General features: G+C 37.3%; 3 protein-coding genes across 4 annotated transcripts; 1 reads left to right on the top strand and 2 right to left on the bottom strand.

Moving 5' to 3' along the window:
* Positions 1 to 1,127: 1,127 nt before the first annotated feature.
* LOC128530216 (glycerol-3-phosphate acyltransferase 4-like) lies at positions 1,128 to 31,364 on the bottom strand. Of its 2 annotated transcripts, none has more exons than XM_053503999.1 (13): positions 31,272 to 31,364; positions 24,504 to 25,020; positions 21,841 to 21,910; positions 20,721 to 21,054; positions 17,149 to 17,223; positions 16,901 to 16,990; positions 13,709 to 13,802; positions 13,498 to 13,613; positions 12,221 to 12,276; positions 12,019 to 12,104; positions 11,713 to 11,841; positions 7,563 to 7,642; positions 1,128 to 6,406 (listed from the first exon to the last, which is right to left on the bottom strand). In XM_053503999.1, exons 2-13 carry the CDS (start codon positions 24,669 to 24,671, stop codon positions 6,298 to 6,300), a joined length of 1,407 nt encoding a protein of 468 aa, XP_053359974.1. In that variant the 5' UTR covers positions 24,672 to 25,020; positions 31,272 to 31,364; the 3' UTR covers positions 1,128 to 6,297. The 2 variants fall into 2 exon arrangements, with proteins under 2 accessions (XP_053359974.1, XP_053359973.1); XM_053503998.1 differs by lacking the exon at positions 31,272 to 31,364 and adding an exon at positions 30,205 to 30,299.
* Positions 31,365 to 37,016: 5,652 nt separating this feature from the next.
* On the top strand, positions 37,017 to 38,165 carry LOC128529716 (C2 calcium-dependent domain-containing protein 4C). Its single transcript, XM_053503195.1, has one exon. It carries the CDS (start codon positions 37,017 to 37,019, stop codon positions 38,163 to 38,165), a length of 1,149 nt encoding a protein of 382 aa, XP_053359170.1.
* Positions 38,166 to 46,944: 8,779 nt separating this feature from the next.
* Positions 46,945 to 48,992, bottom strand: foxb2 (forkhead box B2). Its single transcript, XM_053504570.1, has one exon. It carries the CDS (start codon positions 48,834 to 48,836, stop codon positions 47,904 to 47,906), a length of 933 nt encoding a protein of 310 aa, XP_053360545.1. The 5' UTR covers positions 48,837 to 48,992; the 3' UTR covers positions 46,945 to 47,903.
* Between the last annotated feature and the right edge of the window lie 4,554 nt (positions 48,993 to 53,546).

Raw genomic sequence — 53,546 nt, 5'->3', positions numbered from 1 at the left:
TGATGCTAGTGTTATGATCTGGGGTTGCTTCTGTTGGTCACGTCTAGTTTTAGCAACTTTAGATGTCCTAAAAATTAGGTCAACTGACAACCTAAATATTCTGAATGACCAGGTTTTTGGTCTTGTTTTTCTATGATGGCACGAGAATATTTCAAGATTACGATGCTAGGATTCAATGGGCTTAAACTGTGAAAGAAACGTTCGGAGAACATAAGACAAATTTTTTTTTGGCCATTGCACAGTTATCTGACTCTCCCACCATCAATGCAAGATCTTAGAGAGAACCTAATGAGTCTCTGGATGGAACTAAATGTTGTGAAATTGCATATGCTTATTAAAGCGTGGCCAAACTGAATGTGTGCCATAATCAAAGTAAAAGCTGCTCCAACAAAATATTATTTTATTATACTTATTTTTTGGCAAGGGCGATAGATAGATAGATAGATAGATAGATAGATAGATAGATAGATAGATAGATAGATAGATAGAATTTCTATGGGATGAGTCATCATCAGACATAGGTATGGTCCTCTCCGTAACTCTTTTAAATGATTTTTGTCATTCCTTAACCGTTCCGTTCGCACAGTTGGCTATTCGGCAAAACCTGGTGCGAGCATATGACCAGATTTGCTTCTTTATCGTCAGGCTGCGACAAAAGAGAAAATCAAATGCACATATTCATAAGATAATTTGTTTTGGCAGTTTGCCAGGAATAGCTTGAGCGTGGCACAATGGGGGGTAAAATGCTGAATCATGGAAATGAACTGAGGCTAATGTTCTCATCCCTGAACAACCCAGAGTTCACTGCAGCCAAGCTTACGGTAGTTTTATATTTTATATTCACCGAGGTCCCTGAGTTTGAGTCCCTTTGTGATGGAAAATGAAAATCCATGTCATTGTTTATTCAAACATTTATTTAAAAAAAAATTACACTTTTATTACTGTCATTACATCTTTAAGACAGGAGAACCTTGTTTTATTCTAATATTTGCAAATTGTATTACCCATGACAATCCAAAAACCCTTGAGCTCCATCTGATATGTCCACCTCAAGGTTTTGGATTGGAAAGGTTAGGCAAACGGCGAGTATTAATGCCAAAGAAACACCTCAAGACTTGAGATAACTTTGTATTTCTTTTATTGAATAATTTCATTCATAGACATGACAGAAGTACTGTTTTTTTTTTTAGAGAAGGAGGAATGAGTGGTAGAGATTTAACAGTTGACCTGATGATAGAGAAGGATTTAGCCTGGCAGCAGTCAAGTCACTGGCAGCACTAATGCAAATGATGCAGTCAAGCCAAGAATACACCCTCACCCACAATGTACACAAGGACAAAGTCAACATACAATGGCATGATTGCAGTAGGAAGTTGACTTGGGCATCCTACACAAGCCATCTACCTAAAAGCATGTCCACTACATTGGATGCTACTCTTCTACTCTTAGAATTAAGAAGCACAGTTTCAATGTACACAAGTATTCTTAAAATTAGCCCGACTCAGAGGATCACCAGATCTCTCCACATGGTGCTTCCCTGAGATCTTCATCCTATCCTCTTCATAAAGCTATAATCTCTATACTGGTTCCTGTAATTAAGACTTCACTCACAGGTGTACTTTAAATCAAGGGTCCATATCATAGGAAAAATTTGGCACGGTTTAGCTCGAAGCTACAGTAGATATGTAAGTAGATGTCAAACAATGTCTGGACCCATTAAAGTGCCAACTTGTGTGAGTTCATGCCATCTCAGAGGCTCGGGAGTTATTTTAACAAGCCTGCACACACCACACTCGTATGCAGTACATGATACTCAGAACCAAATGACCATTTTAAAGTCTTGTAGGACTTTTGAAGATCTGAAAAAAAGGATGTGTGCCTCGTTGAACTTGCTGCCAAGCCCTTTATTGATAGGGTACCATAAAACCAGGGTTGTATACAGTCTTACTTGGTGTAATTTGTGTAATCTTAGGTTTACCCAGTGCATCAGTATTGTATTTCTAATTACAATAAAAAAAGTTTGGCATCTGAAAAACAATGCAATTACAGCTGAAACAGAATGAGGCAAATATGACAAAGTCATGCTTTTAAACACTTGAGCACTACAGTAATAAGTAACTCCAGTTTCTTCTGCTGTGTTTGAGGCGAAGTGTAATTCCCCTCCTACCATACAACTAGTCAGCGGCACTGAAAACACCCCCCTCAACTCAACCGCCACTACCAGTTCCTTCCCTGTTTGCAAAGTGATCTAAAATGAATAATACTGTTAACCATCCAAAGCGTCTCTTCTCTAATTTGAAATTAGTTTATACCATTATAACAAATTGCTGTTACGAAAAGTTAATCATCAACGTTAGAGCTATCACTAATGTTAGCCGGCCAGCTTGTTACTACTACTGTAGCTGCTACTCAGTAATGCTTCTTATTATTGTCTGCTATTGGTGCTGTGCTGCGAGCTAAAGTACAGGGCAAACAAAAAACACCCTTTCATAAAGAGTGTCCATTGTTTTAACTCAAGGTGGGAAAAGGCATTATTACAGTTTGCAAACGAGCATTTAGACAGCACTACAACGGACGTTCGATCAAAACTTTTGATTGTGCAGAATAACACTGTCATTTAAGATCTACCCTTTATTTCTCTATATAATCCCCTGCAACACTAATGCACTCGTGCCAACATTTCACTAGTGTCATGATCGGACTGCCTGCTTCACATCCAAAACGCTGGCCTCCCAAGAACTCCTTTAATAGCCCAAACATGTGGAAATGCCCTGGAGCGATAACTCCTAGCCGAGTTCCTGTGCAAGTGGTGCTGTGGGCAGTATGAGGTCATGCATTGTCCTGCAAAAATTCAAACCAGGATCATGGCTTCGGCATACTGAGAAAACTTCCTATTGTACCCTGATGGTGTCCAAGCACTAGTGAAACCCTGGGATAAGTGCATTAGTGTAGCAGGGAATTATATAGAGAAATAATAGTGTTCACTTATTCTGTATACTCAAAAGTCCCGGTTTGACCTGAATGCCCCTCATGCTTTATTAAAGGTTTTCTATTATTTATCTTACCAACGGGGTGCTTTTGTGCTCCAGCTGAGGTTCTCTATAAAGCTAGTGTGAGCTACAAACTCATCTTTTTGAAAAAAAATACAAAGATTTGTGTCCTATTTAGATGAGTTACATAAATAACAGATTTATGCACACAGGTATTTAAACCTTAGACGCAACTACAGAATTAAGTGCTACTCAGACAGTTGGGGTATCAGCGCACAATATTAAAATATATTTTTTTAAGGTGCAAAAGATAGTATGCGCTGGATCAAGTGCTGGATCAAGTGCTGGATCAAGTGCTTTTATAAACCAAACATTATTGTTTAATTGAACGAGTGATTATCAATATGATAATTACTATCAGAAGACAATTCAGTTATCCCAAAGACAAATGCTGATGTTTCAAAGAATCTGGCAAACTCAGAGGTGTGAATGACTAACAGGTTATTTATATAATCTGTGTGGGGTTTACAGAAAATCCACTTAAGCATGTGTGTAATCTATTCAAATACGAGTAACCTTCCCTGAGTAAATATGTAGGGTGTAGGATTTGGACTTAGTTGCCAAGTCTGCGATTTTAATTCCTGTACAGGAAAGTGTGCAGCCGATACGTGGGAAGCCGTTGTCCCTTGGACTGTACTTACTCATTTGCTGCAGATGCAATAGATAGAGATTACTGTAGGTTGAGAAATGATTGAGTTTTGTTAACAAAATGATGGATCTCAAACATGTACAGTATGATGCAACTATTAGCCTTGAGCTAGGCTACTATTATTATTATCACTAAACTATAATATTTCGGACTGTGATATAAAAAGCATAAAAATAGTTTTTAGCTCAAAATTGAACTGAACTGAACTGGACTGGTCATAATCCAGTCATACATGTTTATATTCCTGCAATACACTGACAACATCCCGCAATAAGGTAATTAATTAAGTTAGTTAAAGAGCCACAAATAACATTACAAGGTACAGAGTAACTGGGGTTAATGAACAGAGGTGGGGGAAAAAATCGATTTAGTCCTGAATAGTGATTTCCTTTTTGTGGCGATTTACATATCGCCACACTGACTCTAAAATAGATTAAAATATATATATAATAAAACTAACTTATTACACACGCTTAAACAAGTCTTAAAACACTGTGGGGCTAATTTGTCAAAAATCGTGTGCGTTCGAAGCGTGCCCCAAGCCACTCAACCTGTTGGAGGCATTTGAGGAGGTAAAACATCGCTGTTTCTTTATAATCCTATAGGAGGTACACTCTGTACTATTTACACATTTACATCCCGGGCAAGAGGAGTGAATTACTATATGTTTCATTTCATAATAATTCATGCAGAGAACATAGATACTCGCTGCTCAGTTAAATGTTAAACTCTTGTATTTGAAGTATTGTTTATATGCTGCATTTGTTTGTTTTTCTAAGTGAGAAACCGAATGCTATAAGGAACCGGCTACAGGGGTTTTTTCCTATGACAGCACATCCTGACGTGTTCAATAAGAATTACACGAGAACCTTGCGTGCAGTTGCGTTTAAATGTTGCGCAACGTCTTGCGAAACAAGTTATAGCAGCTATACAGCACTATATGGTATGTGGATCATACAAGTCACTGGGTACGCGTTCTAACTTACTGATACTACTGATACTAATACTGATACCAAGACCCAAGAGCGCGCTTTGCTACTTGCACTTGCAAAATTGTTCCAATACTACAACAAAAATTGTCCCTCCTCACCAGCATGTCAAAGCAATGTTAACCTACTCCATGAGAGAGGGAAATGGAACAATCTTTCTGGTCGTGAACCTAGGAATAATACAAAACCCATAAAAAGAGAACTGCCGGACCAGCAATCACATCCGCTTATGTTCCTTTCTCTCTAAGTTTAAAGTGAATGAGTAAAAGTAAAGGTACGCTGGTATGCTAGCTTGCAGTGCATTTCTCCAGTTGATCTGTCATGCTAATCTGAGCTTAGCAGTGCAACTCTCAGTCTTTGAGTACCTCATTTGCTTGCCAGCCATGGCATGAACCAGTAAGAAACAGATGCAGATTATGAGAGATGACCAGGCTGGTGACTGGTTGGAACAGATGAGAGGGGAAATGAGGTTGTTACTGTACATAAACAACCCATTTGTTTATGTATCTTTAGGCACTTTGCATCCTGTCACAGTAAAAAAAAATTCTTTCATTTCATCTACATTATTTAATTTCATTTAATATAAAGAATTGAGCGAGGGCTCAAGAATTATGCACAGTAAGTTTTATCTTATTATATCATATTGAGCTGCTGCTGTTGTTGTTGTTTATGAGCGGTTGCCATGGTACTAAAAGACCACAAAGAATGAAAAGGAGGCCGTTTCCTGGCAATCTACTTACTGCTAATTCTAATGATCAGATATGTAAAAGTATATTGCTTTTTCCAGTAAGCACATAATAAAACTAGTATTTTTCTCACACTAAAAACAAAGATGAAGATTAGGTGGATCAAGCGTGCGAAAAAGCATATCAGAAAGAACGATGAGGAGTTTACTTCACAAATCGATCAGTTTCAATGTTCACGGACTAACAAAAAGAAAATTAGACACATCTGATGGTGTGATTCTGACGTGGGACATTTTCCGATGGGACAGAGCCAAATGAATGTACAATTGACTTAAACAAACACATTAATATACAGTAAACCTGTTATTCGACTTGGAGCTGAAACTAATATCAGCGCTGCTGTTGGAGAAAATAAAATCACTCGTTTCTTTTTTCGACCAATCTGATTCGAGAATCCGGCAGCGCTGTGGTATCGTTATAAACGTAACCGCAAACTCGCATTAGCTATACACTAGAACTTCTTCATGTTTTTTTTTTTTCCCTGTAAATATTTACAGGACCCAATGCATTAACAAAGCCGAGATAAGGTAAAAAGGAAAAAAAAACTGATTGTAACATAAGTAAAAATATAATATAAATAGGTGATAAATAATGATAATGTGATAAAAACAAATTCACAAAATCCCACAATGTGTTTCTGTTACACTGATGTTTTTCGAGAGTGTTAACAGCAAAGTGTCCGTTTAGAGACCTCACAAAGTGGTCATGTTAGTAAATGATGCCGTAGCGTCATGTTTGAACTGACTTCTGGAAATCAACCCTCTTCTACCACCAACAGACACAAGACATGGCTTACGGTGCACTCCTGATGTTTAGTTTTTTTCTTTTGAAAGATTGAACAATCCAATTTCATCTTCCGTTCCTCAGGAGCGACTACGGTCTTCGTGCGTCCCCACCAAGATCTTGCTGTACATTTTTTGTTGCTCTTCTTTAAAGGTGTCTTTGACTTTACTGCGCTTTAAGCCACCGTCCCTAAACACAAACACACAGTCATGCAATATAATTAATATGAATATGAAAAGATAAATCCTGTCAGAATGTTTCACACCTTTATCATAATATAGCACCTGAATGCATTCAGAGAAAAAACAGTCAGAAGGTCCCAGGTTCAAACCCCAACAGCACCATGAAATTGGTGTACCAGAGTGAGTTTACTAAGCACAAGCATATAATAAGCACTTATGCTATGTTCATTACCAGCCTAAAGTAAATCAATTCTGATCATTTACTCTAATGTGACACAGATCAGATTTAGTTTCTTTGGATCTGAGTCACTTTCACACGTGGTGTTAGATTGAGTATATATCTGAGACACTACTGTACGATTGAGTAGAACAGGCAGATTAAATTCATGCAGTGTTTTGCCTCTGCACATGCATAGGGCAATGTCAGTCTGGGGATTTCATAAGAGAGCTTGCAACAGCTGCTAAAACAGCTAATGTAAGCCTTTTTGGTTTTCTTTTTTTCTTCTGGACTTCAACTACTGTAATACTGCTTGCCGTCCTCCAGAACAGCTGTTTTTCCAAACTTTGCAAACACACCATCTAATTCCATGGTCCTTCCTGATTTTCATTTCTTTCTACATTATGCTGAAGGCGCCCAAAATATGCATTAATCTCCTTTTAACAGTTGATATTGAGATGTTTCTGCTACTTACGCTCTGTAAATCCGTCATAACGGCTCTAATCTGAGATGCTGTTTGTTAATAGGTTATTTCTGAGGCTGGTAACTCTAAATGAACTTCTCCTCTGCAGCAGGGGTTAAGTTGAGGTCTCGCTTTCCTGAAAAGGTCTTCATGAGAGACATGATGCTTGATGGGTATTGCAAATACACTTAACAATACTGTTTATACAACTGTTCCATAACAACTGACAAAATAATTGTTGATGTTGTGGCTTTACGTGCATTTAGATGACATCTATTCAGATGATAAGAGACATTATATTTAGATTGTTCATAACTTTTTTATTTTTATTGCTTCACAAAAATGCCATTTATATCTTTAGAACAAAGAGTAATTTTTTTGCCCTTGTTAACAAACGACAGCATAACCACTGTCATTTCCTACACGGCAGCTGGGTGTGTTTTGGTCAGAAGCAAAACTTTCTAAGGCTTTACGCTTACTCACCACAGCAGGTCCACCAGGCCACCCTGTCTTGCGATAGCTGCTTTGACCCGGTTAGCGAACTGCACGGCGTCCTCGTCTTTCTGTTAACATGAACCCAGAAGACGAGTGTAAAACTTTCAAGACATTTACAAGGTATCAAGTGATCGGGCTTGTTTGTGTGACAGTTTGAAAGAGAAAATGAGGACTCCCATCTGCGAGCTGTGTTGGAACACAAGAGGCATAATCAAAACTTTTTCTGTTACTGAGTTTATATACAGTGCATCGGGAAAGTATTCACAGCGCTTCACTTTTTCCACATTTTGCTATGTTAAAGGCTTATTTCCAAATGTATTAAAATTATATTTTTTCTGAAAATTATACAAACAATACCCCATAATGACAAAGTGAATGAAGTGCGTTTAAAATCTTTGCAAATTTATTAAAAATAAAAAGTTAAAAAAAAAAAAGAGACAGAGAAACGCTGGAGCTCTTTCAGACTGACCATCGGGATCTTGGTCACTTCCCTGACTATGGCCCTTCTCCCCTAATTACTCACTTTGGCCAGGCGGACCTCTCTAGAAAGGTTTTAAACTTCTTGCATATATGGATGACCACTGTGCTCATTGGGACCTTCAGTGCTGCAGAAATTTTTCTGTACCCTTATCCAGACCTGTGCCTGTTTATAATCCTCTCTCTGAGGTCTACGGACAACTCCTTGGACTTCATGGCTTGGTTTGTTCTCTGCCATGCAATGTAGGACGTTATATAGACAGGTGTGTGCCTTTTCAAATCCAATCCAATTCAATCAACTGAATTGACCACAGGTGGACTCCAATCCAAGGATGTTCAGTGGAGAGAGGATGCGCTTGAGGTCAATTTTGAGTGTCAAGGCTGTGAATTAAAAAAAAATAAAATTTGCAAAGATTTAAAACAAACTTCTTTGACGTTGTTATTATGGGGTATTACATAGCAAAATGTGGAAAAAGTGAAGCTCTGTGAATACTTTCTGAATGCACTGTACACACACACACACACACACACACACGCACACTGCAGTATGACTATATTTCCTATTGAAAAGTACTACTTCTGCATTAAAATGCCACTACATGACTAGTCCTATCCTCTAAACTCCAAACCCAACATTAATAGATAATAGAATAAAATACTGTATATACTGTAGAGGGGAAGCATTCACATTTCCACATTCAGTTCCCTGGCAGCAGTATGTCTTTACAGGGTCAATATTGACATGGTTTCAGTCATTTGTGCCCATAAACACAGATGCACACACTAAAATCTCATCTTTTTTTTCCATTAACAGCTCAAAATCATTTGTTCATTCCTCTCATTAAAGAACGACCCATTTTTAAATAAAACGTGTATGCACGTCAGCGCCAATCCGAAGGTCAAGAGGTCAGAAGCTGATTTATTTCCTTTATCTGACAGTTTTACACAGGTTTATATTAATGTGCTTGCTTCCTGGTTGCACCTGATAAAAGAAACCATAGTATCTTTTCTATCTATCTACAAAGAGAGGCTTATTTAGCATGAAGTATGAAGTGTCTGCACCAAGATTCGCACCAGGCAGATATAAAGTACGTATACGATTGACGAAACGATAACGTTACTAGGACGCTGGGTGGCTTCTCAGTAGCACGACAACCACTGACACACTTATTAACATTGAGAGGGAGTAAAAAAAAAAAAAAAGGGAAGTGGTCGATGGAACAACTTTTCAAGGCTGTGATAATGTAAGTGAAAAGAGGAACTGCAAGGTTTGTTGTTCCACGACATAAAAAATACCTCGAAATGGACAAAAAAATGTGGCAGGTTGTTCATTATTGCAGCTGGAAGATGCTGTGATGTATACAATGAAAACCATGAAAAAGATGAATGAAAGACTTTAGGCATGCTGTCATGGGAAAATAATCAACTTCAACAAGGTGGGGGTTTTACTATGCGTTGATTATTTTCCTGTTTATTATTTACACTCCAGGATCTAAAGGCATTTAAATATTAATGTCCCAATCTGTTTATATTGCGTTCAAACTGAGATTCTTAAGGGAAACAAAAGTAGGAAAAATACATTAAAAACAATAAACAATCATTTGTTTTTTTTTTTCAAAGAAATTTATAAGAATGTGAAAGAATTAAATCTGTTAACCAGCTTATGTGAGGTTAAGAAATCCAAGCTTTTGCATTATAATCGGTTAAAATAATTCTGTGTCGTCTATGATTGGTTAGAAATCTAGAACACCAAGGCGGGGCCTACAATATTCGTTGATTATTAAATCTCAGTGTCAGCGTAAATCATGTACAATCATTTTATTTTTAAATACGACTTTCGTTAACAATTATGAATATTTTGCCAAGGAATATTTTGCAATATTTTGTAAGGAAAGTTCAACAGATGTCTCATCTTTTCCAGCGAATCCTGCCTTCTGGGTTATGATTGGGTAAAAGTATTCTGTTTAATCAATGATTGGTTCAATCCCTAATGCGCATAACATGCGACAAAGGTATGAATTCATTTGTGATGTATTTAGCACAGATTAGTCGAGTGTAGCCAAAGCTAAACAATGAATATTTATCAAGTATTAAATCTCAGCGTTGTTCAAGTCAAACCATGACTTTTATTTTGCAGAATAATGAAACATGGTTATAAAAGTAAAAACTTTATTTATCTTTTATTTTTCTATATAATCCCCTGCTACACTAATGCACTTATCCCAGCGTTACACTAGTGCTTAGATATGATCAAGGCAGAAAGTTTTTTCAGTATGCCAGAGCCATGATCGAACACTTCTGAAACGCTGGCCTCCCAGGAACTCCTTTAATGGCCCAAACATGTGGAAATAGCTTACAGCGAGGTCAGGACTGTACAGGGGATGTGCCAATAACTCCCAGGTGCGGGTCAGGCCTTAAACAAGCACGCTTGGATTTCTAAGGTGACCTCATATAAAAACATCACTTCCCCAAACCTGTTATGCAGCTCTGCTGTTTTCTGGAAGGACGTAATTCAGCATTTCTATATAATCTGAAACGGCGAACGTAAAATGAAAGACATTTGCGGTATGAAAAAATGGTGATAAAAATGCATGATAATGCTGCCTTCAAGAGCACCTTTACATTCTTGTGTGAAGTTCGGAGGTGGTGTTACAACATAGTGTGTGAAGTGGTTCTGATTGAAAAAAAAAAAGAACACAAATGTCATAAAAATACTAATTTACTTTGTATTATCAATGACAAAAAAATTATTTTGACTGGGATATGTGAGGAAAAAAAAGTCCACGAGGTACATATGGCAAATAATCTTGATTTTGACTTATGGAACATTGGTGACTCATTAGAAGATTTCTCTGTCTGTCATGGGGAAGGCTTGGGTGCGATTCCCACCCGATGCCCAAACCCCAGCCACTGGATGCAGTGCCAGTCTCAAACCCGGATGAAATGGGAGGGTTGCATGAGAAAGGGCGTCCAGCGTAAAACCTGTGGCAATCGGATAGTCCGTTGTGGCAACCCCTTGACATGAGCAGCCAAAGGACTAACACCAGCAATCTTAATTTTGACTTGTGGCTGGCGTTTCTTATAAATGTCAAATTTTTTACATTGGGTAACTTGTAAAAACTCCATTACTGTATTGGCGTTTACCTCAGAATTTTACCTCAGAATTGGGATTTTTCTGCCAGCACTTGAAGGCAGCACAAGTCCTACGGATAAGTCATTTTAAAACATTCGACTAGAATACGTATTAAAATATGTAAAGTATACGACAAGAACTTCATTTCTTCTTTTCTATTTTTACATCTAGCAACACAGGTGCTATTTCATCTTAACGTTTAGGAAAGCACCAGCAGAAGCAGAAAGCTAGCTCCCTTACCGATTTTTTCCATCATGAATTTGATTATGATATTTAAAGCGAAGCCTCCTAACCCAGTCAAATTTCCTGCTGTGGTTTCATGTGTATTTGCTTGAGTTTTCTGTGTGCATTTGAACGTGTATTAGCACCAGCAGACCCATTTGCATGGGCGCATGCAAAGCCGGACCTCAAGCTTCCAAAATGTGGAGGACGAGGCCTGAGCTCAAAGCTCTGATTTGAGTACTGATGCAAAAAGTGGGTTTGCTATGCAAGTTTAAACCTCCTGAATCCGTGAGTGTTGTTGCTCACCTGTCGGCTCATGGGCGGGAGGTACCAGACGCTGCACACTATGGCCCAGCTGCTCATCATGTGGAGGAGATACGTCACCATGCCGAATTTGCTGCTGTTCCAGAAGGCGTCTCCGAAGCGAGGATCATACTGCACAAAGCAATCGTAAACAAAACGATACGTGGTATCGTAAACAAAAATGTTAAAAATTCCTACAGGCTAGATGAGATGCCTCGCTAATAACCTTGCTAAGAACTTATTATTGCTATTATGTAAATAAAGTGCAAATCTGGTTTTTCTGCATTTTTAAGCTGCACAGATACTAACCTTGATGGCCACTGGGTAGATAGTTGAAGCGATTTCGAAGCTTCCCTTCTTAAACATCATCACAGATGTGTTGTTGATGCAGGTACCTATTTACAAAGTTTAGAGTCACACCTAACAACAAAGTCTCATAAAGTTCGCATGATAAAGCGTCCTGACAAAGAAAACCAAGCCAGGATAGAAAACTGCAAATTTATGACTTCACCTTCGGGAAAAATGAGGATTGGAAGTTTGCTTTTGTCCTCGACGTGATCGCTCAACCTGCAACGAAATTGTATTGATTTGTATAAAAGATAAAGATAAGAAATAATAGAAGGCCAAAACTGTTAATTATTGAATTCAGGTTAATTGTTGAATTCCAATCTTAATACATCTTGAACAATGCTAAGCATCCAACTTTGTATCCAACTCAACATGACTGTGCCCCAGTGCACAAAGCAAGGTCTATAAAAACTTGACTGGCCCTAACACAGAGCCCTGACCTCAACCCCATCGAGCATCTTTAGGATGGACTGTGGACAACTTTCCAAGAAAAATGGAAGCTGTTATAGCTGCAAAAGGGGGACCAACTGCATATTGAAGTATATATGTTTGGATACATATTATGTTTGGATTTGTTTAGTGTACATAGATGCTTAAAGATTTTTAGCACATTTTATGCTGCATCTATTTAGCACTATCCTTAGAAAGTGGAAAAACCTCAATGGTCATATTTGCATGCTTCAGGAATCTGAAAACACCTTTTGAGAACACTTTAGCTTTACGTACTGCATACGTTCCGTCAGCGTGGCAATGTGGCACTGACTTTATGGCACACATGTATAATAACACTGAGGTACAGTGCCACTGTGCCACTGAGGTACTGTGGCTCTCTGGCACTAAAGCAGTCTAGACAGGCTAGAGGTCTTTGTTTCTATGGCACTTAGGATCTGTGGTGCTCAAACACCAGGGCACTGGGGCACTAAGGCACTGAGCCTCTTACACAGTTAGAGTTTTTGTGGCTCTTTGGCTCCTGAAGCACTAAGACACTGTGGCACTGATGTATCGTGGCACAGTCTGGCACTGAGACATTGTGTAAGTGTGGCTTCCAGCCATTCTTGCACTTTGCCACAGATGTAATGTATGACTTTGGCAGTGGCAAACGTGGCAGTGAGGTACTGAAGCACTCTTGCACTTTTGTCGCTTTGGCATGGAGGCAGTCTGGCACACAGGTCCTTGGCACTCTGAGGTACATTTGCACTGTGACATTGAGGTACAGTATGGTGTCACTCTTGGACTGTAGCAGTGAGGTACTGTGGCAATTCTATCTTGACGCGCTACTCTTGTGTAAAAAAAACTTTTAGAATCTTTTTCGTACTGATATACATCTTATTCTAGCCCAGTAATACTCTTCCACGTCTTGGTTGTATAATTCTTGACATTAGAATTTCCCTGTGAGAATAATAAAGCACGCTAGCGCTGTCATTTGTGCTACAATGTTACCTTTTGGCCACAAGATGGCGGTCCTTGACTTCAGATCTTTCAAACCAGATGTGTGGACAAGCCTTCACCATGGACTTCTGAATGAGTCCCATCAGACCTCCATGAATCTGTCCCACCTGAGACACGCAGAGTTCTGTATTACTACATCTGGGAATTGCGCCATGGAAAAACTTTGCGTATTACACACACACAAACACGCACACATTCATACCATTGCATAACAGCCGTCACTGGCTAGTATGAGGACATCGATGGGTGACGTGTGATTGGCGACACAGATTCCTCCATTTTTAGGCTTATTCTCACTGAAAGATGCAAACACACACACACACACAAAAAAAAAATTCAAGTCAAAGTCTGCATTAATATTCACAGCAAAGCAACAAAAGTCATTTTCCGACAATAGCATATGGAATTACTGCTGTTTCCAAAATATGAGGGACGTTCAAGTCAAACCGGGACTTGAGCAGGAAAAGTTGAGCTAAAGTGTCAGTCATGCAGCAGGCAGACCGTACTGAGAAATATTTCTACCTTGATGGAATCCAACAGTAATGAAACACTGGGATAAGTGCATTAGTGTAGCAGAGGAAATAAATATAGAGAGAAATAAAAATACTTTTTACTTTCATAACTGTGTGTGTTATTCTGTGCAATCAAAAGTCTCGGTTTGACTTGAACACCCTTCAACAACAGAAAGCCAAAAAATGCAATAACTCTAGATATAATATAATATCTAATAAAATAGACTTAATATAAAATCATTGCGATAAATGTGTTGTCTGGCAAAGACAGCTCAGGAGAATTCCTGTGATGGCTCACATGCTAGCACAAGCTGCTGAACATGAACAGTCTATTCATCTTTTACTCATTACTTAATTCTCAGTTCTACATGCAGGATCTCTGCTACTACACGCACTAACAACAAAGCTTTGAATGTCCTTAAAAACACACAAGTTCACACTATACTCACAAAGCTGTACCTTGAACTGAACATGCTGCTTTAAGACACATTTCTAACACAGCTTAGTGTAAGATGATCCAGATCCAAGTCTGGGATAGGCAGATGTGTCTGAAAGGCCACATGTAAATAACCCAGCATGCATGTGGCTAGTCACAAATATTCAGGAGTTCTCATGTCGTGATGTGTTAACTGCTGTTCAGGTCGCTCTCTAGGGAACGATCTGACAATTATTGCCACACGAGAAACAGAATGAATAAAAATCAATACATCCGAGTGCAGGAATCAAATAGAGACGTCCATGGCTGTGCGAAACCTGATTTAATCTCAGCTGCACTGAATCGATTTAATAAAAAAAATTTAAAAAAAAGGAATCAGGAATCATTACAGTCAAATGACTGTATACTGTAGAAGTGTGATGGCTCAAGCTGAACAAGTTAAAAAAAGAGACCAAGCAACACATATTAAAGAATTTTTGAATAAAATAAATAATATTAATTAAAGTGCATAGACAAAAATGTCACACACCCCAAGATTTCATTTAGTCACCTTTAGCTTTGATTACAGCACACAGTGTGGTGGCCAGCTCATGTGTGAATTTGATTCCTCATGCTCCCAGAAACACTCTTTCACAATTTGTGTTCTGAAATACGCCTGTGCCATCAGAGGAAAAAAAAAACTCCACAGATTTGATAATCTGGTTATTCCGTACATTCAGGTCAATAGCTGACTTCAATTAGTTGTTACATAACGTTGCTGAGTCTAGACCGGAGCAACTGAAGTAACCCCAGATCATAACACTGCCTCCAGAGGTTTGTACAGTGGGCACAATGCATTCTGGGTGTATCGGTTCACACGCCTATTGTTCTGAAATAGGGTCAATCTGGACTCATCAGACCACATAATGTTTTTCATTGCTCCATTGCAAACTGAAGCCTTTTTTCGCTAACAAGTGGTTTTCTTTTGGCCACACAGCTGTTAAACACTAATCCTGTGAGTTCTCATCACACATTGTGTGTGTACTCTCACTTTCACTATTGAACATGATTGAACATGATTTTGCACTACATACCTTCAGCAAGTGTTTAAGCGATCTCCAATTATGATTTATTATGAATAATTTTTTCTCCCACAAAGTTGACATTTCGGCTCTATCTTTACAAGGTTTGATAATGTGCTCCATTATCACCAGTTCCAGTGATTTCCAAATCTCCTTAGTTGTTTTCTTTTTTTTTATTCTAATTTATAAAAATTATTATTCTTTGACATACAAGGTTGTGTCTAACAAAAACGTTTAATTTGAATAACCGCTATATATATATCCTTATTTTAGAAGTTCCAAACCTCCACATTTTAAATTACCCATGACATCATGCTCATATCTTTTACACTGGGCACTTTGATCTTTTGATCACTTTGATCTTAAATCACAGCAATTCTGTCATGTGATCAGGAAAAACAAAACAGAGGCTGCCATGACTGAATTAACTGTGTTCAGTGCCAAAAAAGAAAACCTTTTCACTCTCTCTTTGTTAATGCTGATTCGATTACTGCATCATTACTGAGGTTGTTCCATGTTATGTGGGATACTGAATTGTAAGCACAGTAATGAAGTTAGTATTTAGTGCAACTAAAGTGATATGCCCCCTTTTTTTCCCCTTTTTCTCCTGATGTTACTTTCACTGTGGGTCATTTATAGTTATATTTTTTAAAATATAACTGTGATGTAATATAAACTTTAGGCACATGCAGATGGTTGATGCACTTATTTACATTTAGGCATTTGGCAGACGCTCTTATCCAGAGCGACTTACATTTTTATCTCATTACACATCTGAGCAGTTAAGGGTTAAGGGCCGCGCTCAAGGGCCCAACAGTGGCAACTTGGTGGTTGTGGGGTTTGAACCTGGGATCTTCCGACCCGTAGTCCAATGCCTTAACCACTGAGCTACCCCTGGCCTACCCCACTAATGGATGTCATTTGGTTAATCCTATTATCTGAACTGTTAGAGGTGGAGGCTGATGATATTGTAAACTTAAGATTTTGTATTACGTATAATGTGTCTCTTTAATTAAAAAAGGTTGCATGCAACAAAACTAAACATTTTTTCCCTGCCACTGGTTTACAGTATGTTTAACTCACTACAAAATCATGAATTTGCTATATTTTAATTAAATCTCAATTACTATATAACTGATAAAACATTGCATACTTAAATGACTTTAAATACATTATAGCGTTTTGAAAAAAAACAACAACAACACAAAAACACACAGAATTCCGACTTGTATAACCCAAGCTACTGTATATTGTCTTGTTTAACACCCTTGTGACTCATAGAACACATGCACAGAATATTCTATCAGTTCACAATACTTCATTTGAAAAACTGGAAAAATGGATTTGTCTTATTTTGCTGTCAAACGATACCTTAAATACCTTACCTGTGATGATATGTGATGATTGCGGTAAGTGCTCTCACACAAACTCGGTAACACATCAAATGCACTTTTTCACTGAGAAAATTCTTCATCCTACAAACACACACATAACTGTTTAACCTGTTGTTTATGAACAATCTTAAAGATATGAAACATGAAGCACAAAAAACCACCTCATAATCTCTCACTGTTTCATTATAAACTGATTATCTGCAACATCATTTATTGTTGTTGTTATATTTTATTCTTACCTTCCATTGGGTAGAAATCCGATTATGGTGGTGAGAACCACCAACAGAGTCACGCCTGTGATGGCGAGTGTCAACCTGATGGAGATGTTTAAAAATATCAAACATGTCAGATTTAACAAGCTTCTTAGAATTGCTTTTTTAGAAAAAAAAAACATTTTTACCACCTGTAATTGAGCAAATTATTGCTGGTGAATAGTTGTTTAAGTAGGGAATAGCTAGTTAATAGAATATTAGTTACTAGTTACTGATTAGAAGATCTAGTGTACCAGATCACACTTCATAGATCATACACAGAACCTCTGTTCGTTATCGGTTTCCATGTCTTTCTATATAAATTTGCATATTAAAGGCGATCCAAATTGCCATTTTGTGACCTCACAAACTAAAGACATAAGTAACGATCCCCAAATTATTTATTCTCCCTAGAAATGCAACTAATGTAGCATTGTAGCTATAGAAAACACTACCCATTGCTACTCAAAGTAACCTGCATTAAACTTCTGGGAGGAGTTTAAACAAAGTGCAAGAGAGTGGTAAGAGTTGTCTGAAACTAAATTAAGCACATACTGTAATACCCAAGTGAAATCAAGAATCTTATTATAAGGTGAAACAAAAGACACTTCGGCTATTAGAGAGCCTATTAGGGAATGTGGGTTAAGGTCACGACCCAGGCAGAGTCTAATCCCAGAGAAGCCTGACACGGCCCTGAGGAGCGGCAGAATTAGCCTGGAGTTAAATTTGTTAAACTACAGTAGCGCTATAGGGGCGAGTGAGGTTCCATGTTTCAACTGCTAGACATACAGTTACGGTAGCAAAATAATCCTTATTATTAATGATAACCTTATATAAGACAAACATAAAATGATACGCCAAAGTGTTTAAGACTTGTGCTCGGACAGAATTAATAACAAGTGATTATTCATAACATGAGTTTAGCTAAACTGCTCTAAAGAAACGCTACATTTAAGTCCCGCCTTCATAACTTGGCATGGATTGGCTCAAATCTCACGTTCAGCAAAGATCGGACCAATCACAGATGAAGCCAAATTCTAGTAGCCAATCATAAGGTAGAAAAAAAGACGAGAAGTAGAACTAAGCTAATTCAAGAACTAAGCTGTTCTTTTTAATTCAATTTAAAAAGAAATAAGTAAAAACAAAGATTACTCAGAAAGTCAAACAATTCAATGATATAAATTTTTTAAATTGTAAAGCAATGCTGCTTCTTTGTCTCAGCCATCTGGTCAAGAATGATTTTTTTCCATCATTTTTCATATTTTTAAGGAGATATAGGTCACGAGTGGGGGTAGGACCTGGACAGGGTGCCAATCCATCGCAGGGCACACACACATACACACACTCATTCACACACTACAGGCAATTAGCCTAAGCTGCATGTCTTTGGACTCGGGGAGGAAACCGGAGCACCCCGAGGAAACCCACCAAGCATGAGGAGAGCATGCAAACTACACAAACACACAGGGGGGAAATTATTCCTATTTTTTTTTATCCTTTTAAAGGTTTGCAAGTACAGGATAATAAAACGGACATAAATATTTACTTTTGAGACAGAAAGGCAATGAACTGAATCCACGGAAACAAAAAATGTACATCTGTTCTTGATCATCTGGTCAAGTAAATGTTCGCAGAGTGTTTTATTGGACATAAATATCTTATATTTCCACTCTGTAGGAGCAGCATGTCTGTGCATGATTTGTATTTGTATATGAAAATGATAGAATGCAGTTGAGTTTCTGGTTGTATCATTTGAATCCTCCAACATGATAGCCAAAGCAATTTAAAGAGCGAGGTGTGATGGCTGTGTTTACTGAGAGTGGAAATGATAACAACAGAAGAATGAAACAGAACTAACACCACTTTCTGAAGTCAGCAGTCTAACCGGATCAGCCCAAAGTCGCAATTTATCCCAGATAAGCAAATTTAATATCATTAGTTATAAAAGCCCTGACCTGTTTCTCCTTTAAGGGAAATGATGGCGTGCATGACCCAGACAAATAGACCACGTGGAAGACATTTTGAAAGATGTCACATGGCATTTCCCTTTACATTTTTTAAGGGTTAAAAGCCAAATGTGACATACTGTATGTCACAGCGACATTTGCTTTATAGCATTTTGTTCAGGAAATGCAGTCAGAACCAGTTAAATATTAAATATGAGATGAATCATTAAAATTGTTTAATATTACAAAACAAGCTTTTTAACATTATCTCGTCGTGTCTCATGTGCTACCCAGGCACACCGCCGTTTTGGAAATGATGCCGCGGTTACACAAGTTCACAGATTGTCACATGACTACACCAGGATGTTCGTCAGATGTCACTTAGGGACTTCATGAGTTACAGACAACAATAAAGCTGAATAAGGAACTTTCCAGAACACTTAAAGGGATTGTCCTGTATTTCCATGGGTTTTTATGAGCCACAGCTAGCTCACTTATTATAAACTACAGTATCTGGGAGATTTTGTGTGGCTGTTAGAAAGGCCCTAAATGTATATTTTGTTTACAATCAATATTATTTTTAAGCATAATATTTCTGTGTTGTGAACCTAATCAAATCTTTAGTTTAGTACACCATTACAAGCCTGATGCTCACACTCGCTTAAGCATTGTTGTTTTTGACTTTGTTCTTGCGGTTTGTGTTGTTTATTATAATTTTTGGCAAATGTTAATAATAATAATAATAATAATAATATAACTCTTACTACAGTAGTTTTAACTGTTTTGTTGTTTTCCATTTTTTGTTTATTGTTGATTATGTTGTCATAACCATTTTTTTTTTTTTTGCTGTTTAGTGTTTTCTTAAGTGAAATTGTGAGTGTAGTTATCAGTACTGGTGTTTCTGTTGTTTATTTCTGGTTAGTTGTTGTATGTTTGTTGTGGTTGTCATTACTGTTGTTGATTTGTCATTATTGCTGATATTTTTGCGTATTATAATTAATGTTGTTTGGTTTTTTTGGTCATGGTACAACAATGTCATTACTCTTGTTGTTTTTCTTTGTTTAGTATTGTTTTTGTTTGTATTATTTTTAGTTGTCGGTATCATTATTTTTGTTGATTGTTGTCATAACTGTTATTTACTTTTAAAAACAATAATAAAAAAAAAATTCCTGAGTGCATTTGTTAGTGATTCTTGTTTTGTTATTACTACTGTTATTTGTATTGATATCATTGGTGGTGGTGGTGGTATTAACACTGTCGGTGTTGTTATTACGATTGTTTATTATTTTATCAATTGTTGGTGGTGTTGGGGGTAATTTTATTACTGTCTTTGTTGGTTGTGTCATTAATGTTATGTTGTTATGTTTTTTGTTGATTCTCACTTTTATAATATTATTCTTTATAATATTGTTTTGTTGTTATTGGTGTGTGCTGATTTGTTGGTGGTGGTGGTTTCAATCTCCTGTTGTAGCCTCCTCTCCATCTGTTGTGCATATTCTCCCCAATCCTACACTAGTACCCCAAATCTAGCAACATCAAAATCCTTCATGTAGCTGAATCTGAAGCCAAACCTCTCCTCCTTCTACTCTTCCTCTTTCTCTCATGATGCATCACCTGAGAGGCAGCAGGATACAGTAGCGGATGATCAGCCCGAGTCCCCAGAGCGCTGTAAGCCGTGTACTGATGTGTCTGAAGTTGTAGTTGCTGCGCGTCAGCAGGTTCCAGGACTCCAGCTCTTCGGCTGTGAAGCACTTGGTCACTTCATCATCCACGATACTCTCGACTCCACGCCGGCAAAAATGAAAGATGTCCGAAACAGCAAACTCTGAGGAGGAATAGGAGGAGCCAATGGGAGAAGAGATGGAGCCATTAAGGTCCCTGCCATTGCCAACACGTCGGATTTCTTTAAGCTCCTCCTCTAGCGAAGTGGGCTCTTTGGCTATTATGCCTGAAAAAGAAATGATTTTCAAATATACTTCAGATGTTTTTACATAAATGGTGATGAAAAAGGTTATTTTCCTCCCAATTGCTTTAACTTTCATTTTGCATAAGTGAGCTCCCAAAGCTGACTGAACTGACAAAAGTAAAAATCATTAATTGATGACAAGATTATGTTACGAATAGATTAATAATTAGAACAGTACTGGACCTAAAACAGAGCCTTGTGGGACACAATTTTTCATATCCTTTCAGTATTTTATTTTAAAATGAAATCTAGACCTAAATGACTGCTTGAAAAACCTCAAGCGAGCCTAATGATTGCTAAACAATTAGGTATAAATATAAGCAAGCCAAAAATGAGCGCAGGTGAAGTACTGATAAATCCATGTGCTAACTTTCTGAAAACAAAAATCCCAAGTGTTCGAAGCGAAATCCTAATCATACTTACGCTCATTTCGTCTCAAAAAGCACATTTAATTATGCTTATTTTAGCAAGTTGGCAATGATGGCTATAATACTGTTTTTATTCTTCGTTTTCATTTCTATTACAACCCTGTGTGTGGTGACAGACATGTGTAACGTATATTAAGCTGATGGCGCTGAGTATATATTAGCTCACCTGTCTGTAAGTGAACAGACGGCAAACACCAGAGAAGAGACAACACCAAAACAAACTGCACACACACGTTGAACATGAGCAAGCTGACTGAAACAAGCCGCACCTATGAATACAGAGCGCAAATAATAAAAAAAAAAAAAAACAAGGCCCGCCAATTGCACACAGAAAACTCACCATTTGTATAGGGCTTATACACGAGATGATTTTTCTCCTTGGCTCCTCTCTCGATTCTCCTTGTGGCCCACTGAAAAACAAATCGAACCGCTGTTTGCACTTTAGTGTGAAAATTCTATAAGTCATAAATGCAGTGATGACAAAAATGTGTATTACGGATGCAACATTTGCTAAAACAGCTAAAAAACATTGATCAAATCAGTTTTTTTCCTCTGCTGTTGCGATGTGGTTCCTGAGGTCTAGAGGCTTTCTCGGAGGCATACTGTACCAAACTAAAACCTATAGATTCTGCCCTGTAACTGAATGGAGGCACAAATTTAAGGGATAGTTCAGGTTTTTTCAAGTCACAAATTGAGCTGCATATAATTACATTACAAATGTTTTGGTCGTTAGAATGTTTCAGTCCCAGTTAGCCCAATGCCTAGTACTGGAGAAAGAAAAGAGTTCAATTTGACTAACGCGATTTAGCTCAGTAACTACATATGCAGGAGCTTCATACGAGTCTCAGCTGAATTTTGGAATGCAGGGTGAGGGTTTTGGAATTTGGCCCAGATTGAGTACTTTCGGATTTCGGGGGACAAACTTCAAAGTCGTTGCGCAGAACAGGAAAACGTATAACGACTGAGACATATCGTAATGTACCTACACTACCAGTCAAAAGTTTGGACAGATGTTTGGATTTACTTTCTACATTTTGGAGCAATAGTGGAGATTTGCAAACTACTGTATGAATTAACAGATAAGTAATTAGGTAATTAAGTAGTGACAACAACCAAAACAACAACAACAACAACAACAACAGTCAGTCGTTATTTTGGGACAAGAAGAACAGTACTGTCGAGTGCATTTGTAAAACCCATCAAGCACCATGATGAAACCGGCTTTAATGAAGAACTTCACAGGAGAAAAAGGCCAGAACTTACCTCTGCTGTAGAAGTTTATTGTGAAGTTCATTCAAAGTTACCAGCCTCAACAAACAGCACCTCAGATTAGAGGCGTTATGAAGACTTTACAGATCATAAATATATATATATATATGCATTTTTAATTGTTTGGTAGTTTAGAGGGTCGTGTCGCATCTCAGGACTCATAACACCTAGAGTGTTAGGAATGTTTCCTGAAGGCGATGTTGTGAATCAATCAACGCACTTAAACTTACGTAATCTTACACCGTTTTATGTTTGTATTGGTTCTCTTGCATGAAATACACTTTTACTGATGATTGCCTCAGTGACAGATAAACAGTATACACATATTCCTTCTCCTTACCTAGCGGAAAAAGTGGCGGTGCATCGTTTCAGAAGTGTTAGAGCTATGAATATAATACTGTTTATATATACACACTGCTTATGTGTGTATACACACACACACACGTCATGAGGACAAACTGTGCGAGAGGCTTTCTGAGTGCTATAATATAGTAGTGTAATTCTAGACCTTGCATTAAAAGAGGCAACAATTATCAAAGCTGATCCTAAAGACTCTTGCTCTACAGCGGAGGGAAGAATGAATCACACTGCTTTGTTCCTGAATTGCTTTTTTTTGTACAACTTGATGTTGCTCTTTGCCAGGCAGAACAGACAGAAAAAGACTCGCTCAAGCATTTGCGTAAAGGCATGTCTTCTTGCGCAACGGTCGGAAAAAACCCGGTGTCTAGAGTGTGTGTGTGTGTGTGTGTGTGTGTGTGTGTGTGTGCATGTAAAGGAGAGAGAGAAATACCAAGCCTGTTGGGGAGAGGCCCCTCTTTCCCATTCCTGTCCCACTCATTCCTTCCTTCTGTGTTTTTGGTTTCATTATTTTTGATATATCTGACTATTCGTCACTGCAGCTGACTTTCCTTCGATTTTTACTGAAGGAAGTGACCAAATTGTAGTCTACTTAAAATAAACTAATGCCAGCCAGTCCTGAGTCGGTAGATAACATCTTTCGGTGTAGTGGTTTAGCAAATTTAAACATTATCCACCCGTCCATCAGGACATGTGCGGTTCGCTCTTTAGTTTTTTATTAAAGTCTTGAGAATAACGGCATTAACACGTAACGGAAGTCACTTGAAATATATCCGCCAATGTAAGTATTTCTAAAGCTAGTAATATTTTGGAATGCCTTAATTCTTTGTGATATGATTTTTCTATCCAGAACATTTCCTACCAATGTGTAATACAGGCTGGTGCGACTGAAAAGCTTTCACCATGATGTCTGGAGATCACAAGCCTTAATCCTGACAATGCCATGACCAGGAGGGGCATTAAATGTCCACGCTCATTGGGTCATGTGATCGGCAATACTAAAAAAAAAAAAAAAAAAAAAGAGTTGTCTTTGTGCGGCTCTGCAAAACTAAAACTAACTAAAACCCACTCGAGTGAATAAAAAGAAAACGCTTAAGAAAAAAAAATGAATTTTGAAATTTTTTTGTGTCTCATTAGTCACTGGATCACTATAAAGAGCTGTCTAGTTCATTTCTCAACTATTTAATACTGCACTTGGTAACCACTACAATTCCATAACAAGGATAAACCTAATGACGATCACTCTCTAAATAGAGGATTTCACAAAATTCTTCGGAAAAAAAAGTCTCCGGAAATAGTTATCCAACCTCAAAATCAGACTTCTAGCATCAACTTGGTCAGTGACTAGCAGTTTCCTGCGAGATTCTCAGCACTCACCCCGAACACTTTGAGCAGGCCGTTCATGTAGAGCCGCCGGATCCCGAAGGACAACCCGAATATAGCCGGCACGATGATGAACACCAGCAGCAGAGTGAACCACACGGTGAAGGAGATGCCCAGCAACATGCACAGCAAGTTATCAAAAGGAGACGCAAACGGACCCATTACTGTGACCCGGCTTATAAATCCTTCTTTAGAAAAGGGAAAGTTTCAGAAAGTTTCAGTTTCAGGACCCAGAGCTCCAGACCATGCTCAGGCTAAAATGGGAGTCTTGCTGTCTAAGGATAGAGGTCTATAACCGTGTCTTCTTCTCCGACTACGTCGTCTCAGCTTCTCCTGTCACCAAAAATAGCCCTAAAGTCAACACGGGGCTCGTCGTCTTGTGATCGAAAGCTATTGGGGGGTTTTTGTGCGCAGATTTGATTACTCTGAACTCGTTCCATTGTGTAGAAGTTCTTTATTTTTTTGTCGATAAATAAAGCTGAGAGCAGCTTCATCCAGTCGTTTCTTCAACCTGGAAATGAAAGACAAAGCACCTGTTTTAGTAACACACATAACAAATTTGTATTATAATAAATGAACGACGAATAAAATGACTGAATAATATGATGTGAATAATTACAATAAATACAAAATCAAGTCAAACCAAGACTTTTGATTGTGCAGATTAACAGAACATAGTAATGAGAGTAAAAACTAGCTTTTTTTCTCTATATCATCTCCTAATGCACTGTTTTACTAATGCTTGACGTTTTTTTGACTTTCAGATCCATGATTGTTAAGACGTCTGCGTCTTAAACACTGGCCTCCCAGGAACTCCTTTAATAGTCAAAACATGTGTAAATAACTTGGAGCGAGGTCAGGTTCATCACCGTACTGTGCTTGAGGTCTTTTGTATGTCCATCTTTGTTTTTTCACGAAGTTCATTAAAAGTCCCAGTTTGATTTGAACGCTCATCGTACATATACAGTATATTTATTCCAATTTACATCATGCACTTTCTGTATCCTCTGTGTACAAGCCTAAAATCTTGGATCTTGAGGATATAGTTTAATCAAAATGTACAAATATGCAATTATTCACTTGAACCATGAAAAGTCTACAGATTTTTTATTAAAAAAAAAAAAAAAAAAAAAGAAAATTTCAAATGCATCTCCATCTAAATATTCTCTAAAAAAAACTTGTACTTCCCAATATGCCTGCTCCTGCTTAGTGAAATCTCCTTCGTGAGATCACTTTTAAACGAATGAGTTTGCTAGATTAGCATCGTAATTTCAACTTTTTACATTAAAGCAAGAATTATTCATATAGTCATCAAATCCAGCATGCCAGTAAACATCCAGTCTTTAAGGAGGCAGAAGCTAGAAGCTGGAATCACACCAAACAGTGTGACTGGCCTACATTTGGGGTAATTTTTGGGTGGAAAAAGCAAAAAAATGCACAATTAACAACATTTTTTGCCACCGCTTAAAGATCAGATGTAAATTCTAGAGCTTCATGTTGGGTTTTTCTCTTTAAGGCTCTTGATTAAGTAGAAAGTTGAGAAGTAAAGTGGAGGAACGGAGAGGGTTAATTTCATATCGGCTCTGGGGAATCAGAACAAGGAGCTGTTTGAGCGAGGTTCCTCCCACAGTGCAGGAGTGGGAGAAGATCTGCTGCACTAACATAAATCTGACTTTAGCAGAGCTGGTGTGACGTTCTGCCACAGAGCTCATATTGTGATACACAGAGCACTGCATGTGGACATCAACAAGAACAACTATGTTTTGTCTCACCAGTGAAACTGAGGCGACTGTCACGCATGAATTAAGTATTCTTAGCTGTTTCGTTAGCTGGCTGTCATGAAGTGGCCGGGGTTACCAATTTACTGACTTTACTGTTAGATTTGTTAATGGCGAGCAACTTTATCTCAGAAAAAGTCTAATGACAAAATGAGTGACTTATGTTAGTTATGTTATGTTAGTTGCACTTGTGCACTCTGTACGCCTCCAATTCATGTCACAGCTGCTAGTTAAACAAGCTGAAAGCTCAGATTCAGCCTGCACAGTTGTATGAACACTACAGTTTTCAATGAACGAGCACATTTCACCATCAAGCAGCCAATCACAAATCATTATTATCTACAATTCCCAGTCAAATGTGATCATTACTATTATTTCCAATGATCAAATACGGATCGTTATTATTCCCATTGATCAATATCAGATCATAGTTATTTCCAATTTCCAATCACAGATCATAGTTAAGTGTTTCCAATAAGCAATCACAGGTCATAATTACTTCAAATGACCAAATACAGATTATTATTTTTCCAATGACCAATCAAAGATCATTATTTCAAATGACAAATCACATATCATAGTTATTTCCAATGACCAATCACATAGCATTATTATTTCCAATGACCAATCAGAGATCATTATTATTTCCAATGACCAATCAGAGATCATTATTATTTCCAATAACCAATCACATATCATTATTATTTCCAATATCCAATCAGAGATCATTATTATTCCCAATAACTAAATCACAGATCAGTAATATTTCCAATGACCAATTACAGATCATTATTATTTTTTTTTATTATTATTATTATTATTATTATTATTATTATTATCATCATCATTATTTTCAATGACCAAATACATATCATAGTTATTTCCAATGACCAATCACATATCAATATTATTTCCAATAGCCAATCACTAGATCAATATTATTTCCAATGATCAATTACAGATCATTATTATTATTATTTTTAATGACCAAACACATATCATAGTTATTTCCAATGACTGATCACAGTTTATTATTTTAAACAACCAAACACAGATCACTATGTTACCTATGACCAAATTTTGTAATTAAACCTAACATAAACACTCAGTCTGAGGTGCCATTTTTGTGTTTTTGACATTCTAGACGAGTTATTAGACTATTGTTATAAACCACTCTATTACACGACAGTGCTAGTAAATTCACCAATCTGACTGCTCGGAAAGGGTCTATAAAGTTTCCACAAACAAAACAGCGGCTTTGACAACAGACTCAGGGTGTATCCCTATATACAGTACAGTATACCTTATGTGCACGTTTTTTTTTTAGATATGTTATGGATGTTCTGGTTCCTTGATAACAAGCTACAGGTTTTAAGCCCTTTAAAGGGCCTGCATTTTGTACCTTAGCCACAAGTCACTGTTAGGTTAATGTTCTATATTCTTTATAATCTATATAAAGAATATCTGCCATACTCATGTACATGACTTACTATATTCAAGATTCAATTCAATTCAAGATTCAAATAACTTTATTAATCCCAGAGGGAAATTGCTTAAATATATCAAGTTATGTATAACATATGAAGTGCAGTGAATAAACAAAATCTGGCCAAGTTTTATTACTGATAACAAGTCATCCAACTGGGCAGAAAACAGCCCAATCTGGCAACATGACCGACCACAAGCGGTTAAAGCTGCAAAAGTGATTTGTAAATCTGTATAATTATTTTGCTGTGAGATTACAAAACCACAAGAAATCAAGAAAACACAGCTTTATGCCATCTTAAACAACACTTTGTCTTTTAAGTAACTGCTTCTCAGTCGTTCTGAATTGCCTCTCAACCGTAATTGTTATGTTTCATGGTTACCGCAAAATGCAACACTAACTAGCTTCTAACACGAGGCTGAACCCCAAATCCCTAGGGCACTACTTGGTGTATAGAACAAGGGATTGTACACCTTATAGAGTGCACTAGCTTTTCATTCGACTCTATTTGGGATGTAATATAGTTAGTTAGTCAGCTATTGATTAGAAAGCGTGGAATGTCAGTGTTAGTTAACATTACCTGCACATACTTTTTTAAACAGTAAAGCACAGCGTATTCCACAGCATAGTCTTATTTTCAACATAAGCACTAAATGAGCTAATGCTAACGTTAGCAAACGCCATGAAACCAATAGGAGGAATCACATATTTGTACGCCGTCTAATGACATTATGATAACAAATCAAACTTCTTAAATTCATGTCCTTACTACCCTTTTTATCCATTTTAATAGGTTTGTTTCTCTTTTCAATAAGTTATGAAGTCCACCACTTATGAAATAATATAAGATAATTTTATATAATTATGAAATAATCAGCAGAACAGAAGCTATCAGTTGCTAGGTTACCCTTTCATCTGAGTAAAAAAAGAATCGGGTAACCATCAGGTAATCTTTCTGGGTTTTTGGCTCTGAAATACTCAACATTTTCGATGTAATTATCAACAATGTCAATTAATGTTATTTCTGTTATTCTATAAATTTATTCTAACTATTAGTCTTAAATACTTTAGACTTTCACTTTCACTGCATAGCGCCCTGTCCAGAAATCCATACTACTAGTCCCAACGTTTTGTGGTCATGTTTAGTATTGAACGTTTTTTTTCTATTATTGTTTTTATCATTTATTTCTTCATCACATCGATTTATGGATTGATGAATAACTTCACATGTCAGAAAGCACCACCAGTATTAAAGCAACAGAGAGTATATTCTGATACTGTTAAACCAACATACCACAAAGTGCTACCAGTTGTTGTTGGTCTTTCAGCTGCTCCCATGAAGGTTTCGCGATCCAATGTGCACACAACTTGGCACAGGTCTTACATCAGTTTTATGCTGGATACCCTCCCTGACACAACCCTCCCATTTCACCCGGGCCTGGGACCGGCACTGCGTCCAGCAGCTGGAGTTTGGGTTTTGAGGCGGAACCGAAACCGCATGGCAGGCAAGAAACCCACCATTGAGCCACCAATGGCCCTTCAAAAGTGCTACCAGTATGTCACCATAATCAGATGTTGCCACTGACATCATGGCAGTCACGTGACTGCAAAAGGTCTATAGCAGATACTATCAGGAGCTACTGTACTTACTCACTCACTCATCGTTTATACCACTTTATCCTGTACACAGTACACTGTACACAGGGGGCCTGGAGCCTATCCCACGTTACAAGGCGGGGTACACCCTGGATGGAGTGGATCTCCATGCGCACAGAACCGAGGAGGGCATCGAACCCAGGCTCTAACCACTCAGCCAACATGCTGATCAGATCTAAATTTCATTTATTTCCTGTTTTTTTTTTTTCATTCTGATGAAACTTTTTTTTGCAATTCGAACAATATGCAACGCAGTCTATGACGTCATCTGAGTGCTTCAGCACTTTCCCCTGAAACGACATGGGAACACTTTAACTACAGGGAACGGTTTTCTTTCATCCAACTGTTGCACGTCCACAGAGAGAATGTACAGTAGAACTACAAAGCATTTAAGCACACATCATCTGAATACTTTGTTTCTTTTTTTAAATACGAACCAAAGCTTTGATCTCCCCTCTTAACGGTATTACTGAATCATTTACAGTATATCTTTAGGTTATGATGATGATCAGTATACAGTAGCTGCTTGATTGTCACAATTAGGTTTACAGCAGCTGTCAGATTATTGATTTCAGAGTGATCTATTGGTTAAAAAAACATGAAGAGTTTCGCTTATAACAGATATAACCGTTTATAACATCTTAATCAGGATCATGTGTGTTATTGCACTTACCGTTAATCAGATTATTTATGTATGTCTATGTCTATGTAACTCAAATGTCATGTTGGTCTCTCGCTAGACGAAGTGTTATAATGTCTTATCCTGTAAACTCACCCGGCGGCTCAGATGTCAGTCGCTCAGCTTTGTCCAGTTTCCCTATAGTTTATTATTCCGCTGGACATGACCGCCACCGGCTTCACGCAGACTGGCTGTGCCTTTTTTTCTCTTTCCACCCGTATTCAATAAACCCCGCCTCCTGTATCAGGATTGGCTAGTAATCATAAACGTCACGCATTATTGTTGGTTTAACACTTCATGCGTCCAATGAGAAAAGTCTACTCTCTCGCGCAGGAGGCGGGGCCGTTGGAAATACAGGTGGGGAAAAATACAACAGATAAAAATATATAGGCTAAGTGTAGCTAATGTTGCCCTCTAGTGGTGGATAGTGAATCTGATTATACGATAGGTGTTACATTTATATTGAATTAAGGTTAAAAGATATTTTTGGTTGATATTTAATCTCAAATAATCCGTGTAATAATAATAAATAATCATTTTTATGGATGAATGTTTGAACGATAAAACGATTTAACCCTCTAATAACCTTTATATTTTTGCACATTCCATATAACATATAGTTTATACAGTTTATACTTTTAAATTATACATTGTATATATTTAAGTCTTTTATCTTTTATTTTATTTTATTATACCAGTATATTGTATCAGTCATTCTTGAGAACTGGCACAATACATGTTTTTAATTTGAAAATAAATATATTATTTCTAAAAACTTAATATATATTGTTGAATTATCAAACCCTGTTTTAGAACAATATTTTGTTTGTAAAAATGACAACTTTTTTAGTGCATTACAGGATTTTTGTCAACACCATCAGATATAAAAAATTATTTTGTCTAATAATCAAGTTTTTTAACTGTCTTGCAATTATTACAAAATTCAATGCAGCACCTTTTAATAGCATTCAATTAGAAGAAAAAGTGACTTTGCCTAAGTTATTTTAAAAGATCCATCCCTGCTTTTTACCTAAAAACAGTAATGTAGTAATCCTATCAATAAAATCTTCCTTAAAGTTAAGAAATGTAATATTTCTTTAAAAATACACGATTGTGGGAAGAATTTACCAAAAAACAAAAACATAAAAGGCAAAAAGTCCTACCTGACGGTGTTGACATCTATAGTATATGTTGTTAGTCTTTCAGCTGCTCCCGTTAGGGGTGGCCACAGTGGACCATCTGCTATTTACATCTATATATAACAGAAATTCTGTTTGTTTGCTTGGGCAGTGGGCGGCGGGTGGTGCATGGCCGTGGGCAGTCATGTTGGCAGATGGTATTTGGTGTTATCAGCTTTATCCACATTATCAGCTGTGTCACAGGCGTACCTCAGCGACTGTAACAGTAGGCAGCGTCATCACTAACTTTTCCATCATGTTGTGATCATGTTACAGGCATTCCTCATTGAATGTAACAGTAGGCAGCATCGTCTGCAACGAAAACAGGTACATCAGGCTGAACTCAGGGTCAACTGCAGAGCCTCTACAGCAAGAGTGCATACGACAGGCAGAGGTAGGGGCTGCTGAAACATTAGAGCAGCTTGAGGAGCGGCAGCGAGTTGACCGCACACTCCATTCGCAGGTAACGGTAGCACACAAGCGCCAGGATCTGCACGGGTAAACCTCATTTACACTGGCAGAGCTGTGGGTAAATTTTAGTAAGTTATTAGAGAAGAGAACTTTGAAAGATGTATTGATATATCTTAATATGATAATTAAAATTAACAAAAACTAACGTTTTGCTAAAAAAATTGTAAAAAGTATTTAAATTAGTGAAATAAAACTTAATTTGAATGTATTTGACAAAACTGTCACACAATAATTTCCTGACAGTTTTGACATGTGACGGTGTTGACAAAAGTCCACATTATGCTGAAAACTTCTAAAATGAGTGTGGGAGCCAGTTTGTTTTTGCATAATTTGCTAGATGCAAATTAATGTGCTTGAAATTCAAATTCAAATTCAAATTTTATTTGTCACATACACAGTCATACACAGCACGATATGCAGTGAAATGCTTAGACAACTGGTCGTGACCTTAAAATAAAAGACTATGAATAAGAAATATATATGAAAAATAAAATAGAAAGGTAAATTTAACTAGGAAGAATAAAATAAAATATAAAATTAAAGTTAAAATAAAATAACTACAACAAAATACACAATATAGAAACATAAAACAAAAAGAAAACAGCTGTACAACGTAGGTATGGATTTATGTCATTTTTGTGGAATAAAGTTAGAATAAATGGTAAAAAAGGAAATGGTAATGTCCAGGGTTGTGCAGTCCACATATTTAAAGTGTCTCGTGCAGTGCAAATATGCTTAAAGTGATTTATTTAAAGTGGCTTGTTATAGAGTGATTTACCTAATGACCAGGAAGCGTAGTTGTGCAGTGGCCACTAGTGTAAACAAATGTCCAGTATGTCCAGACTGTGTGAATCAGTACTGTGTGGTGTACTGATTAAGAGGCCGTATCGCCTGCGGGAAGAAGTTCCTCCTCAGTCTCTCTGTGTTGGCCTTCAGGGAGCGGAATCGCTTTCCTGACCTCAACAGAAAGAAAAGTCCATTGGTCCAGCACCGCCTGCTGTAGATTGAGTGCAGGTCAGGGAGCTCGGTGCCGGATGGTGCGCTCTGCTGATAGCACCACCCTTTATAGAGCTCGTCTGTCCTGCATGGTGCTGTTCCCGAACCAGGTTGAGATGTTTCCCATCAGGATGCTCTCTATGGTGCAGAAGTAAAAGTTCCTGAGCACCTTGAAGGGCAGTCTGAAGTCTTTCAAGCGTCTGAGGTGTTGATGTGACAGGACCATGACAGGTCCTGCGTGATGTGAACACCGAGGTATTTAAAGCTGTCCACTCTCTCCACTGGGCTGTCATTTTTACGGGGGTCTGGTAGTTCCTCTCCTGCTTAGTGCTGAAGTCCTCTATTAACTCCTTTGTCCTACTGACGTTTAGAAGGAGGTTGTTCCTCTGGCACCAGTTCTCCAGATTCCCAATCACCTTCAGGTAGGCTGTCTTGTTGTTATCAGAGATCAGGCCCACCACTACGGTGTCGTCAGCAAACTTAATGATGGTGGTGGAGCTGGTAGTGGCCACACAGTCATATGTGTACAAAGAGTACAGCAGGGGGCTCAGAACACACCCCTGGGGGGCTCCAGTGCTGAGAGTGATAGAGGCTGAGACATGTCCGCCCATCTTTACTGCCTGTGGTCTGCCAGTTAGAAAATTAGAGATCCACTGACACAGAGATGAGCTGAGTCCCAGATGCTCCAGCTTGGTGGTGAGTGTGGAGGGAATTATGGTATTAAATGCAGAGTTGTAGTCGATAAAGAGCATTTTAACATAATTCCCCCTTCTAGTGTCCAAGTGAGTAAGTAATGTGTGGAGGAGAATTATTATAAAAATTATATGAAAAAAATTGTAATTATACAAAAAAATTACCCCAAATTTAATATAATGGATGTTATGGATGTGACCACAGCAGTATCAATGTCATATCTTTAAAATATAAAAAGAATAATCCAACTTAAAGAACCTGAGCAACTGAACAGGTTATAGATCAAACAGGGAGTCATAAAGGATTCTTTGGAGTTTCAGTTGACCACAAGATTGCCTCCCTTTATTTATTTAGGAATGTCTGAGGTGTGAACAGAAACTCAGGACACAAATTAAAAATTAGGGTTGAATAATTGTAGTGTATGTATTTTGTATGTTATTATTTTTAACAGCCATTAATGAAGTGGATTCAGCTTAACATAATACTTTGTACTGGACATGTTTTATCCCAGTTCTCAAGAATGACTGGTACATTTGTAAATTTTATATTTACTTCTTATTCTATTTTATCTTTTCTTTTTTTAGGTCACAAACAGTCGTATTTCCCTTATATCACACTGCGTATGGTTGTGTACGTGACAAACTGAAATTTAAAAATGTATTAAAGGAAAGGAAAATTTAGTTTCCAAAAAATGAATGTGTTTAAGGCTTCTTAACTCATTTATCATCTATACCATTTATCCTGTATTTAGGGATGCAGGGGCCCTGGGGCATTACCCAGAAGACTTAGGACAGGAGGCAGGGTACACCCTAGACTGGGTGCCTACCTACAGTATCTAGAGCACACACACTACACACACAAACGCTCATACACACATTACAGGCAATTTGGGAACACTAATTGCCGCCTGACTGGATATATGGCTTTGTTATTGATTTCGTGAACAATATTAAGACATTTCCTTCGGCTTCAGCTTTCTTCATGGCTGACAGGAACCTTGGAGGTCTGATCTGCCTTAAGGTTCAACATGTTGTCAATTCTAAGCTTTTTTGCTCACCACGGTTAAAAAGAGTGATTTGACCTTTGAATATTTCATTTTCTACATTCCGAAACAATACTGTAAAAAAAAAAAACATACATTCAGCTTAAGATAATAAATTAACAACAACAACAACTGTCAGTTACTATTTTAGGACATGAAGGTCAGCTGTTCTGGAATAGTTCTTGTGAGAACAGTATTATCACATGCATTTGCAAAACCCTTTCAAGCACCACAATGAAACCGGCTCTCATTAAGATCATTCCAAGAAAGCAAGACCAAAACTTATCTCTGCTGCAGAGGAGAAGTTCATTTAGAGTTACTAGCCTTAGAAATCACCAATTAACCTCAACCAGCACCTCAGATTAGAGCTTTACAGAACATAAGCACAGTAGCAGACGCAACTCATTAGCTCAAAAGAGATTATTGCATATTTTGGATGACTTCAGCATTGTTTTCCTAGGTAGAAAGAAATCAAATCAGGAAAGACCACAGAATTATACGGCATGTCCAAACTTGAATGGTACTTAATATACTTTTTAATATACATTATTCTAGATACAAAACTAGGTATATGTAAACTATAAAATATACTTGTATAAAGCCATTGTAGAGTATATAAATGTTTAAAAGTGAAAGAAAGTTTAGTAAAATACCAATATCTAGTTTTATTTATTTCATCTTAAAAAATAAGCCTTCCAAATCCTTTGTAATTAAAGTTAATTCACTACATGGAGGACAAACCACAAGTCCAGAAGATGGTGCTCTTGTTTTACAGAGTTTGTATTATTTACATCCTTTTTAATTTAACCCTTAAACCCAATCGTATGCGAACACATTCAAATCATTTACTATTATGCACTAAATTGCATGCCTTTATAATGATACTTAGTTACATGTTAAGGCTCCAACATGCTGTCACCTGCATTTACATTCAGGGAATTTTCCTGGTAAATATTTATTCCATGTTATTTGTCATCCTTTACAAATGGGTTGGGGGAAGAACTGACTAATCATGGTCTTAAGCCTAAACATTTCTGCAACTAGTGCATCCACTATACAAAAGGTTGAAGAAACTGCCAGGACAGATGGGTATAGAGATCCCTACACCATCCGAGCTGTTTTATCCCAACAGTCGATTCGCACCTCGGGATCTATGCACACGGAGTTTGCACGTTTTCTTCGTGCTTGGTGGGTTTCCCCCAGGTACTCCGGTTTCCTCCCTAAGTCCAAAGACATGCAGGTTAGGCTAATTGGCGTCCCCAGGTCGCCATTTTTGCCTGTAGTGTGTGAATGCTGAATGTTACTCAGAGATCCTACCATGGTCTTAAAAATGGAAATAAATATATATTTTTAAACACACGGTTCTGACCATCACCGTTGGCCTCCACTGTCTCTAGTTAAACTACAGAGGTTTCTAGATGGATGGATGGAATAAATTACATACATGTATTAATGCAGAATCGAATATTTTACTAAAATAGTGCTATCCTTCTTCTTTTCACTATAATATGATTTTACAAGCTTTGATTTTTAAAACCATACCCACAGTAAGGGTCCTCACTTCTGATTTCCTGTTTGCATTATTACAGTTGGTTTGGTTTTCATCCATGATCTAAACAAACAAAACATGTATTTCATTAAATGTAATTTATACATTTTACAACTGGCCAACACAATAAAAGTGCTAGAACCGTCTCATTTAATGTGACCTGAGTTTGCCTTCCTTTATCCCTTATTCCTCCTACCTTCCTCCCAGGGGAAAAAAAATCCCTCAACAGGTGGTGCTTTTACTAGAACCATAAGCTCTTTGAAGGTCATAAATGAGGTCACTGCTGGCCTTTAACAAAGAGAGTCAAAGAGCCAGACGGTTAAACTGTGTTTGATGTCACTCTGATGTCTGCGTGACCTGAGATCAGGTTTAATCCCGCCAATAATGACCTACTTTAGCCATATTGTAAGGGGATAACTGATCTGTGTTCTGCTCCTAATGGACGGATATAAAAAAAAAAGAAAGAAAGAAAAAGGGTGCAATGTCGACAGAGGAGGCATGATTTTGACTTTTGACTGTGATTGGCTGTGATGGATCTAACGGTGAGGGGAGTTCAGAGTTCCCAGAATATAAATACGTCCACAGTGACTTACAGTGTGTACCAGCAAAAAGAATCTCCACTTGGTTCCTTTGAAGTTCTTTTAAGGTAAGAGCCTAAGATTAAAAACACTTTATGTATATTCATTGAATAATAATAATAAAAAAAAATGAATTAAACAAAGGAGTAATATTGAATTTTATACTTGAATATAAATTTGATACATGTTGGAATGTGCATACGGTATTGAAAAAGTCTGTCTTTAAAAGTAATATGCCTTAGAGACATCCAGATCATTCTAAATGTTTAACGAACCAATTCAGGCCAAGTGGAATGACACTGAACACTTTTTTTTTTTTGTCTCTCATTCTAAAGGTTTCATCAGTGCCTAAAACCCCATTAATTAATACTTTAATTGTTAACTTTTTTAAGGCAGAGACAATGTGGATCCTTCGAAAAGTCCAAGAGAGTGCTGAGAACTTTCCACTGGAAATAAGCCGGCTTGTGTGTAAAAACTCAGAAGCGATTTCAGCCAAAGCAAATCTCTTCAGCAAACTTCACAGCAATATCCTGACACCGGACCAAATTCCTGACTTCTTCCTGCCTCCCCGGTTGAGCAGACGCTCTCTAGTTGCAGCGGAGAGCATTGTTTTACACCGCCCTGGGGACACTGGAGTCAGCTGCAGTGAGAGCTCTCAAGCAAACTCTGACACAACTCCTACAGTGATGGAGACAGATAAAACCAAGGGCACCAGGGTAGCCATGAGAGGACCAATGAAACCAATTCCATTTTCATTAAAAAACTACGAGTCTGGATTTTTTGAGAGTCCAAACACTAGGCGCAAGGAGTCGTTGTTTCACTCTTCACTTTCAAGCTACACACTTGACCGGATGACCAAAAAGGCGGTTCCAAAACTGCCCTCCATAGCACTGCTGAAAGTGGGCAGCGTTGAGAGTGACACCTGTTCTTCTGCTGACTCCTCCCCTCACAGCTCACCACCTCCGATCAGGAGCAAACATGAGATCATTTCAAAGACACACTCATCATCAAAAGAATCCCTTTATAAAGATCATTCACTCACAAACACAAATGACAAACCCAAATTTGCAAGAGATAGCCGTGTTACCCGACCTCCTTCTTCAACCTTAGCCCCTCCTCTTCAGTTTCAACTAGACATGCTACATTGTCAGGAACGACTCAATAGCGAGCACGTCCTCCTCCTCCCACGTAGGGGTTGTATTCGTCTCTCGGCCTCTCGTGCCAACATGGATGGAGATCTGTCCACCATTCGAATTCGGGTGATCTCTGTAGAAGACCTGCGTGAACCCGGTGACCCCCGGCCACTGCATTGCGGTCTTACCTTGAGCCTCAGTCCAGGCAAGCTGCAGCGGCAGCACAGCGCTGTCATCAGGAACTGTCGCAACCCTGTGTTCAACGAGGACTTCTTTTTCACAAAACCAGAAGGAGAGGAGCAGTGGTTGAATAACTTTGCAATCAGGGTGAAGGTGCTGGAGAAAAACTCTGGTCTGGGGAGGGCCGCAGTGCTTGGGGTTATCAACAAGCCACTTGCTGAGCTACTAGCACTGTAAAAGCAATACTAAAATAGATTTTTCCACCATAAAAAACTATGTGCTTGATTTGATTTTGTTGAGGGTAGAATGCTCACAATGCTCATAATACTGCCTTACAGCTCCACTATCCTGGGGTCCTGAGACCAATCCTAATCTTAGGTTATTATCTAGTATGTCCTGTATGTGTTGTTTGGGTTTCCTCTTGGTTCTCCAGTTTTTCTCTTTATCTGGTATGCTGATTGGTAAATTGGCTCTAGGAGTAAATGTGTGTGCAGCAGTTTAATTCAGGGTGTATCCAATGTTCCTGGACAAGCCTGTGTGATTCTGACCAGGGAAAAGTGTTTACTAAAGCTGAATGAATGAATAAAAGTTCACAATCAAAAGTATCAGAAGAAGAAGAAGACTGTCAACTTGCACTTCCAGGACTAGTGGTTTATATCTCACCATTTGACATTTCCAAATTGCTCAAAGTGTGCCAATGTTTGTGCTCTTGCCCTGAGTTCAAATGGCACAGTGTCCACCTCTTCGTGCCCTAAGTTTGCTAGGATATGCTCCAGGCCCGCTCCAACCCTACACAGGATAAGAGGTATACTGTAGATAATGAATGGCGAATAAAGGCTAAATCATGAATTTAATTTTGGATTATCTTTAAATTATACACGGTATAGTATTTGTTAATATTATACACCATCAATACATTTCACATTAGACAACATTTAACAGACTTACAATTAAAAAAAACGTATAGAACCTAAAAGGTTTAGTTATAGTTGGTGTAGTTAATAATTTTATGACTTTGTTTTTGTATATGTGTATATAGACATATTGCACGGGAATTCAAGTATGTTGCGTTATTGTTGTGAGAAATATTTGCTTTAGTACAACTTTTGCTATATCATGTCTGTTTTATTATGTACAAAACCATTCACCAGTCACAAAGGGTAGCTCAGTAGTTAATGCATTGGACTACTGATCGTAAGGTCCCAGATTCAAACCCCAAGTTGCCACTGTTGGGCCCTTGAGAAAGGCCCTTAACACCCCACTGCTCAGATGTACAGTATAAGGAGATAAAACTGTAAGTTACTCTGGATAAGAGTCTTCCAATGCTGTGAATTTCCCAAACATTACTTTAAATATTAGAAATAAAGAACATTACAAAGGAATATTTGTATGCCTGTAAAGAAAGCGACATATTAAATGACAGACCAGTTTTCAGATGGAAACAAAAAACCTAATGTTAATGTTTCCCAGCTGTATTACTTACAATACTGTGCAAAATGTTATTTCATTTTTTTTTCATATAAAAATTGGTCATGTAATATGTTGCTTCCTTTACAGGCATGCAAATATTCTTTTGTGGTGTTATTTACTTATTAAATTTTGTTAATTTATTATATCACGTTATGTTTGGAAATATTGTAATTTTTTTAAACATAATAATGCAGACATCAGACATGATTATCATAAAGATAATAATACTAAAGATAATACAGAGCCTAAAACTTTTGCACAGTACTCTAACTAATGTCTTATGTGCCATGATGTTTGAATTTGTATTTAAGTGCAAAGCATTAATATGAGAATGTATGCCTATATGGTGAAGTGATATACAGACAACTAGCCAAAGCTAGAACATTCATGTATTTATTCATGGATGTTTAGAAAAGTTTTCATTGTGTTTTGGGGGAGACTACGCATTTTAAACTACTTGTGTATATATAATTATAACAGATCTGTGTAAAAAAATTTGTGTATTTTGCTGTTTGATGTACATTAATAAGAAAAATTAAGTGTTATGCTTGTTTTTGCAATATGATGCAAAAAAATCACATGTAGATAAATAAAAAAACAATAAATTTAAATGTGCTTGTTGATCACTTAATAGGCTACAGCAGAAATTTCGTTAAATAGTTTTTTTTTTAATAATACGAATTTTAACACAATATGTTGTATTCCTGTAATTTGAGAAAATTAACATCAGAGAAGTTAACACAAGAGGGCAAACAAGAGCTTCATGTATTCATTGCACTAAATGACATCATTTCGAGTCGTTGAGACTAACAGTTAAAAAATTAGTAGTCTGGAATTATATCGCTTAATCAAAGATGATTGTAATTAATGTATATAGGATATCAACAGTGTTTCTTACTCCCACCACATATATGCACACACATACACACACATACACACAAACACTTATGCACACCCGCTGCAGGAGGTGGCACACGTTTGGTTGAGGGCAGCACTGAGCAAGAATAAAGACCGTCTTAATTAGTGCAATAAAACCCCAAGTGCTGCTCTAATGGAGAGATGAATGTGCAGAGGAAGCTGCAAGGGACCTTTCTGTTAACCGCTGTCAAATAGGCAATTATCACAAAATGAGTCGTGTGTGCACCTTCGAACACGCAGTAGCAGTGTCCATGAAAGATGAGCACAGCACGAATGTGTGCAAACACTTATATCAATAAATGATGGCTTAATTTCTTTGTTAGTCACAAATCCAGATCAGATGCTGGTGCTTAATATTTAAAGTTCTGCCAATGCCACTTTGGACAGTCACCCAATAAAGAAATGCAAAGTGTAACAGTCGTGTCTAAAAGACAAGGTTTTACCTTCAAAGGAGACTCTGAAGCTACTAAAGAGAGCCATGCCAAAAAGGTATCACATTAATAACTCATAAAAAGCAATCACAAGAAGTAACCTAATCTCTAATAATCGACTATATTAAATGCCATTAAAGTGGAAGTTGGTGAAGTAGAAGACCTCGCTCGGTGTGCAGAATGAAGATTGTTTCATTAGCCAAAAAGTGCAGAGAGTGAGAATTATTGTAACCTCATCTATTGTCCAGGTGACCTCTCTTCATCTTCAGCTGGATGAGGTTTTTATTGGTGCTAAAGTGGGCATGCAGGGGACACATGGCCAGGACTGGAGGCCAGCGATGACAGGAGAGGACCATGGGCCTTCCCTGAGATATACCAGCTGCTGGCTGTAGAGGGAACGGCTGCTGTGCATGAATCACACGCCGGATCCTGGCTGGTCTATAATATCATGCTTCAAGTTTAAGAATGAACAGGAAAACAAAACAGAAAGATAACATTTGAAATGATCAACATTATTGCATTTATATTCTGATTAATTATGGTTTAAAACAAGTTGTCCACGATATTCCTGGTGAACAAGGTTGCTCACTTTACCTAAATGTTCCTCCTCTTCTACAGACCTTTGGCATTTTTTTTAGGTGTGTTATGTTAAATGTATTGTGTTGATTGATTGGTAAGCATGAAACCCTAAAATTAACAGGTAGAGGCTAGTAAGCCTACCATCATACATTTGGAGCAGAGTTTCTTATACGGTACAGTTGTGAAGAATACAAATGAACCAGAGTGTGCTAAATAGCCTCTCTGCTTTAAAATATAGACTTTTACATCTACATTATGTATATAATGTGCATATTGCATTGTATGCAAGCAAAATCAGTAAATCAGGATAAAAAGAAGTTCCTGTGTACATTAACTACAGAATGTTAGATTCTGTCTTTATTTCTAATTGTCATTGACTAAATAGTTGATTGATGGATCAGGAAGCAGGACGTGAAAGGAAAGCACTAAGCAATAGGCATTAGAATTGTCCTAGAATGACAAAACCAATATCAAACAAGACTAAACAAGAAAGATCAAAGTAGTTTAAGTAAAATAAAATGTAAAAAAAAAAACAAAGCTCTTTATGACTATGATGAGCAAGAAAGTATCTCAGCATATTCAGCATGCTAAACCACGAGGTGGATAGGCTTCAACTAAAGAAGGTCACATTGTGTTCTTCTCCTGTCAGCCGACAACAAGAATCTGAGGCTTCATTATGCAAGGAGTCACCAAAATTAAACAGTTGAAGATTGATAAATCAGCCTTACGCACAATGGTCAGGCTTTAACCTTCTGTGTTTTGTAAGACTGTATGTTCTCCCACACCACCCCACTTCTCTGCTTCCTGCACTGGGTTCAAAACACTGATGCTCCCCTACAAAGCTAAAACGGCCCAGCACCTATTTACCTCTCTGATACCCTGCACTGCACCACAGTTCCTCCAACACAGACCCGACTGGTCTCCTCATCTCTCAGGGATTGAGGAAGACATGCATGTAGACTGTTCTTTGTTTTATCAGCTTTATCAATGTCCTTTAGATGTCTGTACAGTCGAGTCACTGTCAATCTTTAAATGATGACTAAAGACATATTTGTTTCTAAGATATTTGGGTACCCCAAACTTTTTTCAACAATTCAATGGGTCTATATATATCTGTTAGTTATATATATATATATATATATATATATATATATATATATATATATATATATATACAGTGGTGGGATAAATCTTATATTTCTTTTTTTAGGTCACAAATAGTGCAAGCATTTCACTACATATCATACTGTGTATGGTTATGTAGGTGACAAATAAAATTTGAATTTGAATATTATAAAGCTTTTATAAAATATTATAATGATTTCCAAAGCAAAGTTTTTCCAAAAGTAAAGTAAAACATTGGAATGATGAACTCAAAAGGTACAACAACAACAAATTAAGTACTTGTTACATGTACCTTACAGCACAGTGAAATGATTTTTTCGCATATCCCAGTTAGGAAGCTGGGGTTAGAGCACAGGGTCAGCCAGGGTACAGCGCACCTCTGGAGCAGATATGGTTAAGCGTCTTGCTCAAGGGTTCAACAGTGGCAATTTGCCAGTGCTGGGGCTTAAACCCCCAACCTACCGTTCGGCACTGCCACTTAGCTCCAAAGTTTCATTCTAAATTATTGAGTTATGTTAGGTATACATTGTAGGACAAGTATAATAAACCTAGCTAGCTGAATAACTGGTCCTATGCTTACTGAGAAAAAATATTCTAATATAATGGATGTTTCACTAGTTTCTCTAAAAATATAGTATTTTTTTTAATAATTTGAATTATAAGTAAGCATACTCCTTATACTTTAGAATGTTTATTTATTTAATCCTACGCTAAATTCAAAGATATTCATTAGAATTCAATAGAAAGTTTTAACTGCCATAATAAGGAGATGTAGCAGTTGGTTGTTATTATACATTTTCTCTTTGAAGTGTGCTAATACTATTTAGCGCACTGTAATGTAAAAATGAGCTAAATATTGGGTTATGGTTCCAGGCCGTGCTACATCACTGAGTCCGGATCTCTAAGTGCAGCTTTAACCATCGGCGCAAGCCTAATTTCTGAAAGCAGCCGAATTAAACAGTGAATCTATCAGTGCAATTATGTGTTTTAAGCAATTAAGATAATATCTGTTGCAATATTACCAATCTGCACCAAATTTACTGCCTGGCTGACGGAATATAATGCTGTACTAAGTTTCTGTGCTGTTTCCGATGATGAGAAACCTAATGAATTAAGCTGCTCATTATGAACGAAGGGTCTTTCTGATCATTAAGACAAGCGCGTAGAATGTGTCACCTCCGCCCTGTCGAAGTCGGCGTAATTAAAAATAATATCTCATATCCGATTCATGCTGTCAACAGTCGTCGGAGCACCAGATTCACCATGACCTCATGTCCATTTATCATCATTGTCAGATAATTAATATTGAAAAGATTTTATATGCAAAAGTGTAAAAAAAAAAAAAAAAAAAAAAAGAAGTGTTTCTTGGGCTGATCATCTACATTGTCGAGTCATAAGGATTTTGCAATTTGACCACATATTTAATAAAGAAAAAAGTTTGTTCTGCTACATACGTTGTTATTTAATTAGATATGAATGTGATTATATACCGTATCAAATGTATTACTGTACAGTAAAAGCAAGACAGATGAGGGGCGTTCAAGTCAAACCGGGACTTTTAAAATGAAGACATAAAACCGATTGACATTAACAGAAGACATCAAGCACAGTGCGGTGATGAGAATCTTAAGCCACAGTAAAACATCAGAACGGTGCAAGCGTTTTAAATAAGAACGTACGTCCACGAACGACGTGATCCCGGCCGAAGTAGATCAAAGTCTATTGCAGTTCGTTTCAGTAAAGATTCAGCTCCTGATCCTTAAAAAAACCAACGGATGACTTGTCTCCAACTTGCAGAAGTGTTGCATCTGTCTGTGGGAACCAGACACACAATCATTTACAAACACCACTTGTACATTACACAGAATTATTGCCACATCCCCTGTACAGTCCAGACCTCGCTTTAAGCCATTTCCACATGTTTACATGTTTGGGCCATTAAAGGAGTTCCTGGAAGGCCAGCATTTCAGACATGAAGCAGGTACTGTAGTCTGATCATGGCTCCAGCATACTGAGAAAACTTTCTACACCTTGACTGTAGATCTTGGAATATTGACGGCATTAGTGTATTAAGGGTTTATATAAAGAAATAAAGGGTGTTTTTATTCTTATATCTGTATTCTTTTATTCTGCACAATCAAAAGTCCAGGATTGACCTGAATGCCCACATAGATAGATAGATAGATAGATAGATAGATAGATAGATAGATAGATAGATAGATAGATAGATAGCAGGTTCATCCTCATCAATATTGACTAAGCTGGACACTGTGGGTGTAGTTTTCACCTCACTCGGCCACTTGTGCATCTAAATTATTTGTTCAGCGGGCAGGTTCGGTACACTTCCGGTGTGAGTGTGTGTGTGTGAGGGTGTGCGTGTAGGTGTACGAGTGCGCCTTTGCCATGCTAAACAGTCACACTCTCAATGGCTTCCAGACTGCCAGCTTTTGTGCTCTGAAGAGGACCAGCTTGTGAACTTCAAAGCTGAAATTATGTCAAGACCAAGGAGACAAAACGACTTTATCAAACAGCGGCTTTTGAAGTCATGGAGGTGCTCAACCTTGTGGTCCTGAGTCCTTACCAGCAGTCATCAACTCACCAGTGAATATATGCATGCGCTCACACACACACACTCAGTAGTCTTGTGATCTTTAAAGGAAGGTCACCCGTCTTAAATGCAGCATGCTTGATAAATACTGATATTTCTGCATGTAAACATAGCCAGATTTTATTAATGCACATATTTATAATGTGAAAGCCAAAACAGCAAGTATGTATTTATGCGTATATAGGGTCTTTGCAACAAATTTCTATATTGCTCGGAAATTCATAAAAATCTCCACGACTTAATTCATATGAAAAGTTATGAATTACAAAACGGTTAAGCTGTAAAAACTGGGTTAGCTTATTTACTGTTTTTATTCATTTAATTTCACTAGTTCTCTAGTTTTGTTAACAGTAACACACCTGGTCAGTTTTTACTGTCATTTTGAAAAAGCACATTAAATTAGATCCCTGGAGCAGACAACATGTGATTTATCAGTTAATTGCAGTATTTTCATTCTTTTCATTTTCTATTACAAAGTTAACCTGCAATTATTATTTGCAAAAGTGTAAGAATGAGACTTAAAATCAAGGTAATCTGAAAGGCATTGTGAAAAACAGTGGCTAAAAAATATGCTAGTTTACAGAGCGCTAGTCAGTAGTTTATATTAAAAAAAAACACCATGATAAACTCACTTTTATTGCCTAAAACAGTAAAATAAATGCTAAAACATTTGGATGAAATTAGCTAAGCATTGTTAGTGAAACCAACAGAAGCTAAAACAGCTAACTACGTAGCTGGGCTTGTGCTCGGTAGGAAAAACATGCTAGTCTCATAGCTAACTCAAACAGCAAATTCAAAATAGGTTAAACAAATACTGTACTGTTAGCTTTGCTGTTTGATAGGTTTAAGCTAAAAAAAAAATTCATAGTAATCAATTTTTCTGTTATCAGCTGATGTGTTTTTATTAGCATACATACTATTTTGTGCTATTTAGCATTATTCTGAGTCTTCTGTAGCATCTGTAGGAAGAACAGAAGGTTAAACATAAAATAACAAATCCATTTAAGAAGCCACAATGGAGTGTTTGTACTGTAGCACTAGTGCTGAATAATAGCACTCACACAAAACCATCTATTTGCTTCACCCTTTAAAATAGTGCCTTTTTTTCCTCCTCTGTTCTTTTTGCAATAGTTTCCTGCACTTGTTTCTGGTCCAGTCGTGAAAATGTGAAGTCTTGCCGCATTCCTGTTTCTGTCAGCTTCTTTAACGTCTCTGTGCTTGACTAGGATTCTGCCTCACCTTGCTTTGGAGAAATGCAGCATGCTCATATATATTGGAATGATTCTATCATCTACTGCTACTGGCGAACAAAATGAGACAATATTTAGCATGGAATTGTTAAAACACGATGGATAATTAGATATTTTTTCTTCTATTAAGAAACAAAGATTAGAATTAGACTCAGATTAGAAGCAACAGGTTTTTGCCGATCTTAAGCCGAGGTCATCTGAAGGCTATTCATAGAGCAGCAACTGAATTATTCTTATAATTAATAATTTATGTTTATGGTTTAATCTGAATTGAGTATTAAAATTCACATAAAGAACTGATATGCTAACAGTTTCCAAAAAAAAAAAAACAGCCCTGAAATCATTATATTCCCATTACAATATATAAAAACTAATTATCAAAAATAAATAAATATTTCCCACAAAAATCAGTGTCATTAACCATGATTAAAAAGACACATGCAGATATTCTCACATCTGCATCCATTCTGCTTTGAGTTCTGTACTTTTTAATTTTCAGGATACAGACATTAGAACAAATCGCACCCAGACTATGGGGTACACGACAAAAAAAATAAAGAAAAGGAGTCGACATTAAATCAAATTAGATTTATTTTAGAAAAAAAAAAGGTGTCATTATAAATATTTTAGGGGAATACTGATATCCCCAAAACATCTCATTTGAGTTCCTTATCTATTCCAGTTGTACCACAATAAATCATTAAATATACTACAAATATACCATTCCCCATACTGTATATTAGGCAATTCAATTTAGCTGTGGAATTAAGGCTGTTCGAAAGACGAAAACCCATATTTAACACAAGCAAGGACCTCATTAAAGTAGTCCTTACATGTTTTTATGCACATCACTGAACACTTACATGTCTGTACATAAAACATTTCAACATCTTTCATTCTTCTTCTTCTATTTTTTAACAGCAATTTCACATTATAACTTTGGGTTCATTTAATGACAGCGTTTCTTCCCAACACAGTGCATTCCAGAAGAGCATCTTTACAAAGGCAATCATGCATGCCAGGCATGCTATAATGTGTACAAATATTATTCAATATGCGTTAAATTGATTTGACTTTATACAATTCAGTAGCACAGATTTACAGAATACAAAAGTTGTTTTATACAGTCAAAAGGGAGTCGAAAGAAAAGCAGAGACAAAGCCTAAATCAGGCTCCTTGAATTTATAAATAATACAAAAAAATTCTCAATAAACACAGACAAAGTTTTGTCGTGTTTCACGATGATTGTTACAACACGTATAGAGACTACCTGCAAACAGCCTACCTAAGTTTTGCAAGGGAAGTGCAATATGCAAATTAAACAGTATGTATTTTATACAGAAGAGAGAGAGAAAAAGAGAGAGAGAGAGAGAGAGAGAGAGAGAGAGAGAGAGAGAAAGAAAGAATACAATGCTATACAAGGTTATCAGCACCTAGGAAGCATCTAAGTTCACGATAAAAGGAAACAAAATGTCACACTCCATGACATAAGATCTGTCTCAGTCTCTTGTGGTTACTTGGTATGGAATAGTGTCCAAAGCATGCAGCAGTACATACCCTCACATCACGACACTCTTACTGTACCGCTTTAATTTCAGGACTGCAGCAGAGAGGGATGAAGCGCTCCGGTTTTGTCCTCCATCAGATCTGTTGCTTCTCTGTCCATCCGGGTGCAGAGCTGAGCTGACCCTGGTGTCAGGCCACTCAGAGATGGCACAGCACCTAGTGTCGGCGTGGGCTTAATGGGAACAGGCACAGCAGGCATGTTAGGGCTTCCTGTGTGGTGGTACAACCCCTTGACTGCCACCCCAAATGGTGGATACTCAGATGAGACAGGGGTTGATTCAGAGAGCACACCTACGTGTGGCCACACAGAGTTAACCACACTGGGTACCGAGTAGCCCAGGTGATGCATGACAGAGGCGATGGGCAGCCCACCTGCCATCACCCCCTTGTAGTCTCGTCCGATCAGGCTCTCGATTGCAAATGGGTGTTTGAAGCCTCCGCTTTGCCCACCCCCCAAAGCGTAGCTCTGGAAGTGGGACAAGCGCCCAACGGTGCCCAGGTAGTCTGGATGCCCCATACTGAGTTTGTTGGCATGCTGGTGCGCATGATGTGGGTGATGATGCTGGGCGTGAGGGTGGTACGGGTGAAGGATGGGAGCACTCTTGCAGGCGCTGTGCTCCATACGAAGCACCTTGAAGCGCTTGCGGCGACGCAGGAAGCTGCCGTTCTCAAACATGTCACCGCAGTCCGGGTGCAGCGCCCAAAAACTGCCCTTGCCAGGCTGGTCTGGGCGCCGAGGGATCTTGATGAAGCAGTCGTTGAAGGAGAGGTTGTGGCGGAGCGAGTTCTGCCAGCGCTGTGTGTTCTCACGGTAGTACGGGAAGCGGTCCATGATGAATTTGTAGATGTCGCTGAGAGGGAGCATCTTCTCTGAGGAGTTCTGGATGGCCATGGCAGTCAGAGAGATGTACGAGTAAGGAGGTTTCTGGTCGCTGTAGGAGTTCTTGCCTGGCCGAGGCATGGCTTTGAGTGATCTTGGGTTTCTTTTTGTAGAATATCTGAGCTATTAGCGATGTCAGTGGGTTTATTTATTTTGAGAAGTCTTCCCGTTGGAAAAAAAAGACATCCATCATTAGGTCCAGTGCATCTACAGTATGTCTGGCCTGTTTATTGCTAAACGTAAATCTATTTCTGACATTTTTTTTCCTCCAACAAAAAACGTGGAAAATAAATAAATAGAATAAAATAAAATAACGATCAGATTAATTCATAAGGCGCGTGAAGAAAAAGATGACGCACACGGTCGCTATTTGAAAGACTTTTGAAAGTTACCTTGTGCGCCATGGGCTCGTGCCTCCTTGCGCTCGCGCTCTCGCTCTCTCTCTCTACGCGTGCCAAGCGCCTGAAGCTGCACTGACGCCGAGCCGCAGCATCACCACAGCCCGACTTTTATGCGCTCGTCGCTCCACGACCCTTTTCGTAAGAATATTGGAGGTTCCGACCCCCTGAGAGTCAAGGGGGGGAAACAGGGGGAGGAACCAAATTTATATGCACTTATAGGCAACTTCATCTGTGCCAATCGGAGGGCGTTATTATTACGCGCGCCGGCAAATCACGACTCTAATCATGTTAATGCGCCTCAGGTTAAATCATGGCGTGAACAATATAACTAAACATAAAAAAAACACACAACACACAAAACATATAATAATATTGCTTGAAATATATACATAGCATAAGATTGACAGAGTATAATAATAATAATAATAATAACTTTAATTTTTTATATAAATATAAACATAATTGTGTATTAATTTTGTGGGTTGTTTAGTAAAATAAGAATGAGTTTCAAACTCTATTCCCGTCTCCATTCGGGTTTTAATTCCCCTTAAAAAAATTATAATAAAAAAATCTTATATAGATCTTTATCAAGTGTTTTCTGTAGCAATACAAATCCAGTAAGACTGACAGCAACTGCTAAACTGGCCCAATAAAATCCTTTAAAAAGAAAACTGACATTTCATTTAAAAGCAATCACTGAAATAATATGTCCAATAAAATTAACAGTTAAAATGAATAAATCCAGCATTTAACCTCAATTATGTCAGGGAAATAATGGAGGTGCCTATAAACTTTCTCAGTCAGTCGTTAAACTCTGGATACAGAGGCCAACTTAAATGGAGTAGTAAATGATTTTTTTTTCTTGTAGTACCAGTGGTTCACTTGCTCATGATGCATAATTTGAGAGGAATCCTTAACCCTCTAATTCAAATCGTCTAATTGGCAAAATTAACAGATTTAGAAAAATCATTATTTTGCTATTTAGTGTAACAGAAAGATCTTGATTATAGAGGGTGAGCCAAAATTTTCGGAAATACAAGCTTTTAATAGTTTTTTAAAAGCCTGTCCAAAAAAATTTTTTTTTTTTTTTTTTAAATACTGCACATATTGGTAAGTATCCGTGTCCAGGCTTCTCCATCATCCCATGCGCATTAACGCAAAAAGCTGAATGATTTAATTCTAAAGACCAATCAGTTCTGTTCTAGTCTACTATATTGTCCATTTGTCCGAGACTATTAATAAGATCAGTCTTCAGAGTCCCGACGCCTGTAAACAGTCTAACAAAAGAGCCGGAGATCCTCGGACACGAGCGGCGCGTCCCCGCGGGTCGGGGAATACATTACATTAATTAGGCCTTCCGTGATTTACCTTCCTGAGAGAGAGAGAGAGAGGTCCGACGAGAGGCTATAATTAAAAGCGGACCGATTAGATTATGTGATGAATATTCACAGTGATGTCAATTAATTCCATCAGATCTCTCTCATTATGGTCCTGAAAGTGTTTTAATCCTTCAGCAGCTTAAAGGGTCAATCTGTGAACAAGTGTCCTGACACATCTACGCCCATTGTTAACATATTCCCCATATATGAATAACAAAAACTAAACACTTTTGGCACCTATCCACATAACCCTGAGGTTTGTGTTGATTACTAAGTTTAAGTGTTTTTTATTATTAATATTCTTAGGAGATGCACATCTAAAATATCACATATTGTTCCTCAAGACATGATGCAAGTTTAATTACTTTGCCTTAATCAACATGTTTTATTGCATTTATAGTTTTATTTACTTGCAAATCTTATCACTAATATTTTGCATCCTAGTGCATTTCTCATTTTAAAACCTTGTCAGGTCAACCTTTTCCAAGTTCTTGAAAACAAGACTGAATGCACTTTCAGAAAACAATGGATACCTTTAAAGCTTTAAGGTAATTATGGTCCAGGTATGTGGTTTTAATTATATATTTTATTATCTTTTTTTAAATTAATAAATACATTTAAATGTTCACTATATACTCTAAATTATGAAATGATAGATTTAAAAGATTATTATTATTATTATTATTATTATTATTATTATTATTATTAATAATAATAATAATAATAATAATAATAATAATAATAATAATTATTATTATTATTATTATTATTATTATATGGTGAATCTAGAAAAGTTTAGGACTGCTTGTTTGTTGAAATTACACTCTTGGAAGAAAAGGGTACAAAACTCTTTCCTTGTGCTCATTCCTTGTCACTGCCATAGTATCATCAAGCATATGCAAACATGCAAGGGGTAAACAGACTCCCATAGATTTATGATAAAAATGTATGCAGTAAAATCTGCTACATTTTTGAGCAAGTAATGTCTAGATATAAATCCATTATTATTATTACTGTGCTGACTAAGAGCAAAAACTCCACTACACATAGAACGCATTTAGAGAGTCGTTCTGAACAGATCTTCAGAAAGCACAAAGCTCTTCTTTAACCAGGTGACCAGCTTAACCAGGTGACTCCACTGACTTTTTACTTCTTCTTCAAATTTCTTCACTTCGAGGCATGCTTAAAGTTGGGGATATTCCAATCTGAAAAAGAGAAAGCAACTAGCAGTCATAAAAAGATGACATGTTTTGTTGTATGCATTTTATCATAAAACTATGGGTGCTTACTGTACTTACTTCTTGCATATCTGTGTATACGATACCATCAGGTGGATGTCTTTAGTACCTTTAACATGTTTTTTTCTCTTTTTTCCCCTAAAGGTTCACTATATCCATATTTTCAGAATAAAGATACATATTAAAGAAACACAAGACTATGCCATTGACATTGAAAATACATGCAACAAAGATGGCTCCCATGTCCAAAACAGACAGATGCATTTTTGCACCTTCATACAGTTCTTAATCTATTTCATGAAGGCGCATCTAGAAAATGTAAAAGTTCATATTATGTACACTTGCAGAAAAAAATGGTACTGAACTATATAGTCCCTTGCCTCTGCAATAGTACAGTACCATCAAGCACTATGGTCTTATACCTTTCAGTATTTTTTTTACTTAGAATAGTACAGTCTTACTCTATAAAGTAATCATGATCCTTTTGTGTACCTTTTTCCCACTGAAGAACAATGCATATAAAAAGTGTAAAAGATATCACAAAAGAAAGATACTGGTGTACAATAATACCAGTCCATAAAAGTCCATCAAAATATCATTCTTTATTTACTTTTACTGGTTGAACCTGCTTTTGCAGACAGATGCTAGCTCTCAAATCTTGGAGTAATTCTTAATCCAACAAATAAAGCGACATCTAGAAATCTAAAATCATGGATTCAGGTTTTCAGGGTTGCACAAGTAAATTAATAAAAAAAAATAAAAAATTTTTTTTCAAAATACATAGCTAATAATTGTGAACAAATGTAATATAGATGAGTGTTAACTTGCACCATCATTCACCACAAACCTAAAAATAAAGCCTTGTTTTTGATTATGTTGATAATGGACAAAACTGGCATGCATACTGTTAATGCTGGCATAGAGCTTGATTTAAAAAATATGTACAATTATAAAGAATATAGCAGCTAACAGGCTAGGTAGCCTTACATAACAGTAGATACCAAGCAAACGTTTGCATAATATGTAATCTGAATAATTTTCTTTAATAGTAAAAGAGTTAGAAAGTTTTGAACAAAGTTTTGATTTGAACTAATCTCTTGTTTTAAAAAGTGTTATATGTAACTTTTAGGAATGTCTGAAGTAGTCCACATCTTTAAATAGCTAGATATTACTAACAGATTGTTGTGCTAACTAACTAACTACTGCTAATTACAGTATTTATTCTCAAGAATAAATACTGTAATATTATGTAAAATATCTGCATGCTGGTTTATGTACATTACTATACACTACGTGTGTAATATCTATCCAAAAATGTAGTAAACTCCTCAGTATAGTTACTACATAGGTAACTACATTAATGTCTAACAGAAACTTCATGCTAATATGACTTGGAACACCTATTTGTTGTGTAAACATTATGGCCATGGCAAAGAAAAAAAAAACATTTTGAATATTCAATACTGTTCAAAAGCCTTGAGCCAACCCTCATTTCTTTATATTTTGCTTCCAAAGAGACAGACTTTCTAGTATTTTTAATGTAATCTTAAGGAATAGTTCTCCAGGCATTTAGGCTCTCTGTACTTGACCAGTTACAGAGGAATGTTTTTTTGTTTGTTTGTTATGCCACACAGTGACCTTTAAATCATTCAAGCATAAAAAACTATCTAACTTAAGGCATGAACCAGTGAGAAAAATGCAGATGTGCAGATGATGACAGATGATCAGGCTGGTGGCTAGATACTGGTGATGCTGAATGCTGAGAGGTCGGAA

Source organism: Clarias gariepinus, chromosome 9 (assembly GCF_024256425.1).
Source record: "Clarias gariepinus isolate MV-2021 ecotype Netherlands chromosome 9, CGAR_prim_01v2, whole genome shotgun sequence".
In the NCBI taxonomy this organism is placed as follows: domain Eukaryota; kingdom Metazoa; phylum Chordata; class Actinopteri; order Siluriformes; family Clariidae; genus Clarias; species Clarias gariepinus.
This window is presented reverse-complemented; position numbering and strand designations above follow the sequence as displayed.

Excerpts from the sequence above, each read along its gene's own strand:
- LOC128529716 (XM_053503195.1), top strand. The coding sequence starts at position 37,017 with ATGTGGATCCTTCGAAAAGTCCAAGAGAGTGCTGAGAACTTTCCACTG.
- foxb2 (XM_053504570.1), bottom strand. The coding sequence starts at position 48,836 with ATGCCTCGGCCAGGCAAGAACTCCTACAGCGACCAGAAACCTCCTTAC.
- LOC128530216 (XM_053503999.1), bottom strand. The coding sequence starts at position 24,671 with ATGGGTCCGTTTGCGTCTCCTTTTGATAACTTGCTGTGCATGTTGCTG. Across the intron at positions 21,055-21,840 it reads GTATAAGCCCTATACAAATG|GCATAATAGCCAAAGAGCCC; the intron begins GTGAGTTTTCTG and ends TTTCTTTTTCAG. Across the intron at positions 7,643-11,712 it reads TCCCGCCCATGAGCCGACAG|AAAGACGAGGACGCCGTGCA; the intron begins GTGAGCAACAAC and ends TCATGTTAACAG.